The following is a 72,089-nucleotide window of genomic DNA, read 5'->3' as shown; positions in this document are numbered from 1 at the left end:
ACCGATCTTTCACGTCGTAACCACGTTTAAAACCAAAAAGAGGCAAAATAATAATAAAAAAATATCTTTAAATAAAATAATCAAAAAAAGGTTAATCGAACATTTCCTTTGGGATTTTCTTTCTTAATCGAATTGACTAATAACCAAAGTGAAACTAAGGCTAAAATCAACTCACAAAATCAAGCTTTTTGTCATCACAAAAAAAAAACCATTTTTGAGGTCCAACGCCTTGAAATGGTCTTCTTTGCTTTTATCAAACGTAGATATAACTTTGTCACCTCTTTCAAAAAACCAAGAGATCATTAAGGGTCCAATGCCTTAACGTTTCTCTCCTTTCAAAATCAAAAGATTGTTTAATGGTCCAATGCCTTAAAAGACCTTTTATTCAATCAAAACATATCTTGCAAAAAAGATAAAAACAACTTAACCAACGTTTAGTTCCCAAAGAACTACGTAGGTCTGATTTCCTTATCACAATACGTAGGAGCAAGGGAAACACCCTTGTCGACCACAAAAAGATAAAAAATACAAAAGGCATAAAAAGACATAAAAACGTAAAAGGGAAAATAAAACAAAATTGAAGTCATATTTTCACACTTGATTAAAGGCTGTCGTCCTTTGTGACGGACGTGTGGGGTGCTAATACCTTCCCCGTGCGTAAAAACAACTCCCGAACCTTTCACACTTAAAGTTCGTAGACCACGTCTTTTCTGGTTTTTCCAACGTTTTCCTCGAATAAACGTTGGTGGCGACTCCACGCATTTTCCTTTCTTGGAAGACGCACCCGTGAGCCTCGCTTCGCCCTCCCGCCGAAGGGTAGGTTGCGACAGTTGGTGACTCCACTGGGGACTGTTTTTTTGAGAGTTAGGCCAATCAATCAGTGTGCTTTCCTTACCATGACTTCCCTTTTTGTTCTCTTCTTTGCCACTTCAAGGAGAAGATGAGTCTAGAAGAAGCTCACCACCATAGGAGGCCATGGATAAGAGCTTGGAGGAAGAAGGAGATGAATGAAGGGAGAGGGAGAGAAGAGCAGGAAATTTTGTGCTCTAAAAGAGCTCTAAAATCTGAAGTTAATATTCAAATGATCAAAGTTGAAAAAAATGCACACGCATGACCTCTATTTATAGCTTAAGTGTCACACAAAATTGGAGGGAAATTTGAATTTCAATTCAAATTTCACTTGAATTTGAAATTGAATTTGTGGAGCCAAACTTTGGAGCCAAAGTTTCACTAATTATGATTAGTGAATTTTAGTTATGGTTCAGCCCACTAATCCAAGATCAATTCCAAGATTCTCCACTAAGTGCGCTTAGGTGTCATGAGGCATGTAAAGCATGAAGGACATGCACAAAGTGTGACTATATGATGTGGCAATGGGGTGTAGTAAGCAAATGCTCACCTCCCCCTCTAAAATTTAATTGGATTGGGCTTCTACCAATTCAATTAAATTTATTTCCAACCACACACATCAAATATTCACTTAGTGCATGTGAAATTACAAAACTACCCCTAATACAAAAACTAGTCTAGGTGCCCTAAAATACAAGGACTGAAAAATCCTATATTTCTAGGGTACCCTACCTACAATATGGAGCCCTAAATATAAGGATCAAATATAATGACATCCTAGTCTAATATGTACAAAGAGAATTGGACCCAAACTTGGCCCATGGGCTCAGAAATCTACCCTAAGGTTCATGAGAACCCTAGGGCCTTCTTCAGTAGCTCTAGCCCAATCCTCTTGGAGCCTCTTGCTCATGGCTCTAGTGACTGGTCCCTTCCTAGGGAGGATTGCATCACTACCCTATGAGGGGGGCACCACTAGAGGAAGAGCTCGCACCTACTATTGCACGGGGTTTCAATAACACATACGTGAAGGCGCTTCGAAAGGTCTGCAAGGCGTGGAAGATGGTGCAAAAGAAGGACAAGGAACTCAGAGACAGTAGCAACGGGCCCATCGGCGGCTACCATAAGTGGTTGAAATCCCGCATGCAAGGTTTGGATTGGCTCCCGAGTTTGAGAACCACTAAAGGGGTGGAAGTTGAGGCTCCGGAGGAAGATGAAGAGGTGCAGGCCCTTAGGGCAGAACTCGAGCAAGCCCAATCAGTCAAAGAAAGGTTCAAATCAGCAGCTCTTAAGATTCGAAAGGAGAATGCCAAACTGAGAGACGTAAATACAGCTACCACCAAGGCCTTGGAGCAAGAGACCAAAAGGGCTCGTAGGGAAGAACACGGCCGAAACAAATTCTGAAGGGCTCTGTGGGGCAGTAACAACGAGCTTAAGCTCCGGAGAAAGGAAAGGGACCGATCATGAGTAGACAGTTTGATCTTGAAGGATGAGCTAAAGGTTTGCCTAAGGTCCAAGAGAAGCTTGTCTCAGCATTTATGCGAGACAGAGACCAACATGTTAGCAATCATTAGCAAGTACCAAGAAGAATTAAATCTAGCCACGGCCCACGAGCACAAAGTGGCGGACGAGTACGCAGAAAAGGAAGCTAGGGGAAGGGTGATCGACTCGTTGCATCAAGAGGCGACAATGTGGATGGACCGATTTGCTCTTACTTTGAACGGGAGTCAAGAACTTCCCCGATTACTAGCCAAGGCCAAAGCAATGGGTGACACCTACTCCACCCCCGAGGAGATCCACAGACTCCTCAGCTATTGTCAGCACATGATAGACTTAATGGCCCATATAATTAGGAACCGCTAGGAAGTTTGTATTGTCACTCAGATCTTGACTAGTTATAACTTTCTGAATAAAATGAGTTTATCCCATGTTTTTACACCAAAATTAGTGCGAATCAAATCACTCCCACGTTTGGTTTTTAGAAAGATGCCATAACTAAACACGCCCTAAGGCATCCCTATCGCACCAGATCCAAATCTAGGACGATGGGTGACCAAGAGGAGGTACAGGAACAGATGAAAGTCGACATGTCGGCTTTGAAAGAGCAAATGGCTTCCATGATGGATGCCATGCTAGTAATGAGGCAACTAATGGAGAAAAATGCGACCACCACTGCCGCTGTTAGTTCGGCTGCCGAAGCAGACCCAACTCTCCCAGCTATAGCGCACCACCCTATCCCAAACGTGGTAGGACAAGAAAGAAGCACACTGGGGCACATCAGCAACCCCTATCTGGGATACAACCGAGTGGCTTACCCTTATGGATTGCCACCTAATTGCACACCACCAGTCATACATGATGACGCGGGTCGTGTCCTTCCCCCCATCCTTGAAGGGGAACCTCCTCGACACTCGGACGAGGTCCACAAGGATCATCAGGAGCATGCCCAAGGAGACATCGATTCCCACTCCCCATTCCTCATCGAGGGGCCCACGCCCAACGCACTACCTCAGCCCAACCTCATGGAAGAACCTCGAAACCCCCCAGCACAGCCGATATTCTTTTCCGCAGACGGGCCACCCCCGGTAGCAGAAGAAAGGAGGAAGCTCGATCTCATCGAAGAGAGATTGAGGGCTGTTGAAGGCTTTGGCGACTATCTGTTTGCGGACATGACTGATCTTTGCTTAGTACCGGACGTCATCATCCCCCCAAAATTTAAGGTACCCGATTTCGATAGGTACAAGGGGACAACTTGCCCTAAGAACCATCTCAAAATGTATTGTCGCAAGATGGGAGCACATTCTAGGGATGAGAAGTTGTTGATGCACTTCTTCCAAGATAGCTTAGTTGGGGCCGCGATCATCTGGTACACCAATCTAGAAGCTTCCTGCATCCGCACTTGGAACGATCTGATTACTGCCTTCCTTAGGCAGTATCAGTACAACTCCGATATGGCTCCCGATAGGACTTAGCTGCAAAACATGGTTAAAAGGGAAAGCGAGTCCTTTAAGGAGTACGCTCAGCATTGGAGAGACCTCGCAGCCCAAGTGGCCCCTCCCATGGTCGAGAGGGAAATGATCACCATGATGGTAGACACCTTGCTAGTGTTTTACCACGAGAAATTAGTGGGCTACATGCCCTTCAGCTTTGCAGACTTGGTATTCGCCGGGGAAAGAATCGAAGTGGGTTTGAAGAGAGGGAAGTTCAATTACGTATCCTCCACAAATACCAACGCTAGAAGGATCAGAGCAACTGGGGCAAAAAAGAAGGAAGGGGATACCCATGCCATCACCTCAGCGCCCGCATGGATCAAACCGCCGCAGATCTCTTACGGTACCCATCACTACGCACAACATTCACCCCGATCCCCATGACGTATGAAGACCTCTTACCATCCCTTGTTGCCAACCAGATGGCTGTGATATCTCCTGGAAAGATTTACCAGGCTCATTTCCCAAAGTGGTATAACCCTTACGCAACCTGCGCATACCATGGGAAAACCCCGGGCCACTCAACCGAACAGTGCTTGGCATTCAAACGCAAGGTCCAAAGTTTGATAGAAGCCGGATGGGTGACGTTTCAAGAGGACTAGCCCAATGTAAAGACAAACCCGCTTGCCAATCATGGAAGGGGAGCGGTTAATGTTGTCGAGTCAGATAAACCGCACAGGTCCAAACCTTTGAGAGACATGATGACTCCCAAAAGGTTTATCTACGAGGCCCTACAAAAAGGAGGCGTAATTCCCCCCGGTGGGCACGAGGAAGATTCCTGTTTGATGCATCCCGGCGTGCAACATAACATGGAAGCATGTTTAGCAGTAGAAGACTTGTTGCAACAGGTAATAGACCAAGGCCATTTGGAAATCGGCAATGAAGAGGGTGAAGAGCCGCACATATGCATGCAATCCACAGATGAGGAGGGTCTTAGAAAGCCTAAACCTTTAGTGATATATTTCTCCAGAGACGCAGCTCCCCAAATGCCCCAGTACCCCTCAGTAGTTAGACCTGTTCCATTCCCATACAAAAATAGCCACGCAGTTCCGTGGAGGTATGCGCCTCCAAGCGAAAGGAAGGAAGAAGCCATTGACATCAGCTCGTTATCGGCCAAGGTAACAAATATCACGGGGCTGAGTGGCATGACCCACAACGGTTGCGTGTTCGTGCCCCCTGATCTGTCGACACCACCCGTAAGCGTTAAAGGGAAGGCAAAGATAGCGGAAGAACAAAATGACAAAGTGATCCTTGCTCCAAATGAGAATATTCCAGTGAAAGGTTTTTCGAAGAAAAAGGATGGCTGTGGCAAGAAAGAAGTATCGCTAGAGGAGGCAGGCGAGTTAATCTGCATTATTCAGCAAAGCGAGTTCAAGGTCATCGAGCAACTCAACAAGATCCCGGCCAGAGTCTCTCTTTTGGAATTGCTCATGAGCTCTGAGCCTCATCGGGCTTTGCTAGTAAAGGTCTTGAACGAGGCTCATGTAGCCTGACACATCTTCATAGAAGGCTTTGGGGGACTCATCAATAACATCACCGCCAACAGCTATCTCACCTTCGCTGAAGAAGAAATCCCCGCCAAGGGGAGAGGGCATAACAGGGCTTTGCATATGTCAGTCAAATGCATGTACCACGTCGTGGCCAAGGTACTCATCGATAACGATTCCAGTTTAAATGTGATTCCCAAAAGCACGTTGGAGAAATTGCCGTTTAACGCTTCCCATCTAAGGCCAAGTTCCATGATGGTCCGTGCCTTCGACGGCAGCCGCCAAGAGGTGAAGGGAGAGATCGACCTCCCTGTGCAGATAGGCCCCCATACCTGTCAGGTTCCGTTCCAAGTAATGGATATTAACCTGGCTTACAGCTATCTTTTGGGACACCCGTGGATCCACTCGATGGGAGTCATTCCCTCTACACTCCACCAAAAACTGAAGTTCGTAGTGGAGGGGCATTTGGTCATTGTATCGGGGGAGGAGGACATCTTGGTAAGTTGCCCGTCCGCTATGCCATATGTGGAAGCCGCGGAGGAATCATTGGGAACGGCCTTCCAATCCTTTGAGGTAGTAAGCATTGCCTCCGTAGATTCCCTTTTTGTGCAGCCTTGCCTGTTCGATACAGCAATGATGGTGGCCCGGGTAATGTTGGGGTATGGCTACGAGCCCAGAATGGGTTTAGGCAAGAACAACGGCGGCAGAACCAGCCTGGTACGTACCAGAGGAAACCGCGGGAAGTTTGGGTTAGGCTATAATGTAACCCTTTGTGGTTTTCTAAACTCTACGGTTGGGCCTAGGCTTTAGAGTTTCCTTTTGTTAAGGCATTATGTCTTTTGTTCTTGAATTTATAAATATAAAGATCTTTTTTCATCTGTTCCTGCACCTCTACCCATTCTCATTCATTTGCATGTTTATTTTCTTTACGCTTAAAACACCAGATCCGACGACGATTCTTTCGACGGTACTAATACCTGGGATCCGACCATCGATTTCAAGCAAGAAGCGGGTCAGACAGAGAGTGAAGAGGACGAGGATGTGGGACTTCCCCCGGAGTTGGAGAAGATAGTCGCTCAGGAGGACCGAGAGATAGGGCCTCATCAAGAAGAGACAGAACTAGTAGACTTAGGGACCAGCAATGGGAAAAAGGAAGTAAAGATAGGCATGGGTATGACCGCACCCATCCATGAAGAACTGATGGCTCAGCTAAAGAACTACCAAGACATCTTTGCCTGGTCATACCAAGATATGCCCGGTTTGAGTTCTGACATCGTACAACACAGATTACCTCTAAATCCTGAGTTTTCCCCGGTAAAACAAAAGCTGAGGAGGATGAAGCCCGAGACATCCTTGAAAATAAAAGAAGAGGTAAAGAAACAATTTGACGCTGGTTTTCTGGCTGTCGCTCGGTACCTAGAATGGGTTGCCAACATTGTGCGTAGATTATTGAGACCTGAATCGAGCTCGTCCCAAGGACAATTTCCCTCTGCCACACATCGATATCCTCGTGGATAATACAACCAATTTCACTCTGTTTTCCTTCATGGACGGGTTCTACGGTTACAATCAGATAAAAATGGCGCCTGAGGATATGGAAAAGACTACCTTCGTCACCCTGTGGGGAACGTTCTGTTATAAGGTGATGTCTTTTGGGCTCAAGAACGCTGGGGCAACTTATCAACGGGCTCTGGTGGCTTTGTTCCATGATATGATGCATCGAGAAATCAAAGTCTATGTGGACGACATGATCGCCAAGTCTAAAACCGAGGAGGAGCACCTTGTCAACTTGCGGAAGTTATTCGAAAGGCTTAGGAAGTATCGATTGAGGTTAAACCCCGCTAAGTGCACCTTCGGGGTCAAGTCAGGGAAATTGTTGGGTTTCATTGTAAGCCAGAAAGGGATAGAGGTGGACCCCGAAAAGGTGAAAGCCATCCTTGAAATGCCAGAACCGCATACTGAGAAACAGGTCCGAGGTTTCCTGGGGCATTTGAACTACATTGCCATATTCATATCACAGCTCACCGCTATCTGTGAGCCGTTGTTCAAGCTCTTACGCAAGAACCAATCCATCCGCTGGAATGAGGACTGTCAAGAGGCGTTTGGAAGGATCAAGCAATGCCTCATGAACCCTCCTGTGCTTATGCCGCCGGTGCCCGGAAGACCCCCAATCTTGTATATGATGATCCTAGATGAGTTAATGGGATGTATGCTGGGGCAGCATGACGAGTCATGGAAAAGGGAGCACGCCGTCTACTACTTGAGTAAGAAGTTCACGACCTGTGAAATGAACTACTCCATGCTGGAAAGAACGTGTTGTGCTTTAGTCTGGGCGTCCCACCATCTAAGACAATACATGTTGAGCCATACCACCTGGCTGATATCCAAGATGGACCGGTTAAGTACATCTTTGAGAAGCCTGCTCTCATAGGGTGAATCGCTCGGTGGCAGGTGTTGCTATCCGAGTTTGATATAGTCTATGTCACCCAAAAGGCGATAAAGGGAAGCGCCTAGGCAGATTATTTGGCTTAGCAGCCTCTCAACGACTATCAACGCATGCATCCCGAGTTCCCGGATGAGGACATCATGGCCTTGTTTGAGGAAAAGCTAGACGAGGACCAGGACAAATGGATCGTGTGGTTTGATGGAGCGTCAAACGTTTTAGGCCAAGGCGTTGGGGCAGCATTGGTCTCTATGGACAATCAATGTATACCTTTCACAGCCAGGTTGGGGTTCGACTGCACCAACAACATGGCTGAATATGAAGCATGCGCCCTGGCCGTCTAGGCAGCAATTGACTTCAATGTCAAGCTACTCAAGGTGTACGAAGACTCGGCGCTGGTGATTCACCAGCTGAGAGGGGAATCGGAAACCAGAGACCACAAGCTGATACCCTACCAGGCCTATATCAAGGAATTGGCTGGTTTCTTTGATGAGATCTCCTTCCATCATGTTCCCCGAGAGGAAAATCAAATGGTGGATGTGCTTGCCACTTTAGCGTCCATGTTCCAGCTGACACTGCATGGAGACCTACTGTACATTGAGTTCAGGTGTCGTGGCAGACCTGCACATTGTTGTCTGGTGGAAGAAGAGCGGGGAAGTAAGCCTTGGTATTTCGATATCAAGCGATACGTTGAAAGCAAAGAGTACCCGCCAGAGGCTTCCGACAACGACAAAAGGACATTGAGGAGATTGGCGGCCGGTTTCTTCATGAGCAGAAGTATACTATACAAGAGAAACCATAACATGGTTCTGCTACGCTGCGTGAACGCTAAGGAAGCCGAAAACATGCTGGGGGAAGTCCATGAGGGCTCTTTTGGTACACACGCTAATGGGCACGCCATGGCTAGAAAGATCTTAAGGGTGGGTTACTATTGGCTCACCATGGAGAGCGATTGCTGTTTCCATGTAAGGAAATGTCTCAAATGCCAGATGTTTGCAGACAATATCAATGCTCCGCCCTTACCTCTGAATGACTTGGCCGCACCATGGTCGTTTTCCATGTGGGGAATAGATGTGATTGGGGCCATAGAGCCCAAGGCTGCGAATGGACATCGTTTCATCCTAGTGGCGATCGATTACTTCACTAAGTGGGTCGAAGCCGCGTCGTACGCTAGCGTCACCAGGAGTGTAGTGGTCAGGTTCAATAAGAGGGAAATCATCTGCCGATATGGTTTACCAAGGAAAATTATCACGAACAATGGCACCAACTTGAATAACAAGATGATGGGGGAAATGTGCGAGGAATTTAAGATCCACCATCACAATTCCACACCCTACCGACCAAAGATGAACGGAGCCGTGGAGGCAGCCAATAAGAATATCAAGAAGATTATCCAAAAGATGACCGTGTCATACAAAGATTGGCACGAGATGCTCCCATTCGCGTTACACGGTTACCGAACCTCAGTACGCACGTCAACCGGGGCAACACCGTTCTCATTGGTATATGGAATGGAGGTTGTGCTACCGTTTGAGGTGGAAGTCCCGTCATTAAGAATCTTGGCGGAATCCAGATTAAAGGAATCAGAATGGGCCCAAGCACATTTTGATCAGGTTAATTTCATAGAAGGCAAGCGTTTGGCTGCCATGAGTCATGGGCGTTTATATCATAAACGAGTGAAAAATGCTTTTTACAAGAAGGTACGCACATGCCGGTTCAGCAAAGGGGACTTGGTGCTGAAGAAAGTTTCCCAAGCTCTGAAAGACAATAGAGGAAAGTGGGCCCCGAACTACGAAGGGCCTTTCATCGTAAAAAGAGCTTTCTCCTAAGGGGCCCTGGTGCTCACCAACATGGATGGCGAGGAGCTACCTTCACCCATGAACTCCGATGTTGTCAAGCGATACTACGCTTAGGATCTGGGGCAATTGAGGAAGTCGCTGCGTGTTCTTTTATTTTTGTGTGTCCTTCTTGGTTTCCCCCAGGGATTCCTGTCCTTTGTAAATTTCTCATCACAGTCTTTTAAAAGAAAAGAACGTGAGATTGAGGTTCCGATCCTCACTTTGTGCTTTAGAATATGTGCAGTATTTGATAACCTGCGCCTTTTCGCTCAGTCCATGGGATGCCCCAAGCGCTTAAATTGAAACTAAACCTGACCCACTTTCCCTAAAAGATTATTGCATTTGGAAACGCTCATGCATACGCATACACATGCATACTTGTTATCTTATGACAGGAGCAGAATCGTCTTAGGCGGTGGTTAAATACCGAGCCAAATCCAAGGACAGAGACAAATCGAGGTAAACGGTAACGTGGCCACAATTTGCTGCATAATGTCATTTCCTGCTTTCAGGTACTTAGGGACGGACGCGAGTAGAGGCTAGGCCCATGATCGATGGATCGTCGTCCCATGCCCAGCTCTGGACAAGCGGGAAGCGCAGCTGGGAGGTAGCCTAGTATCCTTTAAATTCCCAGTTATTATTACTGTTGTGTCTTTAAGGTAATGGTCGGATGCCTAATCTACCCTAAGGGGGTTCGAGTAAGCAAACGTCGACCCATAGAGAGCGCATACCTGTGTCTTCCAAAAAAAAATACAGGGTTAGCTCGCTTGGGCGAGAACCCCTGCACCTGGAAACATAAAAACGAGGGGAGGGGGAGTTTCTCTCCACCCAAAACTCCCCTCCCTCATTAAAAAAACGCAGCACCCATGGGTTTTGCAGATTTTTGCCCCTAGGCCACCATTTTTGCGCTTTTGCTTCCATTTTTAGTGTTTTTGGTCACTCCATACAAGTAAGTACATTATCCTTTGGTTTCTAGCTTCCCATTGATGCCTTTTATGCTTTGAATGGTACATAATTTGACCAATTTCGTGAGACAATTTGGGGCAAGTTTATGCTTTGTTTCTTTGAATTGAGGGGTTGTAGGGGATGGCCTTAGGCCTAGGTTGTGTTCTGAAATGATGGGGAAAGCCACATTGCCCCCATTCCCTTGTCATTGGTACCCAAAAGTGTGCTCACTAGGTGCTCGGTGAAATGCCTCAATGGTATTTTTGCCTAAGTTTGTGGATATGACCTTTAGATAGGATTTGTGTATGTAGGATTACCATTTTTGGATGCAGACAGCTTGCGAAAATTAGGATAAAAGCCAAAACATGACTTAGGCCTAGTGTCATACCCTAATTTCGTTCAGGGATTATTACTTGATGACATGCAACCTTTGGTTAGCCGCTTTGAGATTACTTGGCGTCCTTTGTTGCACAAAAAATGAAGTCCCGAGACGTGTCTGAAATCTAAAGGAAGCAGGCTTATGCGATCCGTGAAATTCCGTAATGTGGCGGAAATCGAAAAGAGGTGTTTTTGCGTAATCCGTGAGTTTCTGTAACTTCTTCAAAAGCTAAAAAAGAGTAAATACATAATCCGTAAGGATTCGTAACCTTGCGGAAGGAAAATAAGTATCGTTACGAAATTCGTGAAGTTTCGTAACGTTACGGAAAAAGAATTACCAAAAAAATAGAAGGGGGTGCATTTAGTAAAAAGGGGGGTACAAATAGCAATCTGGCCCACTTGGGCCTTCCAGATCCTTCCTCCAGAAGGTTGTTGCTTCTGGAGGAAGCAACCTTGCTCGCCTGGGCGAGCTGGGTGGCAAGCTCCTCCCCTATTTTGCTATAAATAGGGGGAGGAGTGAAGAAGAAAAGGGTTCAGCCTTCTTGGCATTTCGTATTCTCTTAAATTTGCTGAGGAAAATTGTTTCCATGAAGAAAATCCAAGCCGAGGCGCTTCCGTAACGTTTCCGTGAGTAATTACGCGAAGATTCTTGACCGTTCTTCAACATTCATCGTTCGTTCTTCGTTTTCTTCAGTCTTCAACGGGTAAGTACCTCAAACCAAGCTTTTCAATTCATTCTATGTACCCGTGGTGGTCCACATTTTGTTTCATGTATTTTTATTCTCGTTTTCATTCACTTTTTATACCCCCTTTTGACGTGCTTAAGTCATTTATTTAAGTCATTTCTCGCCTAATCTAAAAATAAAATAAATTTCCACCGATCGTTTGAATTGTATCATCCGTTAATTTCGGTTAAAATGAATTCCGATCATTCGGTCATGCCGTAACCACGTTGGAAATAAAAAAAGAGGTAAAATAGTAATATAATAATCAAAAAACACCTTTTAGTAAAATAAAGCAAAAAATCAATCGGACGTTTTTTCTTTGGGATTTCTCATTCTTAATTGAATTGACTAATAACTAAAGTGAAACTAAGGCTAAAATCAACTCGCCTAGTCAAGCTCGTCCACAAAAATAGGATTTTGAAAGTTTATCATTTCAGTTTCTTACCAAGTAAAATGGATCATTTTTAAGGTCCAACGCCTTAAAATGATCACCTTTCAAGTAAAAAGAATCGCTTGATTCACTCTTAAGAAAGAACTACGTAGGTCTGATTTCCTCTTCAATGGAGGGTACGTAGGAGCAAAAGCCCCGCTTTTGTCGACCTCAAAAAATAAAAAAAGAAATAAAAGTTAAGGGAATACAATTTCCACAAATCTAAAAAATAGGCTGTTGTCCTTTGAGACAAACGTGAGAGGTGCTAATACCTTCCTCAAACGTAAATACAACTCCCGATCTTAGAATTTTCATTTTGACCGGTTTCCTTCGGTTTTCCCGACGTTTTCCACAAATAAACATTGGTGGCGACTCCGCGCATCTTTCCTCCTTTGGAAAGCGCACCCGTGAGCCTCGCCCTCGCTCGCCCGCAAAAGGGGACGTTGCAACAGTTGGCAACTCCACTGGGGACTATTTTTGTGAGTTAGGCCTATTTTAAGGAATTGTGGATTTGTGAAACTTCGTGTGTGCATTTGTTGAACTGTGTAAAATGTAAATAATTGTTGTCTATTTCGCATTCTTTACACTGCATTCTAAGCACCCACGGGTTTGAGTAAAAAAGGGGCCCTATACCCGGGTTCATGGGAATTTAAGGAGTGGAGGTGAATCTATCATCATGCTAGGTCTCCGACTTGCTTGATAATAGTGAAACCTCGTCTAGAGCTTTCTCTCTTTATAATGTGTTGTTGCTGGTATTCCATACCGCCACAATATTATTATCTTGAGTGATGATACCTCTAGAAAACAGCCGTGTGAGTTATGAATTGTTGGGGAGTAGTTATTAGAGACCCCTAGATATTGTCCTATAGGTTCCCAAATAGGGGCAAAGAGCAAACACGCTCCGTGCCATTCGTTCTCATGCATTTTTTGGTAAATAGCACTAGTTTATAGTTTTGCTAGTGATGTTTGGTTTCTTTAGAGTAATACGTAACCTTTTTAATACTACGTTGAGGCGCCATCATGCCCAAAACGTAGCATTAAAGTTGGATCTCTGCAGTCTCGTATGTGTGAATTACCCCTTTGTGTTGTTTTCTTTCCGTTTCATGCATGCGCATCTGCATCATACCGTCACACATGCGTTGTATGTGGGTCTTGTCTTTTGTCATGGGAAGCCGGAAGATCCATATCGTCTTCTTAACTGCACACATGGGGCACTGCGCCCCCCAAATGCGCAATAAGGAGAGATAATTTTTCGAGCTCTTGTGTCCGTAAATGCATTCATATCATGCACCACATAAATATCTCTTCAGCATCATAATGAACATATCGTTCCTGCATTTGTCCGTTATCACATTCACATTTTGCATGAGTCATTGCATCATCATGCATATGCGTTCAACAAACGTTTTTGATCTACAAATTGCGTACTAATTGTTTTCATGTTTGCTCATGCGTGACCCTTGCGTTTTCCCCTGCAAGACAAAAACAAAAAAGGGAAGCATGAAAATTCATGATGCATTCTTAGTTGCATGTGTTAGGTACCATGAGCCAACCATGTTGGGATCATAAACCCATTTTACTTAAAAACAAAATGATTGAACATGGTACCTAATGCATGGTTAACTAAGAAAGGATGTTTCTTCAGGCATCTCAATCTCATAATTATATTTTCCATGCACTGCATGCGTATTCCCGAGTCTTTCATCCCTATGAAATGTTGATGAAGTATTGGCGATCAAAATTTCCATTCCCTGGGTTATGGGGTTAAACCAAGCTCGTGCTTTTATGAAAAGATTCATCGAGTCAAGTTGAAGTATGGAAGTAGCATCTTGCAAAGTTGGGGCAAAAGGTGGATTGTGTTACATCATTGCTTTGGCTACTGTCAAACACGTTTAGGATTATTGATATCCTTGTTACTTCCAGTTTCACCTTGACAAAGATGTCATGGACCAAGTTGAAAATCTAAATTGATTCAACCCCATATCCTGTGTAAAAATTCGCAATACTTCAATTGTGCATCATTCGCATACATCCATGTTGTTCATTGGTTGCATTTCTCATTGCATTCTTTCCTTGAAAAAAAAGAACTTAATCATTGTTATAAAAAAGAAAAAAAACATGCTTTACGGCGCCCTCACCGAACTTGTGCTAGAGCTAGAGTAATGGGTGAAGTAGAGGAGATACAAGAGAAGATGAAGGCCGACATGGAGGCCATTAAAGAGAAAATGGCCACAATGATGGAGGCCATGATGAGCGTGAAGATAATGGAAGCCAATGCGGTTGCAATTGCCGCTACCAGCGTTGTTGCTAAGGTGAACCCGACGTCCCCATCCGACATCAATGAACCATCCAACCTCAGATATGGTAGGCAAAGATTTGGGAAGTATGGGCGGCCCCCATGATGTGCAAATTCAAAACGAGCACGCCTTCCCGCCATATGGCTTGCCTCTCAACTATATGCCACCCAATGTGGCGTACACTCCCAATAAGAATGTCAATAACTCCACTCCTATACCCATTGAGAGCCAGCAACCCCAAACTGATCATGCACATGTCTCTTAAACCGTGGGGGAGACACATGAAATTCCCCATCACAATCTAGCCGACTTCGAGCCTTGGCTCGGATATGCCACTGAAGGGCAAGCAGTTGGTGGTATACCCCTACAAAACCCTTTGGAGGGCCCTCAGTATCACCCACAACTACACCTCTTGCATTCCACAACAAGTAAAAACCCTCATGCTATGGCAGAAATGAGAAAGCTGGATCATCTAGAGGAAAGGCTCAGGGCCATTGAAAGAGGTGAAGATTATTCCTTTGCTAACCTAGAAGAGTTGTTCCCAATACCCAATATCATCACCCCTCCCAAGTTCAAGGTGCTGGACTTTGACAAGTACAAGGGGACTACTTGCCCCAAGAACCATCTAAAGATGTATTATCGGAAGATGGGGGCATGCGCAAAAGATGAGGAATTGTTGATACATTCCTTCCAAGAAAGTCTTACTGGGGTAGTTGTTACCTGGTACACTAACTTGGAACCTTCCCGAGTCCATTCCTGGGAGGACCTAATGGTTGCCTTCATTAGGCAGTGTTGGTATAATGGCTTCGGATAGGATGCAACTACAAAATGTGTGCAAAAAAGGGGGCACGGATCTTTCAAAGAATATGCCCAAAGGTGGAGAACCTAGCAGCTCAAGTGGCACCTCAATGACGAAAAAAACGATGACAATGATAGTAGACACATTACCAGTATTCTACTAGGGAAAATGGTGGGCTACGCACCTTCAAAGCTTTGCGGATTTGGTCTTTGCCAGTGAAAGGATCGATGTGGGTCTGGAAAAAGGCAAATTTAGTCATCCGGCTTGGACGAATGAGAAAATTAGGGCAAATGAAGAGGGTGAGGATGAAGGAGAAGCCCGTGCTGTGACTGCCATTCCAATACAGCCAAGTTTCCCACCAACCCAACAATGCCATTACTCAGCCAATAACAAACCTTCTCCTTACCCACCGCCCAGTTATCCACAAAGGCCATCCCTAAAATCAACCACAAAGCCTACCTACCGCACTTCCAATGACAAACACCACCTTTAGCGTAAACCAAAACACCAACCAAGAAATGAATTTTGCAGCGAGAAAGCCTTAGAATTCACCCCAATTCCAGTGTCCTATGCTGACTTGCTCCCATATCTACTTGATAATTCAATGGTAGCCATAACCCTAACCAAGGTTCATCAACCTCCATTTCTCCGAGAATACGACTCAAACGCAACGTGTGCTTGTCATGGAGAAGCCCGGGGCATTCCATTGAGCATTGTAGGGGCCTGAAGCGTAAGGTGCAAGGTCTAATTGATGCGGACTGGCTGAAATTTGAGGAGAATCGCATGTAAATCCTGACATTAACAAGAAATGCCACACATGGGGCAATTTTGAAAGCTGTTGTTAGATGTCTCTAGTGACTCATTAGGATTTTCAACTTTCGCCAGAATTGAGTGCAAGCCATTGGTCCATTTGCTCAAGCGACCTGTGCTCCTGAGTTTGGACTTCCAAGACCATTCAATCAGAGATTACTCGTGTTGCACGTTGGTGGGGCTGCCGTAAAACACTGTGTAAAGTGCAAACAAGATGTTGCACAAATGGCCTCAGTTACCTTAAGAAAAAGGGGGTTAAATTAAGATACAAAGACTATTCCCCAATTAAACTTTCACTCTCTCTTTTCCGATTAACAATGCACACAGGGACAACCCTTCCCTTGTGTTCAAGAATCCCCTACAACAAGAGACCCACGGTCTCTTAATCCCTTTTCAGAAATAAGAAGAAGAGAAGAAGAGGTCTCTCTTAAAAGAGATGGATTGTAAAATGAAGATCAATCAAAATTCCTTATTGAATATGCAAGTGGTTGACCAAGGAATCTTTTTGAGAGGATAAAGACATTTCAGTTTAGAAAAACTCTTAATCTTTTGAGAGGATAAAAATTTTTGGGCAATGAAAACTCTCTTTAAATTCATGTTTCCAAGTCACATATAAATAGACCTTTGATGGCCATTCATAAACCATTTGAATAGATGTGAATCCTGGGAATTATATTCTGAAAATCCCCTCTGGTAATCAATTACAAGACTTGTGTAATCGATTACACATTATAAATTTTGAATTCAAATTTCTAGTGACTGTTATAAACATTTTCAACTGCTGGTAATCGATTACCAGAGAGAAAATCTCAATTTGAAATGATAGAATTCTTTGGTCAAACCTTTTGTTTTTTCAATTTGGAAACTTCTTCCTAAAGATTCTAGAAATCAACTTGATCATATATCTTGATTTTCTTGGATTCTTGTCTTGGATAAAACTTAGAAGCACTTGATCCTTTAGCATCATCAAGACATCAAAACATCGTGCTTCTACATAGGAGTCATTTGACATAAATCCATCAACTGAAAAATCCTTCAACTATTTCTCATCCTTGGAAAATTCTTTTTGCAAGAATCAACTGCTTCTTTCATTCTTCCTCACTACGAGGTTGTGAAAACAAGACAACAATTGGTATCTCTAAGCCCTACACTAGGGCAATGAAAGGCACCATGCATAAACCTCAAACGAACCTAGGGGCAGATTAGAAGTTCTCACCCAATAGGTTCCCAGCTACAAGGTCATGACGAAAGACAATGATTGTACCTCAAAGCCTTACACTGGGGCAATGAAAGGCACCATGCAAAAAACCTCAAGCGAACCTAGGGGCAGATTAGAAGTTCTCACCCAATAGGTTCCCAGCTACAAGGTCATGACGAAAGATAACAATTGGTACCTCAAAGCCTTACACTGGGGCAATTAGGGGCATCGTGCATGAGCCTCAAGTGAACATAAGGGCAGATCAAAAGTTCTCACCCGTCGATGTTTTTAAACAAAGAAAAAAGAAAGGAGACAAGCCCTGGAATTTTAATAGATTGATTAAACGTCAAACGGCTCCATTCCCGTCACTCCAAAATGGTCAAGTGACTAAATCAAACAGAACATACACTCTGAGGGAGTTCCCGGAGAGATTTGCAAAAGATAGGATAAGGTTGCATGAATTATCACCTTTTTCAAAAGGACAGTCAATCTGTGTTTTCCAAAAAGATTAAATCAAAATCAAAATCACAAAATAGGGAAAGAATGTCATGAACATTGTACAACTTTCCATTGCATTGCATTGTTTCATATGAGGTCAACGTTACCAAATTTCACAACAAAGGATGCATGCGTCTGCATCCCTAAATATCATGTTAACTGCATAGATTTCCTACATCTCGTGTCCAATCTTGTTGGATGACCGGCCCCCTCGATGGGCCGATCGCTTGTTTTCTCATAAAGGTGGACCCTTGGGTACTAGTACCTATCACCTTTAGAGGACCATATGTCCTCGCCATCAGAGGACTGCACATCCTCGCCTGCAGAGGGCTGCACGCCCTCGCCTTTAGAGGGCTACGCGTCCTCATTTTTAGTGAACTCCATACCCACACCTTAGAAGAATATAAGGTCCTTTGCCCTTAGATGCTTAACCGAGACTTGCGCTCCCGGTTACGGGGGCCACGGTTTCCTTTCAACGGTTCCTGGGCTACCCCCTGATATTGGAGGGCGACCAACTGTGCGAGCACATCCAGAGAGGGAGGCTATCACGCATCTACTATGCATACCGGGGCAAGATTTCACCCGTGCCGCTGCAAAAAGACGAGTGCGGATGATGCGCACCAACATGACCACTCTTACATGGATATGGATGACGTCGTTATTTAGCAACATTCTGTCCAGCGACCACAATGCCAATCTCCCCCTGCAGATGTATCGGTTGGTCTGTGCCGTCATGACATAGGTAAGTATGCACATGGTTCAATTGATTTCTGATGTCATCTATTGTTTGTAGGGATCGCGCCCATAAGACGCCCAGTGGACCCGAAGAAGTCCAACAGGGCCCTGGGGTTTCTAGCTCTGGTCACGGGCCTCTGGAGTCCTACAAGGTGCCCGTCCCCCCAGCGAGGTCATGCCATCGTGACATAGGTAAGTATGCACGTGACTCAATTGATTTCTAATGTCATATTGTTTGTAGGAATCACACCCACAAAGACACTCAGTGGACCCGGAGAAGTCCAATAGGGCCCTGTGGTTTCCAGCTCTGGTTACGGGCCTCTGTAGTCCTACAGGGTGCCCATTCCCCCCGGCAAGGTCACATCATCATAGGTAAGTATGCACATCGCTCAACTGATTTCTGATTTCATCTATTGTTTGCAGGGATCGCGCCTGCAAGACACCCAGTGGACTCGAAGAAGTCCAACAGGGTCTTGGAGTTGTCATGCTCTAATTACGGGTCTCTGTCAGTTCTATGGAGTACCTGTCACCTCCAGCAAGGGCATCAGGCCCCCTACTAATCGAGCTTTCATCAAGAAGTACTGCATCCCCAGGCAGGCGTAGGGAGAAACACCACAGCAGCCTGAGGATGGCCAGCAGCAGGCAACAGACGCACCGCCATAACCTCTAGAGTTCACCTCAGCTCATCCACAAAACGGTTAGAGCATTGCTTACGACCCATGGCCGAGCAATAGGCGACCAAGTCCAGAGCTAAAGGTAAGCAAAGTACTAGGTCCGTGACCGACAAGCCATCATGCGTCCAGCTCAAGACGTTAAAGAAGCGCTACTAGGAGGCAACCTAGTAACTTTTAAATCTCTGCTTGTTTCATCACCTTTGTTTCTCAAGTAATAGTAGGACACATCTAGTTGCTCATGATCCTAGGAATTTAAATAAAACAAGCACAAGCTCGGAAGGTAGTCATACCTCACAAAATATATATATGTATGTTTAGGTAGTGAAAATACCTAAGATATGCATGCATGTAAACAAAAATACTTCACAAAATATATATATGTATGTTTAGATATGCATGTATGTAGCAAAAAGATATCTCACAAAGTATATATATGTATGTTTAGGTAGCAAGATACCTTGGACACGCATGTATATAGCAAAATGTCTCACAAAAATGTACATATGTTTAGGTAGCAAATACCTCATGGAAAACAAACAAGAAAAAGAAATACACAAATAATAAAAAAAAAGAGAAAAAAGAAAGATAAGTTGTCTAGCTGAAAAACCAACATGCTTTTAAAAAGAGATGACTTCCAACTTTTCTTTGAAAAAATTCACTGATCATGACTAGTTTTTGAAAAAATGTGTATACACCTTAAGGGTGAATGCTGTGAAAAGTTTTCTGGATGCCCAAAATGGACTCGAATGAATGCACAAATTGATAAAAGAACGTATTTTGGAAACACTGGGTTGACTTAAATAGGGAAAATGAATCTTGAGCCCTAGTGTAACATGACCATAAAAAACTCGATGCTTGAGTGTCCACATAGGTGCATGCATGACCAGTTTTGCATAAAATTTCCTAATCATCATTGTTGCATATGTATCATGGAAATAATGTGGGAAGTCCCCTTTATCCCCGAACCGCTGGCCCACGTGGCCCAGGTGATTGCTGACGCCATCTATTTGTTTGTAGGTATGCCACCCACTAGGCACCCTCTGGACCCGGATAAGTCTCACAGGGCCCTGGGGTTTCCGGCGCTGATCACCGGCCTCTGCCAGTCATTCGGGGTTCTCGTCACCCCCAGTAAAGTGATCCGACCGTCGATCACCCGGGCCTTCATCGAGAAGTATTGCACGCCTAGGTAGGCACAGGGTGATACACATCAGGCCGCAGACGCACCACCACCACCTCGGCAGGCCGATCCTGCTGGATCACTAGGCATGAAGCATTATCTACAGCACTTGGTTCACCAACAGGTGGCCAACCACCGTGGGCAGGTGCAGATACATGAGTGTCTCTATCGGTTCAGCCTCAGTCAGCAGGGTCAGGGTTCCGCTCCTTTTGCATTATCTACTCCAGAGCAGTTTGGGGCTAAGGTCGCATGGCCCAGAGACTGGCCTGAGGCCCAGGCAGGGGAGGAGCCTGCAGGATCCCCCGGTGAGGCAGATGAGGCCTGTATGGATGAAGATATGACTGACTTGCTCGGTTTCTTGGGAGGAAGCGGAGCCACGTGACCGAGGTCACCGCGCTTTTGTTATTGACATTACTGTTTTCTGTTATTGTCTATATTGCTATTGGCATTACTGTTTTTTGTTATTGTCTATATGGTTACTAACGTTGCTGTGATTATTTTTTGTTTCTGTTAAAATTTGGCGTTATGGCTCTCAGTTCTTTCGTCACTATTTTTATTGCAGCTTACCATTATGTGTTTTTTTGTTTACCTTGTGGTTAGGTGTGAATAGGTAGTGTGCACCCTCGTCCGCACGACTTGTTCAAAGAGAAAAAGAGAAAAAAAGAAAATAAACAAATGATAATAACTTAAAAAGGGAAAGAAATAAGGGAGAGAGAGAAAAAAGAAAAAATAATAATAAGTTGTCTAGCTAAAAAGACCAACATGCTTTTGAAAAGAGATAACTTCCAGCTTTTCTTTGAAAAAAATTTCAATGATCATAACCAGTTTTTGAAAGGAAAAAATGTATGTATGCACCTGAAAGGTGAATGCTGAGAAATTTTCCCGAATGCCTAAAATAGACTCGGATGAATGCATGAATTGATAAAAGAACATGTTTTGGAAACACTGGGTTGACTTAAATAGGGAAAATGAATCCTGAGCCCTAGTGTCACATGACCATAAAAACTTGATGCTTGAGTGTCCATATGGGTGCATCCATGACCAGTTATGCATAAAATTTCCTAATCATCATTGTTGCATGTGTATCATGGAAATAATGTGGGGCATCCCCTTTATCCCCGAACCGCTGGCCAAAACCTGATAGATATCATGTCCAGTCATTCTACAAGCCCTGAGCCAAAATCCCAACTTACCATAAACCTTGACCTAGGGTGAGAATGTCAATCCTTGTCCTCGAAAGAAAACAAAAAAAAAAAAGAAAATTCCCGATCAAAAAATCGGAAGAAAAAAAGAAAGTTCCCAATCAAAAAATCGGAAGAAAAAAAGAAAGTTCCCAATCAATGAGTGGGAGAAAGCAAAAAAGAAAGAAAATTCCTGATCAAAGATCGGACGAAAAGAAAGAAATATTCAGAAAGGTCTTTGGACCAGACAATATCTGAACAATACAGAATTGTCATCAAGTAAACAAGAAAAGAAACGAAACCACGACCTAAAGTGGTCCTCTCCTTTTGATTGCCAACCAAAATCCTATGCGTCGGTGGCTTGTTCACCTCACACTAAACAAAAACAAAAAAGGAAAAGGCCAAGAACACTCGAAGCCAAAATTCCCACAAAGAAAGAAACCATTCCCAAGAGAAAGTCCTATTGATCCATGGTCACACATGTAATCTTTGATTTGATAGGAAATGATTTGCAAAATCAAGTCATGACATATCTGTGGTTCAGAATTAGGACGAAACACTTACCTGTGTGAGGCTGATACACTTTGAATGATTTTCTTCTATTTTAGTTGAACCCAGTATTTCCTCTAAATGGTCATTTAGAAACGAATGCTAACATCCAAAATCTCATTTATGGTTATGAGAAAATTTCATCAGCATACTCTCCTTCCCCGATAGACGCATCGTTTTTCGTCCAAAAAAAGCATATGTTGCTCTGATCAGTTGAAGGTTTTGTCTCTTTACTAAAGCATGGTCGAATGTTAGTGAAGAAAAAAACGAGACTACTTTAGTCTCACAGCTATCAAGAACTACGTGGGTCTGAGTTCCTCATTACAAATTGAGGATACGTCGGAGCAAGAGCCTTGCTTTTGTCGGCCGCCCCACAATTTCTGTCACACTGACCCTGAAGTCAAGTGACGTGCGGAGATACACAAGTAATTTCTCCGCACAGACAATTGCTGTCACACTGACCCTGAAGTCAGGTCACGTGCGGAGATACACAAGTAATTTCTCCGCAGAGACAATTGCTATCACACTAACCCTGAAGTCAGGTGACGTGCGGAGATACACAAGTAATTTCTCCGCACAGACAATTTATGTCACATTGACCCTGAAGACAGGTGACATGCGGAGATACACACGTAATTTCTCTGCACAAACTCTTTCGCTATCCGTAAGACTCAAAGCACGATAGCATGCAGAGACTAACGTCGTCTTCTGCACCCTTTGTCAATCGCGGCCAATGAGCCCGTTGACACACGGAGATTTACGTCGTCTTCCGTGCTGTCTGTCATACTGACCCTGAAGTCAGGTGACGTGTGGAGATACACAAGTAATTTTTCTGCACAGACAATTTCTGTCATACTGACCCTGAAGTCAGATGACTTGCAGAGAGACACAAGTAATTTCTCCGCACAAACTCTTTCGCTATCCGTAAGACTCAAAGCACGATAGCATGCAGAGACTAACGTTGTCTTCTGCACCCTTTGTCAATCGCGGCCAACGAACCCGTTGACACGCAGAGATTCATGTTGTCTTCCGCGCTGTCTATCATACTGACCCGTGAAGTCAGGTGATGTGCGGAGATACACAAGTAATTTCTCCGCACAAACATTCTTTTGTTATCTGTAAAACTCACCGCGTGATAGCATGCGGAGACTAACGTCGTCTCCTGTACCTTTTGTCATCTAGGGACGATCGAGTGCAATGGTTAAGGTTCCACTGGTAGGGATATTGACCGGCTGCATGACGTTCCGTTCGAACGAAATCAGTGTCTTAACTTTACTTTGCTTTTATCTCCAATAAAAGATAAGAAAAGAGGGGCAACTGCCATACCCTAATTTCGTCTGGGGACCTTTGTTTGATAGCATGCAACCCTCGCTTGACCGCTTCGAGGTACTTAACACCCATCGTTAGGCAATCCGTGAAGTTCCGTGACATGTCGGGAGTCGAAAGGAAGCATTATTGCACAATCCGTAAAGTTCCGTAACATTCTAGAAGTCAAAGAAGGGATTGTTGCATAGTCCGTGAAGTTTTGTGACATTACGGAAAGAAAACACGCATCATTACGTAATTCGCAAAGTTCTGTAACGTTACAGAAAAAGGGAAAAGGGGGGTGTATTTAGTAAACAAGGGTGTGCAAATAGCAATTAGGCCCACTTGGGCCTTCCAGGATGTTCCAATAGAAGGCGGTGCCTTCTGGTGGAAGCAACCCAGCTCGCCTGGCGGAGCTGGGCGGCAAGCACCTCCTTTTTTTCCCCTATAAATAGCGGAAGGAGGGCAGAACAAATTGGTTCAACCCTCCTCGTATCTAAGATTCACTTAAAATTAGTGAGGAAAATTGTTTCCGTGAAGAAAATCCAAGCCGAGGCGCTTCCGTAACGCTTCCGAGACGTTTCTATGTGCCCTTAGTGGTCCCCACTTGTTTCGCGTACTTTTATTTTTATTTCATTTTCTTTCCATACCCCCTTTTGACGTGCTTTAATCATTTATTTAACTCATTTTCTCGCCTAATCAAAAATAAAATAAATTTCCACCGATCATTTGAGTTGTAATAGGTTTTAATATCTGTTAGAACAAAATCCGATCGATCTTTCACGTCGTAACCACGTTTAAAACCAAAAAGAGGCAAAATAATAATATAATAATAAAAAATATTTTTAAATAAAATAATCAAAAAAAGGATAATCGGACATTTTCCTTCGGGATTTTCTTTCTTAATCGAATTGACTAATAACCAAAGTGAAACTAAGGCTAAAATCAACTCACAAAATCAAGCTTTTTGTCATAAAAAAAAAACCATTTTTGAGGTCCAACGCCTTGAAATGGTCTTCTTTGCTTTTATCAAACGTAGATATAACTTTGTCACCTCTTTCAAAAAACCAAGAGATCATTAAGGGTCCAATGCCTTAATGTTTCTCTCCTTTCAAAATCAAAAGATCGTTTAATGGTCCAACGCCTTAAAAGACCTTTTATTCAATCACGGGTGCGTCTTCCATGGGAGGAAAATGCGTGGAGTCGCCACCAACGTTTATTGAAAGGAAAACGTTAGAAAAACCAAAGAAAACCGGTCATGAAGAATATTCCAGATTCGGGAGTTATCTTTACGTTTGAGGAAGGTATTAGCACCTCTCACGTTTTTCCCAAAGGACAACAGAGATTAGAATTGTGTGAAATTATGTATCTAAACTTTTATTTCATTTTATTTTTTGAGGTCGACAAAAGTGGGGCTCTTACTCCTACGTACCCTCCATCGAAGAGGAAATCAGACCTACCTAGTTCTTTCAAAAGGCAGTGATGTTTTGATTTTATGCTTTCGAACGGTCCATGTTAACCGATAAAAAGCAAAGAGGGCCGTTTAAGGCGTTGGACCTTAAAACGTTTTTCAGTGATTTTTGCGGACAAAGCTTGATTTTGTGAGTTGATTTTAGCCTTAGTTTCACTTTAGTTATTAGTCAATTCAATTAAGAAAGAAAAATCCCAAAGAGAAACGTCCGATTGATTTTTTGTTTTATTTTACTAAAAGATATTTATTGATTATTATATTATTATTTTACCTCTTTTTTTGGTTTCCAACGTGGTTACGGCATGAATGAATGGTCGGATTTCATTTTAACATAAATTAACAGATGTTACAATTCAAATGATCGATGGAAATTTATTTTATTTTTTGATTAGGCGAGAAAATGACTTAAATAAATGACTAAAGCACGTCAAAAGGGGGTACGGAAAGTAAATGAAATGAAAATAAAAGTACGCGAAACAAGTGGGGACCACCAAGGGTACATAGAATGAATTGAAAAGTCAGATTTCGGGAACTTACCAGTTGAAGACCGAAGAACGATGAAAAACGACTAAGAACGGCGGAAAATCTTCACGTAATCACCCACAGAAACGTCTCGGACGCGTTACGGAAGCGCCTCGGCTTGGATTTTCTTCACGGAAATGATTTTTCTCACTAATTTTAAGTGATTTCATTTTCTCACTAATACCAGTTGGACATTTTTGTTCTTCCATCCTCCCCCTATTTATAGGGAAAAGAAGGAGAAGCTTGCCACCTAGCTCGCCCAGGCGAGCTCAAGTTGCCCAAGAGAGCTAGGTTTCTTCCTCCAGAAGGCGGTGCCTTCTGGAGGAACTTCCTGGAAGGCCCAAGTGGGCCTGTTGCTATTTGCACCCCCTATTTACTAAATACACCCCTGCCTTTTTTGCTGATTCTTTTTCGGTAACGCTACGGAACTTTATGAATTCCGTAACGATACTTGTTTTCTTTCCGCAATGTTACGGAACCTTACGGATTACGTAATCATCCCTTTTTTGGCTTTCGGAATGTTACGGAACCTCACGGATTGTGCAAGAATTAGGGTATGACAGTTGCCTCTCTTTACTTACCTTTTATCGGAGATAGGAGGAAAGCAAAGATAAAACACTGATTTCGTCCGTTTTAGCCCTTTTCCGTAATTAATCTATGATGACTCCCGAAGGCCATCCTTTGCCCATCATGGGGATTTAATTGATCTCATTCACAATAGTTCCAACCCAAAATGATTTGAAATAAGTGACTCCCATCTCTCCTTCTTCTTTCTCTGCACAACACAAAACGAAACAAACAAAAATAACATAATATATACGTATACACATGTTTGGTGAAGGAACCGATTGGGAAAATAACAAAAAATCGTATTTTCCCCTCACCAGAGGCTCCGTACTTGATAATGGAGGATGCATGAATGACAATCAATTCATGGGGCTCCGAATAAGTTGGTGGAGGATGCATGAATGGCAATCAATTCATGGGGCTCCGGACTCGAGGGTGGAGGATGCATGAATGGCAATCAATTCATGGGGCTCCGAATAAGATTTGATGGTGGAGGATGCACGAACAGCGCTAGGAAATCAATTCGTGGGGCTCTGGACTCGATGGTGGAGGATGCATGAGTAGTAATCAATTCATGGGGCTCCAGACTCGACGTTGGAGGATGCATGAATGGCAATCAATTCATGGGGCTCCGAATAAGATTTGATGGTGGAGGATGCACGAACAGCGCTAGGAAATCAATTTGTGGGGCTCCGGACTCGATGATGGAGGATGCATGAATGACAATCAATTCATGGGGATCAGAATAAGATTTGATGGTGGAGGATGCATGAATGACAATCAATTCATGGGGCTCCGAATAAGATTTGATGGTGGAGGATGCACGAACAGCGCTAGGCAATCAATTTGTGGGGCTCCGGACTCGATGGTGGAGGATGCATGAATGACAATCAATTCATGGGGCTCCGAATAAGATTTGATGGTGGGACCGAATGGTCCACCGGGTTCTTTCACCTAAAAGGCAAACATGCTTTAGCAAGAAAAAATAAATCATTCACAAGAGCACCATATTTTAGAGAAACAATATGCTTATGCCAAAATAGTTTTCCTTTTAACCGAAAATGAAGGGTAGGATGTCAACGTTTAGCTTTTAAATGAACATTCAGGGGAAACATCGGGTCAAACTAAAACTGGGAATAAAATCACTCATGGTGTATAAAAACTCACACAGGTAAGTCTTTTACCCTAATCCTAAACCATAGCTGCACCATGACTTTATTTTGCACATGATTTCCTATCGAACCAAAAGATTACACGCGCGATCACGGATCAATAGGATTTTCTCGAGGATAGTGTTTTTGGAGAGAAAGCTAGGTGTTTTGGTCTTTTCCTCTTTGTTTATGTGGGGCGGGACATCGCCAGTCGAGAGCGACCTTGAATGGCAATCCCAAAGGAAGAAACACAAAAAAATTGGGTTTTCCCTTCGCCGGCGGCCATTTACCTCGCCAAAAATTTATCTGGCCCGAAGATCTTCTGTTCTCTTTCCTGGTTTCCTTTATTGATCGTGAATTATTCTATTTTCCTCCGATCCTTTCCGTTTTACTTTCTTCCGATCTTCAATCGGGCATCCTTCTTTTCCTTTTCTTTTCTTTCTTTTCATTTCTTCCTTTTCATTTCTTTTTTTTCGATCTTTGATTGAGAATTCGAGTTTTAGCATTTGTTATTCGCTCTCCCTCGAGGAGATTCTGCTGTCCTCCTCTTCGGCGGAAAGGATGAGGATTCTCTTCATAGGCCAAGGTTCAAAGTAGCTTAAGGTTGTGTCTCAACATGGTCTTTTCATTGTGTGTGCCCGATTTTGATATTTGGGGCGAAACAAATTCATGTGTCAGGGTGTCGGTTTCGGGTTAAACTTCCATATTATTTCCACGAGGCACGCGTAACAATGATGATTTGGAAACAACGCGCAAAATTAGTCATACATACAACTAGGTAGGTACTCAAGCATCCAGCTTATGGCATTATGATACTAAGGCTTGGGATTTACGCAAGTAGACCTAACGTTTCCAAATTATGTTCTTTCATTGGTTCAACAAATCCATCCATTCTTATCTCGGTTATTTTTGGAAAATAAACTCTTAGCGTTAGTTTCTTGTTTCCAAAAGATATGTTTGCTCTCTACGAATGATTTGTACTTCCTATGACCATAACATGCCGACCTTCGAGGTCTTTCTTTCTCTTTCCTTTTTGTTTCATTTTTTCTTATGCCTGTTTGCAAAAAACTATAAATCCATTGCTATCTATGAGAAAAGCTTTTTTCTCTGTACACCTACATTCCTATACACGAAAAAAAATTTCTATATGCACACGCGTTGAAAAACTCTTTCTCTTTATATCGACATGGTCTATATAAAACCTTTATTCCTTTTCAAAGATTTCTTTTTCCTTTTTCAACATACACTCATTGTTTATACAAAAATTTTCTTTATATACACTCATTGCTCACACACAAGAATTTCTTTTCACACATTGTTTATACACAAAAAAACTTTTCATACATTTTTTTTATATACAAAAACTCTTTTCTTTTCTTTATATACAGATATGGCATTTTGTTCACAACGCCTCTTTCTTTTTCTATTCTTGGTGTTATCACGATGTTTGTTCGTTTTATTTTAGGAAGACGTTCCTAAATGAAAACTCTACACGGTTCCGGAATTTCAACAAACATTATCGACAATAACAAAGTAAGCACTAACGCAACAGTCCAAACAAAATGTATGTGTAGAAGCAAAGCATCATGGTGATTCAATGGTGTTTTGATGATAACAATGATGATAACAAAAGATGATGACAAAGGAGATGACAAAAAGCTCAAAGATCAATCAAAGAACAACTCAAGTGAATCAAAGATCAATCAAAGAACAACTCAAGTGAATCAAGAACAATTCAAGAGTTCAAGATCTCAAGAATCAAGATCAATATTCGAGACTCAAGATTTAGGAATCAAGAGAAGGCTTAATCAAGATAAGTATGAAAAGTTTTTCTCAAAAATTGAGTAGCACATGATTTTTCTCAAAACATGTTTACCAAAGAGTTTTTACTCTCTGGTAATCGATTACTAGATTGCTGTAATCGATTACCAGTAGCAAAATTGTTTTGAAAAAGTTCTCAAATTGAATTTACAACGTTCCAATTAATTTCAAAAAGCTGTAATCAATTACAATGTTTTGGTAATCAATTACCAGTGCCTTTGAACGTTGAAATTCAAATTCAAATGTGAAGAGTCACATCCTTTCACATAAAAGTCTTGTGTAATCCATTACACTGATTTGGTAATCGATTACCAGTGACTGTTTCTGAATAAATCAAAAGATGTAACCCTTCAAAAGGTTTTTGACTTTTTCAAATTGGTTTTAAGTTTTTCTAAAATTTATAACTCTTCTAAAGGGTCCTCTTGGCCAGACATGAAGAGTCTATAAATGCAAGACTTTGATTTGCTTTTTAATACAGTTTTACACTTATTCAATCAATCTCTTACAATCCTTTACAAGCCTTGAATCTCTTTGAACTTATTCTTCTTCTTTGTACCAAAAGCTTTCTGAAGTTTTCTGGTTTTCCAAACCTTGAAAACTCCTGCTATTCATCTTTTTCATTCCCTTCTCCCTTTGCCAAAAAGAATTCACCAAGGACTAACCGGCTGAATTCTTTTTGTGTTTCTCTTCTCCCTTATCCAAAAGAACAAAGGACTAACCGCCTGAATTCTTTTGTGTCTCCCTTCTTCCTTGTCAAAGAATTCAAAACGACACAGTCTGAGAATTCTTTTGATTCTTCCCTTTCCCTAATACAAAAGTGTTCAAAGGACTAACCGCCTAAGAATTCTTTTGTATCCTCATTCACAAAGTATCAAAGGTTTAACAGCCTAAGATCTTTGACTTAACACATTGGAAGGTACATCCTTTGTGGTACAAGTAGAGGGTACATCTACTTGGGTTTGACTGAGAACAAGAGAGGGTACATCTCTTGTGGATCAGTTCTAGTGGAGGGTACATCCACTAGGATTTTAAAGAGAACAAAGGAGGGTACATCCCTTGTGGATCTTTGCTTGTAAAAGGATTTTTACAAGGTTGAAAGAAATCTCAAGGATCGCAGGTCGCTTGGGGACTGGATGTAGGCATGGGTTGTTGCCGAACCAATATAAAAACTCTTGTGTTTTTTTTTCCTTCTTCCCTACTCTTTTACTTTTTGCTGTGCATTTAATCCGCTTTTACTTTCTGTTAAGTTGCTCTTCTACTCCTCATTCTCTTAACAATTTAGTAAAAGCCTTAGAAGAGTCATTTTTTAATTAGTAAAGGTTTAGGAATAATTAATTCAACCCCCCTTCTTAATTACTCTGAGGCCACTCGATCCAACTAGTGGTATCAAAGCAGGTTTCTTGTAGAAAGTTTAACCACTTCAAGATTAATGGCCTCTTTAGATTTTTTGTTTTTCAAAAGTATTTTCAGGAATAGGTTATTCCAAGATCATGATGAAGACCAAGTCAACTTGTGTCCCATGACAAAAATCTCATGAGAATAGCAAAGAAGATTCTGTAAGGAAGAAATGGTACATCAGTGGATGTTCCAAACATATGACGGGAGATGTATCCAAGTTTACAACCATTTCCCCCAAAAGTGGACATGTTACATACGACGACAACAATATCAGTAAAATCTCAAAAGAGGTAACATCTAAGCCATCTCTATGAATTAAGGAATGATTAGTATTTACAGTTAAGTTATTTTTGTGGCAAATAGAAAATAATTATTAAAATTGTTTGATTGTGTTTACAATGATTAAATAACCATATTTAGTATGTATGATTAATTGAATTTAGTTTGAATTGATTAATGCTTGAATTGCTTATGTTTTGTTTCTAAGACGATTAGATTCTGTTAAAAATTAAAAAATGTTTTTGACATGTTAAGATAATTGAATAATTACCATGATATGTGTTGATGATTGTTATTTGATTATGTTAAAATTTGTTATGATTAATTAACTATATTTAGTTTAAAGAATTTCTATATACATGATTGATCTTTTGTCTTTGGTAATTGTGTTCAACTTTTTAGAAGTTTGAAAATTAAAATTTGGAAGTTATTGGAGGTTTGAAAATTAAAATTTGGAAGTTATTGGAAGTTGAAAGTTGAAAATAGAAATTGGAAGTTGAAATTGGAAGTTACTAGAAATTGAAAGTTGAAAATGAAAGTTGAAAGTTGGAATTGGAAGTTATTGGAAGTTGGAAGTTGAAATTTGAAATTTAAAATTTAATATTTGAAATTTGAATTTGAAATTTGAAATTTTTCAGAAAGTATAGTGCATAGTTAGTTGATTGTTAATTAAATTTAATTAATTTGAAATGTTTGATGATTGATTGTGCTTGAAAGTTATTATGATTTTTTAATATATATTTTTAAAAATGATTATGCATGATTTTTGATGTGATATGTGATTAGTCATTTATGAATGGTTGTGTATGGTTTTATATCTCTTGTATGATTATTGCCCAATTTTTAATATGACATGTGAATTACTTGCTTAAGGTTCATTCATAAAGTTTTTTTTTCAAAATCCATTATGTTATATTTATTTATTTTTATAAGAATTTCCATATATAAAGTATCTTTTTGATTTTGAAAAATGTGTTATCAAGCATGAGCATGATAAAGATATTGAGCATGTAGGTTTTAGAGAAAATAATGATTACATGATTGATTGAGTTCTTTGAACTTTCTAAGGTTTTTTTTTTAAAATTATCTGTAACAAATCTGAATGTTTGATAATGCATGTGATCTATATCCTTCAATCCTTGTATAATTCTTGTTTGATATGTTTGAATTACTTGATTGATTGTTCAAAATATCTTTTTTATGCTTTTGAAAATTATTATATTGTATTTCAAATAAAATTATTTTGATATAACCTTCTATGTTAATAAAAACTCATCTTGGTAAGTGGTGATAGTCAATTAGCACTTAGTATTAGGAAAAAGGTGACTGTGTTTTAAAAATTTGTAGATACTAAAAACTAACCTGTAGACATCTTCACAAAACCACATAGTCTTAGACAAATGATTTATGTTTTGATGACTTATAACTTATTTGTTATTTATGCACCTATGCTTCTATTATAATGTGAGGATAATTTATTATCGTGTTTGATTTCTATAAGCTTCTCTTTTCTTGTTTAATGATTATATTTTGTTTCTAATCCTTGTATTTGGGTATGTTTTTATGACATTTGAATACTTAGTATTTATTTTATTATTTGATTAGTATGACTGAACATGATGATTATATTTACTTGCTCTTGATTGTTTATGGTTATGAGTTTTAAACTCAATTATTTTGATGATATATGATTAGTGGTATGTACTTTTATTTGGTTATTATGAATGACTTTCTGGATTATATGACATTCCATGAAGTATTATATTTCTAGTGTGATTAATGGTTATGATATCTTATTTGATTGTTCTCTATTCTCGTGTATTTGGCTATATTATTATGAAATTTGAACAAATTAGTATTTCCTTTATTTGCATGGTATGATTGAACAATTATGAATTATGTTATATGACTATGTGATTTTTCTATATATTTGATCTAGTCATGTTTCTTGCTTCATGATTTGGTTGATATTTTTTCCATGAATGTTGTATGGATGTTTAAGTTATATTTGAATTTGATACGCACTTTGGCTTTTTGTTGATGCCAAAGGGGGAGAGAAATGGGATTAAATCAAGAACTCACATGAGTAATCAATTTAATTTTAAGATAAGCACAAATTCAAAAACAAAGGGGGAGAATTTATGTGAGTGATCGATTAGGAAAAAGTGTGTGTGTGTTTCTTGATTTCAGAAGTTGTCATCATCAAAAAGGGGGAGATTGTAGAAGCAAAGCTTCATGGTGAATCGAAGGTGATTCAAAGGTGTTTTGATGATAACAAAAGATGATGACAAAGGAGATGACAAAAAGCTCAAAGATCAACCAAAGAACAACTCAAGTGAATCAAAGATCAATCAAAGAACAACTCAAGTGAATCAAGAACAATTCAAGAGTTCAAGATCTCAAGAATCAACATCAATATTCAAGACTCAAGATTCAAGAATCAAGAGAAGGCTTAATCAAGATAAGTATGAAAAGTTTTTCTCAAAAATTGAGTAGCACATGATTTTTCTCAAAACATGTTTACCAAAGAGTTTTTACTCTCTGGTAATTGATTACCAGATTGCTGTAATCGATTACCAGTAGCAAAATTGTTTTGAAAAAGTTTCAAATTGAATTTACAACGTTCCAATTAATTTCAAAAAGTTGTAATCGATTACAATGTTTTGGTAATCGATTACCAGTGCCTTTGAACGTTGAAATTCAAATTCAAATGTGAAGAGTCACATCCTTTCACATAAAAGCCTGGTGTAGTCGATTACATTGATTTGGTAATCGATTACCAGTGACTGTTTCTGAATAAATCAAAAGATGTAACTCTTCAAAAGGTTTTTGACTTTTTCAAATTGGTTTTAAGTTTTTCTAAAAGTTATAACTCTTCTAAATGGTCCTCTTGGCCAGACATGAAGAGTCTATAAATGCAAGGCTTTCATTTGCTTTTCAATACACTTTTACACTTATTCAATCAATCTCTTACAATCCTTTACAAGCCTTGAATCTCTTTGAACTTCTTCTTCTTCGTTGAACCAAAAGCTTTCTGAAGTTTTCTGGTTTTCCAAACCTTGAAAACTTATGCTATTCATCTTTTTCATTCCCTTCTCCCTTTGCCAAAAAGAATTCGCCAAGGACTAACCGCCTGAATTCTTTCTGTGTCTCTCTTCTCCCTTTTCCAAAAGAACAAAGGACTAACCGCCTGAATTCTTTTGTGTCTCCCTTCTTCCTTGTCAAAGAATTCTAAATGACACAGTCTGAGAATTCTTTTGATTCTTCCCTTTCCCTAATACAAAAGGGTTCAAAGGACTAACCGCCTGAAAATTCTTTTGTATCCTCATTCACAAAGTATCAAAGGTTTAACAGCCTGAGATCTTTGTCTTAACACATTGGAGGGTACATCCTTTGTGGTACAAGTAGAGGGTACATCTACTTGGGTTTGATTGAGAACAAGAGAGGGTACATCTCTTGTGGATCAGTTCTAGTGGAGGGTACATCCACTAGGGTTTCAAAGAAAACAAGGGAGGGTACATCCCTTGTGGATCTTTGCTTGTAAAAGGATTTTTACAAGGTTGAAAGAAATCTCAAGGACCGTAGGTCGCTTGGGGACTGGATGTAGGCATGGGTTGTTGCCGAACCAGTATAAAAACTCTTGTGTCTTTGTTTCCTTCTTCCCTACTCTTTTACTTTCCGCTGTGCATTTAATTTCCGCTTTTACTTTCTGTTAAGTTTCTCTTCTACTCCTCATTATCTTAACAGTTTAGTAAAAGCCTTAGAAGAGTAATTTTTTAATTAGTAAAGGTTTAGGAATAATTAATTCAACCCCCCTTCTTAATTATTCTTAGGCCACTCGATCCAACAGTATGCACAAAACAAATGACAATCGAAACAACAAAAACAAACGTTAGTCCCTCAAGTCATAGAAATAAAATAACATGTAAATGATATATGATGAAACATAAAAAGAATATGAATCTGGGGATCCCATGGTCATGTGGCTCTGCTCCCTCCCAAGAAACTGAGCAAATCTGTTATCTCCTCATCCATGCGGGCCTCCTCTACATCGCCGGGGGATCCTGCAGGCGCCTCCCCTGCCTGGGCCTCGGGCCAATCTCCGGGCCATGCGACCTCAACCCTAAACTGCTCTAGAGTAGGGCACGCAAAAGGAGCGAAACCCTGCCCCTGCTGACTAAGGCTGAAGCGGTAGAGACACTCATGTATCTGTACCTGCCCCCGGTTGTTGGCTGCCTGCTGGCGAACCAAGTGCTATAGATAACGCTCCATGCCTAGTGACCCAGCGGGATCGGCCTGATAAGGTGGTGCGTCTGCGTCCTGAGGTGCATCACTCTGTGCCTGTCTAGGCGTGCAATACTTCTCAATGAAAGCCCGGGTGATCGGCGGTCGGATCACCTTACTAGGGGTGACGGGAATCCCGAATGACTGGCAAAGGCCCGTGATCAATGTCGGAAACCCCAGGGCCCTGTTAGACTTATCCGGGTCTAGAGGGTGCCTGGTGGGTGGCATACCTGCAAACATATAGATGGCGTCAACAATCAGCTAAGCCACGTGAGCGCTCATCCGTGTCAGGATGGCATACACCAGTTAACACTTCGGTAGAGGGAGATCAGAGTTTTGATCACTAGGCAAGACATTGCTGAGCAGCAACATCATCCACATCTGGGTCAAGGTGGTCAAGCTGGTGTGCATGATCCGCACCTGCCTCCCGGCAGCGGTTCGGGCGAAATCCTGCCCAGGTGTGCACAATAGCTGGACAATGGCCTCCTCGTCGAACCTGTCGGCCCTGTTCCTCCTCTGACTGAACTCGCACTCCTGGCCTTCCTCCAACACTAGCGGGTCACCCAAGAATTGGCTGAGGGCATCTGCGTCAAAAGGAATCCAATGTCTGCGAGCTATCTCCTCCTGAAAATCGGTGTACTCATCATCCCTGAGCTGGACGCATCTCTCTCGGTGGAACGACCATCCTTTGATGGCCTCTAAGCGCTGCTGGTGCACAGCGCTCTAGAAACGGTGACTATCAAACTCGGGGGCGGCACTGGTCCCTTCAGTCGTGGCGCTCTCCTAGATCTCTTCGCGGAAAGCTTTTTCGGAGCCATTTCCTACGAGGACAAACATTTGGAAAGTTAATTTACAAGGAAATGCTATTTTAAAGCAAAAACGACATACTAATCTTTTCAACTTAGAACAGACTTGTGCACACATTCCCCTGAAGAAAAAACATTTATGAACGCGCATACGCGCAAAATATCCTGCTATCTACATCAATATACAAGGATATTCAAAATATTCTAGCTACTTATATCCCACACATATTCTTTTGAAAAGAACTCATATAGGCATGCTCAAGGTATTGTGCCAAAATTACATATGTCCGTATTCAAAGTATTTGCTACCAAAAATTACATACGCACATTCAAAGTATTTTATTAACATACAAACTAACATAGATTTTTGTTATTTCATTCACATTTATTTATACATACATGCATATTTGAGAGCCAATTTCATGTTGTGCACACACCTGCATTTTTTTAAAGGAATTTTCATGCCAACTATCTACACTTTGAAAGGCAATTCCACATTATATGTTCATTTTGGGATGCATTCTCGTGCCATATTCACTCATGTGTACATTCACAAAGCGCTTGACCATCTATTCAAAATATACATGTTTTATTTGAAGAGTATTTGTCTCTTGCTAGCTATTCTATATATACACGTACATGGTGAATAACATCTCAAACAAACTAGGCAAACATCATGGTGCAGCCCCAAAAATCAGCCGCTGGCCTAAAGGGAAATCCTTATCATAATGCCTTCGTTTTTATGTTTTCTTGCACTCAAAACCAAAGGCTTGGATTCCTAGGTCTAAGTCCTTAATTTAGGCACTTATTTTAACCTCTACATGCTGTCCCTATACACACAAAACAACCCTGCAATCCAAAGTTCACAAAACCATGCCTAAATGTCATTGAGGCATTTCATCGAGCACTTGGTGGGCGCATGTTTAGGCATGAATAGCAAGGGAATGGGGGCAATGTGGCATGCCCCATTACTTCAGAACACACCCTAGGCCTAAGGCCATCCCCCACAACCCCTCAATTCAACAAAAACAAGCAACAATTCAAAGATAAATCCCTCACGTTTTTGAGCAAATACATGCAACTTAGACCACCAAAATACATCAATGGAAAGCTAGAGAACCCAAGAATGTGGTACTTACTTGTTGGAGATGAATAATAGCGCAAAATGGAATCAAAAACGCGGAGAAAAGGTGACCTAAGGCTGGAAAACCAAGGAATCCCGTGAGCCTTTGTTTCTGAATGAGGGGGGAGAGTTTTTGGGTGCAGAAAACTTCCCCCTCCCCCTTTTTAACCACCTTCGTGCAGGGGTTGCTCACCCAGGCGAGCTAACCTGCATTTTTTTTTTGTACGGCTTCCTACGGGTCGGCGTTCACTTACTCAAACCCCCTTAGGGTAGATCAGGCATCCAATATTTACTTTAAAGACACAACAATAATAATTTCGCAACCTACCCTTCGGCGGGAGGGCGACGCGTGACTCGCGGGATGCGTGTTCCACGAAAGGAATACGCGCGGAGTCGCCACCAACGTTTATTTGAGGAAAACGTCGGAAAAACCGGAAAAGACGCGATCTACGAACTTTTAAGTGAAAGGTTCGGGAGTTGTATTTACGCGCGGGGAAGGTATTAGCACCCCACACGTCCGTCACAAGGGACGGCAGCCTTTAATCGAATGTGCAAACATGACTTTGATTTTTACGTTCCCTTTTATGTCCTTATATCCTTTATATCCTTTTTATATTTTTTCTCTTTTTGTGGTCGACAAGGGTGTTTCCCTTTGCTCCTACGTATTCCTCAATTTGGGATGAGAAAATCAGACCTACGTAGTTCTTTCTTATGCGTGATTCTTTTTTTACTTTAAGAGGTGATCATTTTAAGGCGTTGGACCTTAAAAATGATCCATTTTACTTAGTGAGAAAATGAAATGACAAACTTCAAAAGCCTATTTTTATGGACGAGCTTGACTAGGCGAGTTGATTTTAACCTTAGTTTCGCTTTAGTTATTAATCAATTCGATTAAGAATGAGAAATCCCAAAGAGAAAACGTCCGATTGATTTTCCGCTTTATTTTACTGAAAGATGTTTTTTTGATTATTATATTATTTTTTACCTCTTTTTTGATTTCCAACGTGGTTACGGCACGACCGAACGGTCGGAATTCATTTTAACCAAAGTTAACGGATAATACAATTCAAACGTTCGGTGGAAATTTATTTTATTTTTAAGTTAAGCGAGGAATGACTTAAGTAAAATGGCTTAAGCACCTCAAGAGGGGGTATAAAAAGTAAACAAAACGAGAATAAAAATGCACGAAACACAATGTGGACCACTACGGGTACATAGAATGAATCGAAAAGCTTGGTTCGAGGTACTTACCCGTTGAAGATCGAAGAACGATGAAGAACGAATGAAGAACGTCGAAGAACGGTCGAAACCTTTGCGAAATTCTTCACGGAAAACGTTACGGAAACGATTCGGAAGCGCCTCGGCTTAGATTTTCTTCACGGAAACAATTTTTCCAAGCAAATTCGAAAGAGAGAGAAGTGCCTAAGGGGCTGAACCCTTTTCTTCTTCACTTCCTCCCCTATTTATAGCAAAATAGGGGAGGTGGTTGCCGCCTAGCTCGCCCAGGCGAGCCAGGTTGCTTCCTCCAGAAGCAACAGCCTTCTGGAGGAATATTCTGGAGGGCCCAAGTGGGCCTGGGTGCTATTTGCACCCCCATTTTTACTAAGTACACCCCCCTCTGCTTTTTTTGGTGATTCTTTTTTCGTAAAGTTACGGAAACTTACGAATTTCGTAACGATACTTGTTTTCTTTCCGTAATGTTACGGAACCTTGCGGATTACATAATCATCCACTTTTTGACTTACGGAATGTTTACGGAATCTCACTTAATTATGCAACGATGCTTCCATTTGATTTCCGGTGTGTCACGGAAACTTACGGATTGCGCATCAATATTTTTTTGGTTTTTCGGCATGTCCTGGAATTTCACAAATTGCCTAATGATGGGTGCCAAGCACCTCCCAAGGACCAAAGAAAGGTCGCATGTCACCAAGCAAAAGTCCCCGGACGAAATTAGGGTATGACAGTTGCCCCTCTTTACTTGTCTTTTATTGGAGATAAAAGGAAAGTAAAGATAAGACACTAATTTCGTTCCTCTCGATTTGACGAGAGTCACGGGTGACTATAAAATCTCCACATGCAAATGACTTGTTGTTCCCAGAATATCACAAATTGCCTAATGATGGGTGCTAAGCACCTCACAAGGACCAAAGAAAGGTCGCATGTCATCAAGCAAAGGTCCCCGGACGAAAATTAGGGTATGACACTAATTTCGCTCCTCTCGGTTGACGAGAGTCGCGGGCGACCATGACTTGTCGTTCCCGGAATTTCACAAATTGCTTAATGATGGGTGCCAAGCACCTCACAAGGACCAAAGAAAGGTCGCATGTCATCAGGCAAAGGTCCCCGGACGAAAATTAGGGTATGACACTAATTTCGCTCCTCTCGGTTGACGAGAGTCGCGGGTGACCATGATTTGTGGTCACCGGAATTTCACAAATCGCCTAATGATGGGTGCCAAGCACCTCACAAGGACCAAAGAAAGGTCGCATGTCATCAAGCAAAGGTCCCCGGACGAAAATTAGTGTATGACACTAATTTCGCTCCTCTCGGTTGACGAGAGTCGCGGGGGTGACCATGACTTGTGGTTCCCGGAATTTCACAAATCGCCTAATGATGGGTGCCAAGCACCTCACAAGGACCAAAGAAAGGTCGCATGTCATCAAGCAAAGGTCCCCAGACGAAAATTAGTGTATGACACTAATTTCGCTCCTCTCGGTTGACGAGAGTCGCGGGTGACCATGACTTGTGGTTCCCGGAATTTCACAAATCGCCTAATGATGGGTGCCAAGCACCTCACAAGGACCAAAGAAAGGTCGCATGTCATCAAGCAAAGGTCCCCGGACGAAAATTAGTGTATGACACTAATTTCGCTCCTCTCGGTTGACGAGAGTCACGGGCGACCATGAAATTTCCGCATGTAAATGACTTGTTGTTCCCGGAGGAACAAAAGGTGCAGAAGACTATGTCAGCCTCTGCATGCTATCAAGCGTTCTGTCTTACAGATAGAAAAAGAATGTTTATACGGATAACCACTTGGGTATTTCCGCGTATCATCGGGCCCGCCGCCTCTGGACGACACAAGGGTGCAGAATGACCAAATTTTGTCTCTGCTTGTCATCGGGCCCGCCGCCTCTGGATGACAAAAGGGTGCGGATAACCGTAAGGTATCTCCGCGTATCATCGGGCCCGCCGCCTCTGGATGATACAAGGGTGCAGAATGACCAAATTTTGTCTCTGCTTGTCATCGGGCCCGCCGCCTCTGGATGACAAAAGGGTGCGGATAACCGTAAGGTATCTCCGCGTATCATCGGGCCCGCCGCCTCTGGATGATACAAGGGTGCAGAATGACCAAATTTTGTCTCTGCTTGTCATCGGGCCCGCCGCCTCTGGATGACAAAAGGGTGTGGATAACCGTAAGGTATCTCCGCGTATCATCGGGCCCGCCGCCTCTGGATGATACAAGGGTGCAGAATGACCAAATTTTGTCTCTGCTTGTCATCGGGCCCGCCGCCTCTGGATGACAAAAGGGTGCAGATAACCGTAAGGTATCTCCGCGTATCATCGGGCCCGCCGCCTCTGGATGATACAAGGGTGCAGAATGACCAAATTTTGTCTCTGCTTGTCATCGGGCCCGCCGCCTCTAGATGACAAAAGGGTGCGGATAACCGTAAGGTATCTCCGCGTATCATCGGGCCCGCCGCCTCTGGATGATACAAGGGTGCATGTCACATGACCTCAGGGTCAGTATGACAAAGATTATGGGGCGGCCGACAAAAGCAAGGCTCTTGCTCCTACGTATCCTCCAATGAGGAACTCAGACCTACGTAGTTCTAGATAACTTGTGAGACTTGAAAAAGTCTCCACCAGAAGATGCCTACATCTCCGGAAAGGGTGCAGATGACCATATTGGCCTCTGCTTATCAATCACACTCGAGGTGCGGATAACCGTAAGGTGTCTCCGCAGGCTACTAGCTCTTGGGTCATGGTAACAGAAAGCAGTGTGGTCGACAAAAGCGAGGCTTTCGCTCCTACGTATCCTCCAATGAGGAACTCAGACCTACGTAGTTCTGGATAACTTGTGAGACTTGAAAAAGTCTCGGTGTTTTCTTCGCAAAAATGCAGACATGCTTTAGCAAAGAGACAAATATTCCAACTGATTAGAGCAGCATATGCCTTTTTGAGTGAAAAACAATGCGTCTACCGGGGAAGGAGAGTCTGCTGATGAAATCCCCCATAACCATAAATGAGATTTTGGATGTTAGCATTTCGTTTCTAAATGACCATTTAGAGGAAACACTGGGTTCGACAAAAATAGAAGAAATCCACTCAAAGTGTATCAATCTCGCACAGGTAAGTGTTTCATCCTAATTCCGAACCATAGATATGTCATGACTTGACTTTGCAAATTATTCCCTATCAAATCAAAAATTACATGCGTGATCATGGATCAATAGGACTTCCCTTGGGAATGGGTTCTCTTGATGGGTTTTTCGGCTTTTGTGTGTTTTTGGCTTTTGATTTTTTTTTGTTGGCTTTTTCCTTTTCTGTTTTTGTTTAGTGCGGGGCGAAAAAGTTGCTAGCGCACAGGATTTTGGTTGGTAATCAAAGGGAGAAGACCACTTTTAGGTCATGGTTTCCCTTCTTTCTTTTTGTTCATTTGGTGACAATTCTGTACTGTTCAGATATTGTCTGGTCCAAAGACCTCTCTGTACATTTCTTCTGTTCTTCCTTCGATCCCTGATCAGGAGCTTTCTTTCCTTCTTCTTCTTCCTTTTTTACTTTCTCCCATTCTTTGATTGGGAATTTCCTTTCTTTTCTTTTTGCTTTCTCCCACTCTTTGATTGGGGAATTTTCCTTCTTTTCTTTTTTTTGCTTTCATTGGAAATTTTCCTTCTCTTTTTTTTTTATTGGAAATTTCCCTTCTATTCTTTTTTGCTTCCGAGGGTAGGGATTGACATTCTCACCCTGGGTCAAGGTTTATGGTGAGTCAGGATTTTGGCTCAAAGCTTGTAGAATGGCTAGACATGATACATGTCAGGGCTTGGTTTGGTTCAAGGATAAAAGGGATGCCCTACATTATTTCCATGACACAAATGCAAAAATGATGATTTGGAAATTTTATGCAAAACTGGTCATGCATGCACCTATGCGGACACTCAAGTGTCAAATTTTTATGGTCATGTGATGCTAGGGCTCAGGATTCATTTTCCTCTATTTTAAATCAACCCAATGTTTCCAAAATATGCTCTTTTATCCATTTGTGCATTCATCCGAGTCCATTTTGGGCGTCCGGGGAAATTTTCACAGCATTCACCCTTCAGGTGTATACACATTTTTAAAAACTAGTTATGATCAGTGATTTTTTCAAAGAAAAGTTGGAAGTCATCTCTTTTCAAAAGCATATCGGTTTTTCAGCTAAACAACTTATTTTTCTTTTCCTTTTTTATCATTTGTTTATTTCTTTTTCTTGTTTGTTTTTTTTTTTTTTTCATGAGGTATTTTGCTATATACTTGCATATCCAAGGTATCTTGCTACCTAAACATACATATATATGTTTTGTAAGGTATTTTTGCTATATACATGCATATCCAAGGTATCTTTCTACCTAAACATACATATATATTTTGTGAAGTATTTTTTGTTTACATACATGCATATCTAAGGTATCTTTCTACCTAAACATACATATATATATTTTGTGAAGTGTTTTTTGTTTACATACATGCATATCTAAGGTATTTTTCTACCTAAACATACATATATATATTTTGTGAAGTGTTTTTTTGTTTACATACATGCATATCTAAGGTATTTTCACTACCTAAACATACATATATATGTTTTGTAAGGTATGACTACCTTCCGAGCTTGCGCTTGTTTTATTTAAATTCCCAGGATCATGAGCAACTAGGTGCGTCCTACTATAAAAAGTGATCAAATAGCAGGCAGAAATTTAAAAGGTACTAGGTTGCCTCCTCATCGAACCCAGCAGACCGGTTCCTCCTCTGGCCATACTCGCATTCCTGGCCCTCTTCCAACACCATCGGATATCCCAGGAGCTGGTTGATAGCGTCGGCATCAAACGGGATCCACTGACCCCTAACCCAGGATCTCATGTCACGCACGCCCTCCTCTGTTGGCCAAGCATTGGCATAAAACTCAAGGACTACTTCTGGATCGAACTTGGCCATGGGAGTAACCAGTGATGCCCACCGCCGGCGCTCTATTTCCTCCTGGAAATCAGTATACTCGTCGTCCCTGAGCTGGACGCGTCTCTCCCGGAGAAACGACCATCCCTTGATGGCCTCGAAGCGCTGCTGGTGTACAGCGCTCCTAAAGCGGTGACTGTCATACTCCGGAGCGGAACTAGTTCCTTCGGCTGCCTTGTCCTTCCTGGACCTCTTTGAGGCAAGCTTCCTCGGGGCCATTTCCTTGATTGGTTTCTGCCGTTCATGTTTTGTCTCTACCCCAGAAGGTAGCCCAAGATGATCCTGCCCCTGTTTTACCACAACAATATGCATGCGTATGCGTATGCGTGTGCATGAATGTTTTCAAACGCAGCAAATTTAGGGAAAGTTGGTTCAGGTTCAATTCTAATTAAGCGCTTGGGGCATCCCATGAACTGAGCGGAAGGGCTCAGGTGATCACAGATTAACGCAAGGTTTGAAACTAACGTGAGGACTAAAGCCTCGAATCCACGTTCATTTCTTTGAAAGATTGTAACGAGAGATACAACAGACAGGAAATCCCTGGGGGAAATCCAGAAAACGCATAAAGATAAAGAACATGCAGCGACATCCTTAATTGCCCCAGCTTCTAAGCATAATATTGTTTGACGACATCAGAGTTCACGGGTGAAGGTAGCTCTTCGCCATCCATGTTGGTAAGCACCAGGGCTCCTCCGGAAAAAGCCCTCTTCACAACAAAAGGCCCTTCGTAGTTCGGGGCCCATTTCCCTCGATGGTCCTTGACAGCATGGGACATTTTCTTTAGCACAAGGTCTCCCTCATGGAACTTGCGTAAGCGTACTTTCTTGTCGAATGCACTCTTCATTCTTTGCTGGTATAAGCGCCCATGACTCATGGCCGTTAAGCGCTTACCCTCAATGAGGTTGAGCTGGTCATAGCGCGTTTGAGCCCACTCTGATTCCTTTAATCCGGATTCTGCCAAGATCCTTAATGACGGGACTTCTACCTCAAACGGTAACACAGCCTCCATCCCATATACCAATGAGAACGGCGTTGCCCCAGTTGACGTTCGCACTGAAGTCCGGTAACCGTGTAACGCGAATGGGAGCATTTCGTGCCAATCCTTGTATGACACGGTCATCTTTTGGATAATCTTTTTGATATTCTTATTGGCCGCTTCCACGACTCCATTCATCTTTGGCCGGTAGGGTGTGGAATTGTGATGCTGGATTTTAAACTCCTCGCACATTTCCCCCATCATCTTGTTATTCAGGTTGGTGCCGTTGTCCGTGATAAGCTTCCTTGGCAAACCATATCGGCAGATGATCTCTTTCTTAATGAACCTGATCACCACATTCCTCGTGACATTGGTATATGAAGCCGCCTCGACCCACTTGGTGAAATAATCTATCGCTACGAGGATGAAGCGATGACCATTCGAGGCCTTGGGCTCGATGGCCCCGATGACATCTATTCCCCACATGGAGAAAGGCCAAGGGGCGGACATGACATTCAGAGGATGTGGTGGGGCATTGACATTATCTGAGAATGCTTGACATTTGTGGCATTTCCTCACATGGACACAACAATCACTTTCCATGGTAAGCCAGTAATAACCTGCTCTTAGGATCTTCCTGGCCATAGCATGCCCGTTGGCGTGCGTTCCAAACGAGCCCTCATGGACTTCCTCGATCATGTGATTTGCCTCCTTGGCATCCACACACCGCAGGAGTGTCATGTCGTGATTTCTTTTATACAGTATGCTTCCGCTCATGAAGAAACCGGCTGCCAACCTTCTCAATGTCCTTTTATCGTTGTCGGCAATCTCTGGCGGGTATTCTTTGCTTACGACATATCGCTGGATGTCGAAATACCAAGGCTTTCCGTCCCGTTCCTCTTCCACTTGGCAACAATGCGCGGGTTTGCCACGACACCAAAATTCAATGTAGGGTAGATCCCCGTGCGGTGTTAGCTGGAACATAGACGCCAACGTAGCAAGTGCATCCGCCATTTGATTTTCCTCGCGGGGAACATGATGGAAGGAGATCTCATCGAAAGTCTTAGCCAATTCCTTGATATAGGCTTTGTAGGGTATCAGCTTGGGATCTCTAGTCTCCCATTCCCCTCTACGCTGATGGATTACCAACGCTGAGTCGCCGTACACCTTGAGTAGTTTGACATTGGAGTCAATTGCTGCCTGGACGGCTAGGGCACATGCTTCATATTCGGCCATGTTGTTGGTGCAGTCGAATCCTAGCCTGGCTGTGAAAGGTACACATTGATTGTCCGGAGAGACCAACACTGCCCCAACGCCATGACCTAGAATGTTTGACGCTCCGTCAAACCATACAGTCCATTTGTCCCGATCTTCGTCCAATTTTTCCTCGAACAAGGCCATGATGTCCTCATCCGGGAATTCAGGATGCATGGGCTGGTAGTCATTAAGAGGCTGTTGAGCCAAATAATCTGCTAAAGCGCTTCCTTTTATCGCCTTTTGGGTGACGTAGACTATATCAAACTCAGATAGCAGGACTTGCCACCGGGCGATTCGTCCCGTGAGAGCTGGCTTTTCAAAGATGTACTTAACCGGGTCCATTTTGGATATCAACCAGGTAGTATGGCTCAGCATGTACTGCCTTAGGCGATGGGATGCCCATACTAAAGCGCAACACGTTCTTTCGAGCAAGGAGTAATTCATCTCACAGGTCGTGAACTTCTTACTTAGGTAGTAAACAGCGCGCTCCTTTTTCCCGGATTTGTCATGTTGCCCCAGCATACACCCCATTGACTCGTCCAAGATTGTCATGTACAAAATGAGAGGCCTTCCAGGTACTGGTGGCATAAGCACGAGAGGATTCATTAGGCACTTTTTGATCCTTCCAAAAGCCTCTTGGCAATCCTCATTCCAGCGATCAGTTTGGTTTTTGCGCAAGAGCTTGAACAACGGCTCACAAATGGCGGTGAGCTGCGATATGAATCTGGAAATATAATTCAAGCGCCCCAGGAAACCTCGGACTTGCCTCTCTGTACGGGGTTCTGGCATCTCAAGGATGGCCTTCACTTTTTCGGGGTCTACCTCTATCCCTTTCTGGCTTACAATGAAACCAAGCAATTTCCCTGATTTGACCCCAAAGGTACACTTAGCGGGGTTCAACCTTAATTTATATTTCTTAAGCCTTTCGAACAACTTCCGCAGGTTGACAAGGTGTTCTTCCTCGGATTTAGATTTAGCAATTATGTCGTCCACGTAGACCTGGATCTCTTGATGCATCATATCATGGAACAAAGCTACCATGGCCCGTTGATAAGTTGCCCCGGCATTCTTGAGTCCAAAGGACATCACTTTGTAACAGAACGTCCCCCACAAGGTGACGAAAGTAGTCTTTTCCATATCCTCGGGCGCCATCTTTATCTGATTGTAACCAGAGAAACCGTCCATGAAGGAAAATAAGGCGAAATTGGCCGTGTTATCCACGAGGATATCGATGTGTGGTAAAGGAAAATTGTCCTTGGGACTGGCCCGATTCAGGTCCCGATAATCCACACACATTTGTACTTTCCCATCTTTCTTAGGAACTGGTACGATGTTGGCAACCCATTCTGGATACCGAGCGACGGCCAGAAATCCAGCGTCAAATTGCTTCTTCACTTCTTCTTTTATTTTCAAGGAGGTTTCGGGCTTCATCCTTCTCAGTTTCTGTTTTACCGGGGAACACTCGGGATTTAGAGGTAATCGGTGCTGTACAATATCAGAACTCAAACCGGGCATATCTTGGTATGACCAAGCAAAGATGTCTTGGTAGTCTTTTAGCAGGATTATTAATTCTTCACGGATAGGTGCGGTAATACCTGTACCTATCTTCACTTCCCTCTTTCCACTGCCAATTCCTAAGTCTACTAGCTCTGTTTCTTCTTGATGAGGCCCCGTTTCTTGGTCCTCATGGGCGACCATTCTTTCTAGTTCTGGGGGAAGTCCCACATCCTCATTTCCTTCATCTTCCGTTTGATTCATTTCTTGCTCGAAATCGATAGGCGGGTCCCAGGTATTAGTACCTTCGGGGGACTCGTCATCGGATCTGCCGTTTCAGAAAAAAGAAGTAAACATGCAAATGAATGAGAATGGGTAGAGACCAGGAACAGATGAAGAAAGATCCTTGTATTATAAATTCAAAAACAAAAGACACAAAGCCTTAACAAAAGGAAAAACTCTAAAGCCTAGGCCCAACTATAGAGCTTTTAAAACCGTAAAGGTTTACATTATGCTCGTTGCGTAAATGCCGGGGCGTTCTTCCACTCGCCAATTTCCCAGCCGGAAATCAGGAGGGCATGGTCGTACCAAATCCAAAGTACTCGGAACATCATCTTCGCATATCGCGAACACTTGACCTTTGTCTCCCAGACCCGCGCTTATAAAGCTTCTACTTATGTGGCAGGGCGGGCTTCCTTCACTTTCTTGTCTCCAACGCGAGCTTTGACCACTGTTCTTCCTTCCCGCGATGCTTCTTTTCATGTCCGCCTGAGTGGGCTTATAGCCTAAACCATACTTCCCACGATTTCCTTGAGTATTTATCAGGCTAGTTATGTCGTCGTTGTCGTTGCCTAAGCCCATCCCGGGTTCATAACCGTTCCCCAACATAACTCGGGCCATCATTACCGCTGCATCGGACAGACAAGGCTGCCCAAAGAGGGAGTCCACGGAGGAAATGCTGACCACCTCAAAAGACTGGAAAGCAGTTTCTAACGATTCTTCTGCGGCTTCCACATAAGGCATGGAGGATGGGCAGCTTACCAAGATGTCTTCTTCGCCTGACACGATGAACAAGTGCCCCTCCACTACGAATTTCAGCTTTTGGTGGAGTGTAGAAGGCACAACTCCCACTGAGTGGATCCACGGGCGCCCCAACAGACAGCTGTAAGGGGGGTTAATATCCATTATTTGGAAGGTGACTTGACAGGTGTGAGGGCCTATTTGTACTGGGAGATCGATCTCTCCCCTAACCTCTCGGCGAGTGCCGTCGAAGGCACGAACCACCATTGAACTTGGTTTTAAGTGGGAAGCATTGAATGGTAACTTCTCCAAAGTGCTCTTAGGCATCACGTTTAAACTGGAACCATTATCGATGAGCACCTTGGCTACGATATGGTCCATACACTTGACTGATACGTGTAAAGCCTTATTATGCCCTCTCCCCTCGGCGGGGATTTCTTCTTCGGCGAAGGCAAGATAGTTGTTGGCAGTGATATTGTTGACCAGCCCTCCGAAACCTTCTACCGAGATATCTTGGGCCACATGAGCCTCGTTCAGAACTTTTACTAGCAGAGCCCGATGAGGCTCGGAGCTCATAAGTAACTCCAACAGCGAGACCCTGGCCGGGGTTTTGTTGAGCTGTTCGATAACCTTGAATTCGCTCTGCTGAATTATCCGAAGGAACTCGCTAGCTTCCTCTAGCGACACCTCCTTTTTACCATCCTTTTTCTCCGGGGGGCCCTTTGCCGGAATATCTTTATTCGAAGCGTGGGGTGCTTCGCCATCTTGTTCCTCCACCACTTTTCCTTTTCCCTTGACGTCCGCGGGTTGGACTGGTAGGTCCGGAGGTGCGAACACACGACCACTACGGGTCACACCACTCAGTCCCATGATATTTGTTACTTTAGCTGACAGCGAGCTGACGTCAATGGCTTCTTCTTCCTTCTCCCTCGGAGGTGCATATCTCTACGGGACCGCGTGGCTATTTTGGTACGGGAAAGGAACAGGTTTGGCTACTAAGGGGTGTCCAGGCTTTTGCGAAGCTGCGCTTTTAGTGAAGTATATCACCAAGGGTTTGGGCTTCGCAACACCGCTCCCCTCCGTAGATTGCATGCATATATGCTGCTCTTCTTTTCCTTCACTGCCGACTTCCAGTCGACCTTGATCTATCATCCGCTGTAACAATTCCTCTACTCCCAAACATGTCTCCATGTCATGCAGCTCGCCGGAGTGTAGCAGACAGGAATCCTCTTTACACCCACTATGGGGAATCACACCTCCTTTTTGTAGGGCCTCAAAGATAAACCTCCTAGGGGTTGCCACATCCCTTAAAGGTTTAGACCTGTGCGGCCTATCGGACTCAACTGCATTAACCGCTCCCCCTCCATGATTGGCGAGCGGGTTGGTTCTCACATTGGGCCGATCCTCTTGGAAAGTCAGCCATCCGGCATCCATTAAATGTTGGACCTTGTATTTAAGGGCCAAGCATTTTTCGACGGAATGCCCCGGGACACCCCCATGGTACTTGCAAGTTGCGTTAGGGTCATACCACTTCGAGAAAGGGGGTTCGAGGACCCTTCCGGGAGTTACCACGGCCAAATGATTGGCGATGAGGGATGGCAGAAGATCTTCGTATGTCATTGGGAGTGGGGTGAATTCCGGAAATGGCCTCGGAGGGAAGTTCCTTGTCGTGTTGGAATTACCGGCCGGTCGAGTCGTGTTCGGAGTTGGAACTTGGGGAGCTTCCCTCTGGGTGGGTGCCTTAGGCTGCACGGGTGTTGAACTAGAGGCGTTCCCAGTATGAGCCGAGAAACTTGGGTGATGTTGCGCGTACTGATGGGTACCATGAGGTGTTTGCTGGGGTTTGACCCACGCGGGTGTTGAAGAGACGGCATGGGCATCTCCCTCCTTCTTTTTTGCCCCCGTTGCCCCGATTCTTTTGGCATTCGCATTTGTGGAGGAAACGTAATCAAACTTTCCTCTTTTCAATCCTACCTCGATTCTTTCCCCGGCAAACACTAGATCCGCAAAGCTGGACGGCATGTAACCTACTAGCTTCTCATAGTAGAACACTGGCAGAGTGTCTACCATCATGGTGATCATCTCTCTCTCAACCATGGGAGGAGCTACTTGTGCCGCCAAATCCCTCCATCGCTGCGCATATTCCTTAAAGGTTTCACCCTCTTTCTTGAACATATTCTGCAGTTGAGTACGGTCAGGAGCCATATCAGAATTGTACTGATACTGCCTTAGGAAGGCGGTAATCAGATCCTTCCAAGTACGGATACGGGAAGCTTCCAAATTAGTGTACCACACTACCGCAGCTCCGGCCAAGCTATCCTGAAAGAAGTGTATTAACAGCTTTTCATCTTTAGAGTGGGCGCCCATCTTACGGCAGTACATCTTGAGATGGTTTTTGGGACAAGTCGTCCCTTTATACTTGTCGAAGTCCGTTACTTTGAACTTCAGGGGAATAACAACATCGGGTACTAAGCAAAGATCCGTCATGTCTGCGAACGGATAGTCCCAAAATCCTTCCACGGCCCTCAATCTTTCCTCAAGGAGATCGAGCTTCCTCCTTTCTTCAGTTGCCGGGGGCGGCCCTTCCGTGGACAAAACTATTGGTGGTGTTGCGATGTTGGGTTGAGGCAACGTGCCTGGTGCCGGCCCTTCGGGGATCGGGGGATAGAACTCGACATCCCTTCGAGCATAATCTTGAGGGTCTTTGTGGACTTCGTCGGGCTGCTGAGGAGGCTCTCTTTCATGGACGGGAGAAGCAATGTGGCCCGCATCTTCTTGCAAGACGGGTGGTGAATAGTTGGGCGGCAATCCATAAGGGTAAGCCGCTCGGTTGTATCCCAGGTGAGGGCTGCCATCGTGCCCCAGTGTGTCCCTTCCCCGTCCTACTATGTTTGAGGGAGGATGGTGCGTAGTTGCCAAGAGAGTGGGGTCTGCTTCGGCAGCCGAACTGACAGCGGCGACGGTGGCCGCGTTCTTCTCTATGAGCTGCTTCATACTTAACATGGCCTCCATCATGGAGGCCATTTGTTCTTTCAGAGCCGACATGTCGGCTTTCATCTGTTCCTGCGTCTCCTCTTGATCACCCATCGTTCTAGATTTGGATCTGGTGCGATAGGGATACCTTACGGCGCATTTAGTTATGGTGTTTTTCCCTAAAAAACCAAACGTGAGGAGTGGATAAAGAAAGAAAATGCATGCTAGAGATGAAATGTAGGAGTGATTTGATTTGCACAAGCTTTTTGGAGTAGAAACATGGGACCAACTCATTTTATTTCAAAAAGGAAGTCATATCTAGTCAAGGTCTGAGAGACCATACAAGTTTCCTAACAATTTCTAATTATGTGGGCCATTAAGTCTATCATATGCTGACAATAACCGAGAAGCCCATGAATCTCTTCGGGGGTGGAGTAGGTGTCTGCCATTGCCTTGGCTTTGGCTAATAAGCGGGGAAGTTCTTGACTCCCGTTCAAGGTAAGAGCAAACCGGTCCATCCACATGGTTGCCTCTTGGTGTAAAGAGTCAATCACCCTTCCTCTAGCCTCTTTTTCCGCGTACACTTGAGCATACTCGTCCGCGATTCTATGCTCGTGGGCCATGGCTAGACCCAAATCTTCTTGGTACTTAGCGATGATAGCTAGCATGTTGGTCTCCGTCTCGCATAAACGCTGAGACAAGCTTCTTTTGGACCTCGAACAAGCAATTAACTCCTCTTTCAGAACCATGCTATGTGCTCGCGATTGGTCTCTTTCTTCCCTTCGCAACTTGAGTTCACTATTGCTACCCCATAGAGCTCCGCGAAATTTGTTTCGGCCATACTCTTCATTGCGAGCCCTCTTGGTCTCTTGTTCAAGGGCTCTTGCGGTAATTGCATTCTCTTCCCGTAACCCGGCACACTCCTTCCGAACGTGTGTAGCGGCCAACTTGAACTTCTCCTTGGTAAGTTTTGCCTTTCCTAACTCGCTTTTGAGAGCTTGGACTTCTTCGTCCTCTTCCGGTGCTTCAAAACTCTCTTCGCTGACGACTTTTAACTTGGCGAGCGAATCTAAACCTCGTATATGAACTTTCAGCCATTCGTGGTACCCACCAATGATGCCATTACGAATGCCCCTAAGCTCTTGATCTTTCCTTAACGGGGTTTCCCATGCCTTATGGATTCTTTGTATAGTCTTGGAATTTTGTGCGCCGAAATCCCTCACAAGGAAAGGAGACATGCTTTCTTCCGTCGGTGCTCCCCTCATGGGGTACCCTAGTTGTCTTATAGCGAGCGCGGGATTGTAGTTAATACAACCCCTCGTTCCTACCAGCGGAATGTTTGGGTATCTTCCACATGAGAAAAGGACTCCTTCTTTTCCTTCCTTCCATCGGGGGAACCAACTGATTGTTCTACCTCCTATCCCGGCCAAGAGCTGGTCCCAATCTATTCTCCTCTTTTCAGTACACGAGCGATGGCTCAGGAGCGGACATGGATGTCTTGTGTCTTGTTGGAACAAGTGCGAAACCAACCAAACACAGAGGGCGGGTAAGCAACAGATGATCCGTGCGCTACTCTTTTCGCACCTTCGGTCAAATGTGTCAAATAGATCTGCCAAGACAGCTACCACCGGACTTTCCTTGCTATGGTGGTAGGCAAGGAAAGCGTCGATTGCTGCTAGGTCCACCAAACCATCCACGTTTGGAAAGAGGACGACCCCAAAAATTAGCAAAGCTAACACATCCATAAACGGGACCCAGTCTCCTTGATTGGCCATACCCCTCGCCTAGTCTTCTAGGTACCTCTGTGGTAGGCCTGCTATGCCGTTCCGAGTCTGTTTTATGCGGTCCAAACCTCTTGCTAAATCCTTGACCACAGTTGCAATTCTGCTCAAAGAGGGGAGACACCCGGAGGAAAGATATGGTTTTCTTCCCCCGAGAGGACATCCCAGAATTTCCTCAAATTCTTCAATGGTTGGTACTAATTGGAAGTCTCCGAATGTGAAGCATCTCAAAGGCTGGTCGTAGTATTGGGTGAGTGATGCAATGGCTTCTATGGATACCTCTGCTAAGGTCAATTCTAAGATCTTTCCGTAAGTCTTGCGGAAAGCTTGCATTTGGAGAGGTTCCATCAACCGCCCTAATTCCTTGATGCTGGTGGTATCTAGGCTTTTGACCTTGACTTGGTAGAACCTCTTGCCGGTTTGATTTGTTCCCATGCTTACTAAAGTGAGACAAAAGCTGGTGCAAATCAAAACTCCGATATCTCATGGGTGGGATGGATGAATGCATGATGGAATGCATATGACACAGATGCAATCTAGGAATGCGGGGGTCCGGGGAATTTGTCCCCTTCTTAGATACGACGTCTAGGGGTAGCAAAATGCTCCAACGCACGTTTTTAAGAAGGCGACACGGACCCTCCGTTGGTTTGTTTACAGTAGGGATCAAGACAGAACCCATATGCAATGCCTATGCAAAAGACACAATGCGGGAATGTACACAGTATGACAATATTTACCGAACATAAGCAAAAGGGTATATGATACTCATGCATGGCAGTGTGAAAAATGGCACGCAGCGTGTTTGCTCTGTGCCCCTATTTAAGGGACCTATAAGGGAGAGAACTAACTAGGCTTTTAGCAATAATTCCCAAGGTAGTTATATCTCTCTTGATGGTTTCTAGAGGTATCATCCCCTTCGAAGAACATATTGTAGCAGTAGGAACTACTAGCAACAATAGGTTTTCAAAGAGAAAAGCTCTAGATGAGGGTTCACTGTAATTAAGCAAGTCGGAGACCTAGCATGATCACAAATTCACCTCCACTCCTTATGCTCCCATGAACCCGGGTATAGGGCCCTTTTTCACTCACAGTGTGTGCAAATAGTGTTGGTGTTTGTGTGCATCAAATGAATAAATATTTACTTTATGCATACATTTTAAAATGCACTAAAAGCAACAAAGAGTTTATATACATAAGAACATAATGAAAGGAAACCAACAAAGGGGTAAGTCACGGTAGAACATTGCACAAAATTAAATGGCCTAACTCTCTAAAAACAGTCCCCAGTGGAGTCGCCAACTGTCGCAACCTACCCTTCGGCGGGAGGGCGACGCGTGACTCGCGGGATGCGTGTTCCACGAAAGGAATACGCGCGGAGTCGCCACCAACGTTTATTTGAGGAAAACGTCGGAAAAACCGGAAAAGACGCGATCTACGAACTTTTAAGTGAAAGGTTTGGGAGTTGTATTTACGCGCGGGGAAGGTATTAGCACCCCACACGTCCGTCACAAGGGACGGCAGCCTTTAATCGAATGTGCAAACATGACTTTGATTTTTACGTTCCCTTTTATGTCCTTATATCCTTTATATCCTTTTTATATTTTTTCTCTTTTTGTGGTCGACAAGGGTGTTTCCCTTTGCTCCTACGTATTCCTCAATTTGGGATGAGAAAATCAGACCTACGTAGTTCTTTCTTATGCGTGATTCTTTTTTTACTTTAAGAGGTGATCATTTTAAGGCGTTGGACCTTAAAAATGATCCATTTTACTTAGTGAGAAAATGAAATGACAAACTTCAAAAGCCTATTTTTATGGACGAGCTTGACTAGGCGAGTTGATTTTAACCTTAGTTTCGCTTTAGTTATTAATCAATTCGATTAAGAATGAGAAATCCCAAAGAGAAAACGTCCGATTGATTTTCCGCTTTATTTTACTGAAAGATGTTTTTTTGATTATTATATTATTTTTTACCTCTTTTTTGATTTCCAACGTGGTTACGGCACGACCGAACGGTCGGAATTCATTTTAACCAAAGTTAACGGATAATACAATTCAAACGTTCGGTGGAAATTTATTTTATTTTTAAGTTAAGCGAGGAATGACTTAAGTAAAATGGCTTAAGCACCTCAAGAGGGGGTATAAAAAGTAAACAAAACGAGAATAAAAATGCACGAAACACAATGTGGACCACTACGGGTACATAGAATGAATCGAAAAGCTTGGTTCGAGGTACTTACCCGTTGAAGATCGAAGAACGATAAAGAACGAATGAAGAACGTCGAAGAACGGTCGAAACCTTTGCGAAATTCTTCACGGAAAACGTTACGGAAACGATTCGGAAGCGCCTCGGCTTAGATTTTCTTCACGGAAACAATTTTTCCAAGCAAATTCGAAAGAGAGAGAAGTGCCTAAGGGGCTGAACCCTTTTCTTCTTCACTTCCTCCCCTATTTATAGCAAAATAGGGGAGGTGGTTGCCGCCCAGCTCGCCCAGGCGAGCCAGGTTGCTTCCTCCAGAAGCAACAGCCTTCTGGAGGAATATTCTGGAGGGCCCAAGTGGGCCTGGGTGCTATTTGCACCCCCATTTTTACTAAGTACACCCCCCTCTGCTTTTTTTGGTGATTCTTTTTTCGTAAAGTTACGGAAACTTACGAATTTCGTAACGATACTTGTTTTCTTTCCGTAATGTTACGGAACCTTGCGGATTACATAATCATCCACTTTTTGACTTACGGAATGTTTACGGAATCTCACTTAATTATGCAACGATGCTTCCATTTGATTTCCGGTGTGTCACGGAAACTTACGGATTGCGCATCAATATTTTTTTGGTTTTTCGGCATGTCCTGGAATTTCACAAATTGCCTAACGATGGGTGCCAAGCACCTCCCAAGGACCAAAGAAAGGTCGCATGTCACCAAGCAAAGGTCCCCGGACGAAATTAGGGTATGACAAATAACTACTGGGAATTTAAAGGATACTAGGCTGCCTCCCAGTGGCGTTTTCCGTTTGTCCAGAGCTGGGCAAGGGACGACGATCTATCAGTCGTGACCCTAGCCTCTACTCGCGTCCGTCCCTAAGTACCTGAAAGTAGGAAACAACATCGCGCCTCAAACTGTGGCCGCGTTACCATTTTACCTTGATCGGTTTCTGCCTTTAGCCCCATCCCGGCATTTGACCACTGCCTAAGACGATTCTGCTCCTATCATAAGATAACAAAATATGCAGGTGTATGCGTATGCAACAATCTTTTTTAGTGAATGCTGGTCAGGTTCAGTTTTAATTAAGTGCTTGGGGCACCCCATGAACTGAGTGAAAAGGCTCAGGTTATCACAAACTGCAAATGGTTCAAAACCAAAGTGAGGACTGAAGCCTCAAACCCATGTTCTCTTCTTTTAAAGAAATGTGACGAGAAAATTACAGCGGACAGGAATCCCTGGGGGAAACCAAGAAGAACACACAAAAATAAAAGAACATGCAGTGATTTCCTCAATTGCCCCAGATCCTAAGCGTAGTATCGCATGACAACATCGGAGTTCACGGGTGAGGGTAGCTCCCCACCATCCATGTTGGTGAGCACCAGAGCCCCTCCGGAAAAAGCCCTTTTCACAACGAAAGGCCCTTCGTAGTTCGGGGCCCACTTCCCTCGATTACCTTTAATAGCATGGGATATCTTTTTCAGCACAAGGTCCCCCTTGTTGAACTTGCACGGGCACACCTTCTTGTTGAACACGTTCTTTATCCTTTGTTGATACAGGCGCCCATGGCTCATGGTCGTCAAACGCTTACCTTTAATAAGGTTGAGTTGGTTGTAGCATGTTTGAGCCCACTCTGATTCTTCTAGGCCCGATTCCGCTAGTATCCTCTGGGAAGGGACCTCTACCTTAAATGGGAGTACCGCTTCCATCCCATAAACCAAGGAGCACGGCGTTGCCCCAGTAGAAGTTTGTACCGAGGTTCGATATCCATGCAGGGCAAAAGGCAACATCTCATGCCAATCTTTGTACGACACTGTCATCTTCTGAATAATTTTATTTGCAGCCTCCACAGCCCCGTTTATCTTCGACCGATAGGGGGTGGAGTTATGATGCTGGATCTTGAAATCCTCGCACATTTCCTGCATCATTTTGTTATTCAGATTGGTGCCATTTTCAGTAATGATTTTCCTAGGGAGTCCGTATCGAAAAATCAGTTCCCTCTTTATGAATCTGACCACCACGCTCCTCGTGACATTGGTATAGGAAGTCGCTTCGACCCATTTGGTGAAATAATCTATCGCCACGAGAATGAAGCGATGATCGTTCGAAGCCTTGGGTTCGATGGCCCCTATGACATCTATCCCCCACATGGAAAAAGGCCAAGGGGCGGACATGATATTCAGAGAATGTGGCGGAACATTGACATTGTCTGCGAACGCTTAACAGTTACGGCATTTCCTTACATGGGTGTAGCAATCGCTTTCCATAGTAAGCCAGTAATAACCTGCTCTAAGGATCTTCCTGGCCATAGCATGCCCATTGGCATGTGTCCCAAACGAACCCTCATGGACTTCCTTAATCATGTAGTTCGCCTCTTTGGCATCTACGCATCGCAGGAGGGTCATGTCATGGTTTCGTTTGTACAGGACAATACCACTCGCAAAGAAACCAGTAGCCAATCTCCTTAACGTTCTTTTGTCATTGTCGGAAATCCCTGGTGGATATTCTTTGTTCTCGACATACTGTTTGATGTCGAAATACCATGGTTTCCCATCTCGCTCTTCCTCTATCACACAACAATGTGCCGGCTTGCCCTGAGATCTGAATTCAATGTACTGCAGATCCCCGTGTGGGGAAAGTTGAAACATGGATGCCAAGGTGGCCAATGCATCGGCCATTTGGTTCTCTTCCCGAGGTATGTTGTGGAAAGAAATGTCGTCAAAGAATTCGGCTAACTTTAAGATATAAGTTTGATAGACTATCAATTTTTGATCCCTAGTTTCCCATTCTCCTCTCAACTAACGTATTACCAAAGTCGAGTCTCCATACACTTTGAGTAGCTTCACGTCAAAATCAATGGCAACTTGAATCCTGAGGGCGCACGCTTCATATTCGGCCATATTGTTGGTACAATCGAAACCCAGCCTGGTCGTGAAAGGGATACATTGATCATCTAGGGATACAAGGACTGCCCCTACTCCATGGCCCAAAGCATTAGATGCCCCATCAAAACAAACAATCCATTTGTCTATATCCTCGTGCGTCCGCTTCACTTCGAATAGGGCCATGATGTCTTCATCCGGGAACTCCGGGTGCATTGGCCGATAATCTTGGAGGGGTTGTTGGGCCAAATAATCTGCCAAGGCACTTCCCTTTACCGCCTTTTGGGTGACATACACAATATCGAATTCAAATAGTAGTACCTGCCACCTAGCTATTCTTCCCGTGAGGGCCGGTCTCTCAAAGATGTATTTCATGGGATCCATTTTGGAAATAAGCCAAGTGGTATGATTGAGCATGTACTTCCTAAGACAATGTGATGCCCATACCAAGGCGCAACACGTCCTTTCCAACATTGAGTAATTCATCTCACAGGCGGTAAACTTCTTGCTTAAATAGTAAATGGCTTGTTCCTTCTTCCCAGAGTCATCGTGCTGACCCAACATGCACCCCATAGACTCGTCTAACACAGTCATGTACAGGAAAAGAGGTCTTCCTGTTACAGGTGTCATGAGCACCGGGGGATTCGTGAGGGTCTGTTTGATTTTTTTGAAGGCCTCTTGGCAGTCGCTATTCCACAGGACCGCCTGGTTTTTACGCAATAGTTTGAAGATGGGCTCGTAGGTAGGGGTGAGTTGTAAGATAAATCTCGCGATGTAATTCAACCTGCCCAGGAAACCTCAAACCTGCTTCTCCGTGCGTGGCTCTGGCATTTCAAGAATGGCCTTCACTTTCTCGAGATCTATCTCTATCCCTTTCTGGCTCACGATAAAACCCAACAACTGTCCCGACTTTACCCCAAAGGTGCACTTGGCGGGGTTTAGTTTCAGTTGGTATTTCTGCAGCCTTCTAAACAGCTTACGTAGATTGACGAGGTGTTCGTCCTCGGTCCGAGATTTGGAAACCATATCATCTACATAGACTTCTATTTCTTTATGCATCATATTGTGGAATAAAGCTACCATGGCACGTTGATAGGTTGCCCCAACATTTTTTAGCCCGAAGGCCATCACTTTGTGGCAGAATGTTCCCCATAGGGTGATGAAAGTGGTCTTTTCCACATCTTCGGGTGCCATTTTTATCTGGTTATACCCTGAGAAACCATCCATAAATGAGAAAAGGGAAAACTTAGTTGTATTATTTACTAGTAAATCAATGTGTGGTAAGGGAAAATTGTCTTTAGGACTGGCTCGGTTTAAATCCCGATAGTCTACGCACATTCACACTTTGCCATTCTTTTTTGGGACAGGGACAATGTTGGCTACCCACTCTGGGTATCGAGCCACTACCAAGAAACCCGCATCGAACTGCTTTCTCACTTCTTCTTTAATTTTCAAAGACATTTCGGGTCTCATCCTTCGTAATTTTTGCTTAAGCGGGGAAGACCCAGGATTCAATGGCAACCTATGTTGCACAATGTCGAGGTCCAGACCTGGCATGTCTTGGTACGACCATGCGAAGACGTCTTGATATTCTTCAAGAAGGGTTACCAAACCTTGGCGGATAGGTGCGGTCATACCGGTTCCTACTTTCACTTCTTTCTTTCCCTCTCCGGTCTCTAAGTCTATCAGTTCGGTTTCCTCTTGGTGAGGCTTCATTTCGCGTTCTTCCTGAGCGATCAATCTCTCCAACTCTGGTGAAAGGACGTCCTCTTCCTCTTCTTCATTTATTGTTTGATTTACTTCTTGGTCAAAATCTATTATCAAACCCTCGTTGTTAGGATCCTCAAAGGATCGATCCTCACATATAGAATCAGCGGTATAGACTTCCGACTGGCTCGTCACGTGCCAGCTCCCCAGTTGGAAATTAGGATGGCACGGTCGCACGAAACTCGGCGGATCTTGTGGAGCCTCTTTTCCTATTGCCGCCACCTCTTCCTCAAACATTATCCCGACACTTGCGAAACACTGGCTAACATGACCAGGCCATGCCCTATCTGTCCGGAGTCTTGACGGTGCATTCCTTCTTCCAGGTTTCCCGGGCTCATACCCCAACCCATATTTGTGCGGGTTACCCCTAATGTCAACCACATCGGCATTCCCGTGGCTGTCATTGCCCAGACCCATTCCGGGCTCATAACTGTGCCTAAGCATTACCCGCCCCACCAACAGGGCCACATTAGAGAAACAAGGTAGCAATGGACTTGTTTCCACAGAGGCATAACTTACCACCTCGAAGGATTGGAAAGTTGTCTCCAATGATTCCTCTGCTGCCTCTACATACGGTGCCGAGGAGGGGCAGCTTACCAGCATACCTCTTCGCCCGACACTATCACCAAGAGTCCACCAACTGTGAATTTCAATTTCTGGTGAAGCGTCGAAGGGACCACTCCTAGCGCGTGAATCCATGGCCTCCCCAAAAGGCAGCTGTAGGCGGGATTTATGTCCATCACTTGGAAAACCACATTACAAGTGTGGGGGCCTATCTGAATGGGGATGTCAATTTCCCCCATCACTTCCCGCCGACTATCGTCGAAAGCTCGTACTACCATCGAACTCGATTTTAGACGTGACGCATTAAAAGGAAGTTTCTCCAAGGTGGTCTTTGGCATCACATTTACACTTGAACCATTATCGATGAGTACCTTAGCGACGATATGGTCAATGCATCTGACAGACACATGTAGAGCTTTGTTGTGCCCTCTCCCCTCAACTGGAATCTCTTCTTTCGCAAACGCGATATAGTTATTGGTAGTTATATGATTAACAATGTATTCAAAACCCTCGACTAAGATGTCGTGTGCTACGTGGGCTTCATTGAGGACTTTTACCAATAGTGCACGATGAGGCTCGGAGCTTATGAGTAGTTCGAGCAAGGAGATCCTTGCTGGAGTTTTATTCAATTGCTCAACTACTTTAAACTCACTTTGTTGGATGAGGCGAAGGAACTCATGACCCTCTTCCAAGGTCACCGCCTTTCCTTGGAGATCTTCCTTCTTTTCAGCTCCCTTTACTACCGGGGGATCCACTTCTTTTGAGGGGGGGCCACGCCTACGGACTCTTGGGTCATGGGTGCTTTCCCCTTGGAGGGCAATTCCGCTGAGTGAGGGGGAGTGAACACCCGACCACTGCGGGTTACGCCACTAAGGCCGGTAATGTTGGTCACCTTGGCTGACAAGGAGTCAACCTCGGTTGCAGCCCTTTCTCCAAAAGCGGGAGGGGTATATTTCCATGGGACGACCTTATTGCTTTGATAGGAAAATGGCGTCGGCTTGGGCACTGTCGAGGGGTACTCAGACCTGGGGCTGATCATATTCCTAGTGAAACATATTACTAGGGCTTTGGGGGTTGGGGGAGCCTTCCTTTCTGCCGTCTGCGTGCGAATCTGCAGTTCTTCCCTACCCCTCTCGGACACTTCGAGCTGCCCCCAGTCCATGAGCCGTTGAAGTAGCTCTTCCACTGCGAGGCAGGTTTCCATGTCGTGTGATTCCCCGAGATGAAACAGACATTTGTCGCTTTTGTCTCCGCCACGAGAGACCATGCATGCTGCCTGCAACAACTAGTAGATGAATCTTTTGGATGTAGCCACATCTTCTAATCTCTTCGACCCTGACGACCTATCCTTTTTGATGGCGTTTACGTTAGGTCCTCCATGACTGGCTAGTGGATTGGTCTTAATGTTGGGGCCCTCTTCTTGAAATGATAGCTAGCCAACATTTATTAGGTCTTGCACCTTATACTTGAATGGCAGGCAAGAATCAATGTTGTGTCCGGGGGCTCCACTATGGTATGCGCACATGGCATTTGAGTTGTACCACTTGGGGTATGGTGACTGGAAGACCTTCCCGGGTATGGCCACCACCAAATGGTTTTCCAATAATGAGGGCCATAACTCGGAATACGCCATGGGAATAGGAGAGAACTGGTCTCTCGGGGAGCGTCGTGGAGTGTCATAGCTTGTGCCAGGAGTCGTATTATTGGCTGGCCGGGGTGTGGCTGGAGCCGTGTGTTGTGCAAGTGTTTTTTCTGTTGTGGCAGGCCCTTCTACTTGAGTTGGGAGGGAACTTCCGACTCGGATCGAAAAGTTCGGGTGGTTGTGTTGGTATGAGTTTTGAGCATTTTGGGGCATTTTCATCCAGGTTGGGGCGGTGGTGACCGCGTGGGTATCCCCTTCCTTTTTTCGTGTGCCCACCACTGGGGCTCTTTTATTGCTATTGAGGCCAGCATTGGAGGCGTATTCAAACTTGCATTTCCTCAGTCCGGACTCGATTCTTTCTCCAGCAAAGACGAGGTCTGCAAAGTTGGTCGGCATGTATCCTATCAGCTTCTTGTAGTAGAACGTAGATGGGATGACTTGGGCTGCTAGGTCTCTCCACCTTTGAGCATATTCCTTGATGGACTCATGTTCCCGTTTGCTCATGCTCTGAAGTTGGTTCCGATCGGGAGCTATATCTGTGTTGTATTGGTACTGCCTAATGAAAGCAATTGCCAAGTCTTCCAGATTTGTGTACCACGCCACTATTGCTCCGGCTAAGTTGTCTTGAAATAAGTGCATTAACAGCTTTTCATCCATGGAATATGCCCCCATCCTTCGGCAATACATCCGAAGATGACTCTTTGGACACGTCGTCCCTTTGTACTTATCAAAGTCTGGTACCTTAAACTTGGGAGGAATGATGATGTCAAGTACCAGACACAGATCGGCTAAATTCGAGAAAGGATAGTTGCCAGGGCCTTCCACCGCTCCCAACCTCTCTTCAAGCAGATCGATCTTTCCCTTGTCTTTTGAAATGGGAACAAGTTCCTTAATGGGTGCGAATTGAGATGGGGCATGGCGGATTATGTTTGGTTGGGGCAACTCATGGGGGGCTGGTTCCCTTGGGGGAAGTAGAGGGCCTAAATGGGCATCTCCTTCATCATCTTCCTGCAGAGGATAGTCGGCATGAGGAGGGAGCTGCCCCTCAAAGGTAGGGGCTTGGCTCAAATCGTCTGGAGCGGTACGGGGAGTGAAGTCTGAAGGCAAACCATAAGGGTAGGCTTGAGGACTACACCTTCGATTGAAACCCATCGCGCTTCTGCCCCGGCCCAAATTCATTGCGGGCTGTAGCACCGGTTCCGCTTCCCTAGCTGTATTGGAAGCGGCCGCCGTAGCATTGTCTTCTATTGATTTTTGAATTTTTAGCATGGCTTCCGTGCTAGAAGCCATCTGATCTTTTAAAGCCGACATGTCGGCCTTCATCTGTTCTTGCACTTCCTCTTCGTTATCCATCTTACTTTTGGATCGGGTGTTATAGGGGTGCCTTTGCGCTTTTTTGGTTATGGTGAGTTCCCTAAAAAAACAAACAGTGGTGAGCATGCCACCAAATCATGAATATGCTAATGAATGATTAGAGCACTTAGATCCACCTCAAGGTCTTTTTAGACAACGTGATGAGTTTCAGAACTTCTCTTTTTATAAAAAGGAACAAAAGCTTTCATCTAGCCAATATTTTACAAAATTGTTACAACAGAACTAACGGTTTCTAATTATATGGGCCATTAAATCTATCATGTGTTGACAATAATTGATTAGCCCGTGAATTTCCTCTGGGGCTGAACACACTTCGGCCATGGCCCTTGCTTTGGCTAGTAATCGCAGGAGGTCTTGACTTCTATTTAAGGTCAAGGCGAACCTATCCATCCACATGGTCGCTTCTTGATGCAATGCATCAATCACCCTCCCTCTTGCTTCCTTCTCGGCGTATGCTTGTGCAAAGTCCTCTACTAGCTTTTGCTCATGGGTCAAAGACTGGTTTAACTCTTCTTTGTACTGCCCTATTATAGCTTGCTCTGTGGCTTCTAAGTGTTGGGCCAAACTCTTCTTGGATCTTGAGCAAGCAGCTAACTCCTCCTTTAAGATCATGCTATGTACTCGGGATTGGTCTCTTTCCTCTCTCCGGAGCTTTAGCTCGCTATTGCTGCCCCACAGAGCCCCTCGGAACTTGTTCCGGCCGTGCTCTTCCCTACGAGCCCTCTTGGTCTCTTGTTCCAAGGCCTTGATGGTAGCTATATTTATATCTCTTAGTTCAGCATTCTCCTTTCAGATTTTAAGAGCTGCTGATTTGAACCTTTCTTTGACTATTTGGGCTTGCTCGAGTTCTATCCTAAGGGCCTGCACCTCTTCGTCTTCCTCCGGTGCCTCAACTTCCTCCCTTTTAGCGGTTCTCAAACTCGGGAGCCAATCCAAACCTTGCACGTGGGCTTTCAACCACCATTGGTAGCCACCGATGGGCCCATTGTTACTGCCCCTGAGTTCTTTGTCCTTCTTTTGCACCACCTCCCATGCCTTGCGGACCTTCTGAAGTGTCTCCATGCTGGTCTTATTGAAACCTCGTGAAATGACAGGCGAGAGCTCTTGCTTTAGCGGTGCCCCTCTCATAGGGTAGCCAAGTTGCCTTATAGCAAGAACGGGATTGTAACTGATGCAACCCCTTGTCCCCATCAAGGGAACATTCAGAAATCCTCCGCACGAAATAAGAACCCCGGTTCTTCCTTCTTTCCATTGAGGGAACTAGTTGACAGACGCTACTTCTTTGTTTGCTAAGAGTCGGTCCCAATTTTCCCCTCCTTTCTCTGTGCATGATTGGTGGCTTTCTAGCGGGCAAGCATGCCTCACCTTTTGGCGAAAAAGGTGCGAAACCAACAATACATAAAGAGCTGGAGTACAACAAACAATCCTTGTACTGCTCTTCTCACATCTTCGGTCGAAGGTGTCATATAGGTCAGCTAGCATAGCGACAACCGGGCTTTCCTTGTGGTCATGATAGGCAAGAAAAGCGTCGATCGCTGCTAGATCCACCAACCCATCCACATTTGGAAAGAGGAATCCTCCGAAGATCAACAGTGCGAGAATGTCTATGAACGAGGCCCATTCGCCTCTACCTACCAAGGTTCTTACTTTTGCCTCCAAACATTTTCTCGGTATTCCAACCACCCCATTTCTGACTTGCTTTCCATGGTCTAATTCTTGCCCCGAGATTTGGACTATCTTTGAAATTCTAGCTAATGAGGGATAGAACCCTGTGAAGAGGTATGGTCTCCTTCCCCCTAGAGGACATCCTAGGATCTCTTCAAATTCTTCCACCATGGGTGGCAGCTGGAAGTCCCCAAAGGTAAAGCATCTCAACGGCTGATCATAATACTGGGCGAGGGAGGCAATGGCCTCTGTGGAGACTTCTACCATGGCTAGGTCCTAGATTTTACCGTAAGCTTTGCGAAAAGCTTGCCATTGGAGCTGAACCATCAACTGCCCTAACTCCTTAAGGCTGGTGACATCTAGGCCCTTAATCTTGACTTGATAGGATCTTTTTCCGATTTGATTTGTCCCCATCATTTACCTAAAAAGGGGTGAATCAAGGCTTTGATATGAATGATGCAATGCACATGCATGAAACGAAAAGAAGAAAAACAAGTGGTAATTTACATATACGAGACCGAAAAAGATCCATCTTTTTAATACTACGCTCTAGGCATTGCGGCGCCCCAACGTATGCATTAAAAAGTGACGAGTTACTCAAAAGAGACAAGATATCACTAGATATACTGCAAAACTATAATTCATGTGCTATTCGCAGAAGAATGCATGTGAACAAATGGTACAGAGCGTGCTTGCTCCATGCCCCTATTTGGGGACCTATAGGATAATATCTAGGGGTCTCTAATAACTGCTCCCAACAATCCATATCTCACATGGCTGTTTTCTAGAGGTATCATCACTCAAGATAATAATATTGCGGCGGTATGGAATACCAGTGACAACACATTATAAAGAGAGAAAGCTCTAGACGAGGTTTCACTATTATCAAGCAAGTTGGAGACTTAGCATGACCATAGATCCACCTCCACTCCTTAGATTTCCATGAACCCGGGTATAGGGCCCCTTTTTACTCAAACCCGTGGGTGCTTAGAATGCGGTGTAAAAATGTGGAAAAGACAACATTTATTATTTTTACACAGTTCAAGAGAAAACGCACACACAAAGTTTCATAATTCCACACTTTCCTAAAATAGGCCTAACTCACAAAAACTTTCCCCAGTGGAGTCGCCAACTGTCGCAACCTACCCTTTTGCGGGTGAGCGAGGCAAGGCTCACGGGTGCGTCTTCCATAGGAGGAAAATGCGCGGAGTCACCACCAACGTTTATTGAAAGGAAAACGTTAGAAAAACCAAAGGAAACTAGTCATGAAGAATATTCCAGATTCGGGAGTTATCTTTACGTTTGAGGAAGGTATTAGCACCTCTCATGTTTGTCCCAAAGGACAACAGCCTTAGATTGGAATTGTGTGAAATTATGTATTTAAACTTTTATTTCTTTTTTTATTTTGAGGCCGACAAAAGCGGGGCTCTTGCTCCTACGTACCCTCCATCGAAGAGGAAATCAGACCTACGTAGTTCTTTCAAAAAGGCAGTGATGTGTTGATTTTACGCTTTCAAACGGTCCATGTTAACCGATGAAAAAGCAAAGAGGACCGTTTAAGGCGTTGGACCTTAAAACGTTTTTTCAGTGATTTTTGCGGACAAAGCTTGATTTTGTGAGTTGATTTTAGCCTTAGTTTCACTTTAGTTATTAGTTATTTCAATTAAGAAAGAAAAATCCCAAAGAGAAATGTCCGATTGATTTTTTTGTTTTATTTTACTAAAAGATATTTTTTTATTATTATATAATTAATTTACCTCTTTTTTGGTTTCCAATGCGGTTACGGCATGACCGAATGGTCGGATTTCATTTTAACAGAAATTAATAGATGTTACAATTCAAATGATCGGTGGAAATTTATTTTATTTTTTGATTAGGCGAGAAAAGGACTTAAATAAATGACTAAAGCACGCCAAAAGGGGCTACGAAAGTAAATGAAATGAAAATAAAAGTACGCGAAACAAGTGGGGACCACCAAGGGTACATATAATGAATTGAAAAGTTCGATTTCAGGAACTTACCGGTTGAAGACCGAAGAACGAACGAAAGACGACGGAAAATCTTCACGAAATCTCCCACGGAAACGTTTCAGACGCGTTATGGAAGCGCCTCGGCTTGGATTCTTCACGAAAACGATTTTTTTCACTAATTTCAAGTGATCCTCAGATACCAGGAGGGTTGAACGTTTTTGTTCTTCCCTCCTCCCCCTATTTATAGGGAAAAGAGGGAGAAGCTTGCCACCCAGCTCGCCCAGGTGAGCTAGGTTACTTCCTCCAGAAGGCACCGCCTTCTGGAGGAACATCCTGGAAGGCCCAAGTAGGCCTGGTTACTATTTGCACCCCCCTGTTTACTAAATACACCCCCTGCCTTTTTTTGCTGATTCTTTTTCCGTAACGTTGTGAAACTTTACGAATTCCGTAACGATACTTGTTTTCCTTCCGTAATGTTACGGAACCTATGGATTACGTAATCATCCTTTTTTTGGCTTTCGGAATGTTACGGAACCTCAAGGATTGTGTAACAATGCTTCCTTTTGATTTTCCGCATGTTATGGAACTTCACAGGTCGTGCAACAATGCTCTCTTTTGACTTCTGGCATGTTATGGAACTTCACGTATCGTGCAACAATGGGTGCCAAGTACCTCGAAGCGGTCAAGCAAAGGTTGCATGCCATCAAACAATGGTCCCCGGACGAAATTAGGTTATGACACAAATCACTTACTTTTTTTTCTAATTTTTTTCCAGATGTCTAAAAATTCAGTAAAATTTTCAGCTCACAATTCGTAGTGACCAATTCCCAGTAGTTTTTACAAGTTTGTAAGTTCAAGCTGTCGGCACTAGCGATTATGCATGGTATATTGAATGCCTTAGGATTACTTTCAACTTTCCTATGTATGTTAAACTCACTAGGCTTGTTTACCATAGTTTTAGGAGTTCAACATTCACTTAGGATCAAAATTTCAGCCAGCAATTTAATCACCAAAACTCATATTCACAATAGACACAATCATAAGGAAACCTAAAAGTTCAAGAAAAGGTTCAGAATCAAAGACTCTCTAAGAATTATTCATGAACATGTTAAGGACTAATTAACATGAAATATTTGACTCAACTCAAATAATAGGCTAAAAAAATTCATACACTCATGAACAAATGAGTTAGACAATGAAAACAAGAAAATAAAATTCAGCATAACATAAGGAATCATATGTGACAAGTTTCAGGACTAGACATGACTTTTATGACAAAACTAGAATGAGTGAACATGTACTTTATATTTTTAAGGTTTTCTTCTACTTTAATGTTTTTGTAAGAATTTTATGGTTTAGGTTTCAGCCACAAAAATAGCAAGGCAAAACTAAAAGGAACCTAAACTCAACACAATTCATGGTTCAAGAACAAGAACAAGAAATTTGAACCATAGAGAATCAAATCTAGCTTCTATAGCAAGTTTAATTGGTGGAAATTCTAAAAAATCATATTCATAAAATTTAGCAAAAGACATGTGAGGAGATACATGGAGAAAAATGAAGAAACAAAAATGGACGAGAAGGTAAAGCTGAAAATTAATGGAGGTTTAAGGAGCACCAACTTGAGGCTCTTGTGCTCTGATACCACTTGATGGAAGCTTGCTTGAGAAGCTTCTATGGAGTCTGGATCTTTGAGCTTCAATGAGGTCCTTCAATGGTGGTTTTCCACCATGGAGATGTAGCGGAAGATAAAAGAGAAGAGGTGAGAGGAGGCGCCATCCACTATGGAATAAGCCATGGAAGAAGAAGCTTCACCACCAAGAGAGTGTCTTGGATAAGAAGCTTAGAGAAGAAGCTTCAATGGAGGAAGAGAATGAGGGAGAGAGAGAGAGAAAATAAAATGGTGTGGGAATAAAGGAAAGATAGGGAGAGAAGTTGAATTTTGAAGTGTGTCTCACAAGACTCTTATTCATCAAAGTTACCACAAGTGTTACACATGCTTCTATTTATAGCTTAGGTAGCTTCCTTGAGAAACTTCCTTGGGAAGCAAGTGTTACACCCCTCCAATAGCTATGCTCACTCCATGGGAACACACCCCCCTCCAATAGCTAAGCTCAACCACCCCCCCCCCCCCCAAATACATGAAAATACAAAAAAGTTTCTACTACAAAGACTACTTAAAATGCCCTAAAATACAAGGCTAAAACCCTATACTACCAGGGTACCCTTAACTTGTAGGGTTGGGTGCCCTTAATTTATAGGGTACCCTACAAACCTAAAATGACTAAAATACAAGGCCCAAATGAAGGATAATCTATTCTAATATTTTCAAAGAAAAGTGGGCTCATACTTAGCCCATGGGCCCAAAATCTACCCTAAGGCTCATGAGAACCCTAGGACCTTCTCCTGTATCTCTGGCCCAATCTTCTTGGAGTCTTTTGTCCAATACCCTTGGGGGGTAGGATTGCATCATGTTGTCCTAATTCATTAATCCCATTAGATGCAATATCTCCTCTAAACAAAATCACTCATAGTTACTTGCATAATTCTTACCTGTGAAATTGTTACATAGCGAACTAGACCCCAGGTAGTTTCCTTCACTAACAGAGCAGAGGGACCGATGGGAATGCTCAAAATAGTAGGCCTATAGTTTATATATAAAATTAATAGGCATCAATGATATTTTGATTTTTGTGGAGATACACACACACAATCACCATTTGGCGAAATAGGTACTTTGCTAGTAGTATGCAACTGAGCGAGATGCAAGACCATCAAGACCTTGGCACTGTGGCTCATCGTTCGCACCAGATAGGGGCACCAAACCCTATTGTTTATAGTGCATGAAATGAAATCACATGTTAACAATCATACTGTCATACCCTAATTTTGTCCAGGGACTATCATTTATTGATCTTTTGATCCTTACTAGCCGACTTACGGTGTTAAACACCAGTTACAATGCAAAATAGATGATCATTCAATGTTTTGATCAAGGATGCGAAATTACCCAAAGGGGAGGGCAAAAAGGTCATTTTAAGGCTTTTTCTGAACTTTGACTCACCCAGGCGAGCAAGGTTGCTTCAGGATGAAGTAACAACTCGCCTAGGCGAGCTGTCATGAACCCAAATGCTTTGTTTTGATATAAATAAGCATGAAGGGGGGCTAAGAGGGAGGTTTTGATGTCTATAATCAATTTCTACATCGTTTTTCGGTTGTTCTTTGTTCGTTCTTCATTCTTCATCGGGTTAGTGTTTGTCTTTAAGGATTTGAACATGGTTTATGGACCCTTAGGGGTCCTCTCTATTGTTTTGTGCATCTTCATCTCCTTTTCCTATCATCGGTGATCCTTTTTCTTTTGTAAAGTAAGTTTTAACCGATCGTTAGTGCCACAATTTATCTTTAAAAAAGGGATTGAAGGTTAATAAGCAAAAAACAAAATAAAACCAACTCATAAACTTCTTCATTTCATAATAAAAAAACAAGAGATTGTTTCATGGTCCAATGCCTTAACGATTCTCAAATCTTTTCAAAAATCAAAAGATCATTTCAAGGTCCAACGCCTTAAACGACTCTCTCCTCTTTTCAAAGTTTAAAACATCGTTTCATGGTCCAACACCTTAAACGAACTTTTGTTCATAATTAAAATCAATATTTCAAAAAAACATAAAAATAATTTAACACACAAACTTTCAGACTTTAAGAACTACGTAGGTCTGAGTTCCTCTTCGTTCTCGAGGATATATATGAGCAAGAGCCACGCTCTTGTCGACCCCAAAAGATAAAAAAACATAAAAAAGGGAAAAATAAATAAATATTGAAGTCATGATTTTGCACACTTGATTAAAGGTTGTCGTCCCTTGGGACAAACACGTGGGGTGCTAATACCTTCCCCGCATGTAAACAACTCCCGAACCTTTTATTCTTAAAATTTGTAGACCCCTTTTGGTTTTTTTCTAACATTTTCCTCAAATAAACGTTGGTGGCGACTCCCGCGCGTTTTCTATCTTTGGAAAACGCACCCTTGAGTCTGGCTTGCCCTCTCACTGAAAGGTACATTGCGACAATTGTTTTGGTGCTGAACAAAAGAGAACATAAAGATTCAGTTCGTAACTAAAGCATGTGAACTCTTTACACCCCCCTAGGTTTCAACCAAGTTATTATTGGTTCTCTTTTACATTTTTTTTCTTTTGATGATTCTGCACATTGTTCAGATACTATTTGGTCCAAAGAACTTCTTCTTCTTTTTTTTCTTTTCCTTTTTTATTCTCCTTTGTTTCTCTTCAATCTTTGAAAAACCCGCTCCACCGGATGGATCGCTCAATGGCAGGTTCTATTGTCAGAATTTGGCATTGTTTATGTCACTTAAAAGGCGATAAAGGGGAGTGCCTTGGCAGATTACCTGGCTCAGTAGCCCATCAACGACTATTAGCCTATGCATCTAGAATTCCTGGATGAGGACATCATGACCTTATTCGAGAAGGAAGTAGAGGATGATGATAAGGACAAATGGATTGTGTGGTTCGATGGCGCGTCCAACGCACCAGGACATGGAGTTAGGGTGGTTTTGGTTACCCCCGATGATCAATGTATACCCTTCATGGCCAGAGAGGAGAATCAGATGGCTGATGCGCTTGCTACTCTAGTGTCCATGTTCCAACTGACCCCGCACAGGGATTTGTCGTACATCGAATTTAGATGTCACGGCAAGCCTGCACATTACTTCTTGATAGAAGAGGAGCAGGATGGTAAACCTTGGTACTTTGATGTCAAGTTATACATCGAAGACAAGAAATACCCACTAGAGGCTTCTGACATTGACAAGAGAATGTTGCGAAGGTTGGCAGCTGGCTTCTTCCTAAGTAGAAATATCATGTATAAGGGAACCATGATATGGTTTTGCTCCGATGTGTGGATGCCAAGGAGGCTGAGCAGATCCTTTGGAAAGCGCATGAGGGAACCATGTATATGTGGAAGTGCATGAGGGATCCTTTGGAACACATGCCAACGGACATGTCATGGCCCGAAATATTCTGAGATAGGGTTGATGGAAGCTTGCTTGTGGAGCTTTTATGGAGGCTGGATCTTTGAGATTCAATGAGGTCCTTCAATGGTGATTTTCCACCGTGGAGATGCAGTGGAAGGCAAATGAGAAGAGGCACCATCCAATAAGCCATGGAAGAAGGAGCTTCACCACCAAGAATGCGCCTTGGATAAGAAGCTTGAAGAGGATGCTTTAATGGAGGAAAAGAAAGGGAGAAGAGGGGAGCACGAAATTGAAGGAATAAAAGAGGGAGAGAAGTGTAACTTTAAAGTATGTCTCATAAGACTTTTATTCATCAAAGTTACAACAAGTGTTACACATGCTTCTATTTATAGACTAGGTAGCTTCCTTGAGAAGCTTTCTTGAGAAAACTTCCTTGAGAAGCTTCTTTGAGAAAACTTCCTTGAGAAGCTAGAGCTTAGCTACACACACCCCTCTAATAACTAAGCTCACCTCCTTGAGAAGCTTCCTTGAGAAGATTCCTAAAGAAGCTAGAGCTTAGCTACACACACCTCTCTAATAGCTAAGCTCACCTCTTTGAGATG

This window comes from Glycine soja, chromosome 4 (assembly GCF_004193775.1).
Source record: "Glycine soja cultivar W05 chromosome 4, ASM419377v2, whole genome shotgun sequence".
Classification (NCBI taxonomy): Eukaryota; Viridiplantae; Streptophyta; class Magnoliopsida; order Fabales; family Fabaceae; genus Glycine; species Glycine soja.
The sequence above is the reverse complement of the archived record's forward strand: the minus strand, read 5'-3'. Positions refer to the sequence as shown.